This window comes from Aplidium turbinatum, chromosome 4 (genome assembly GCF_918807975.1).
Source record: "Aplidium turbinatum chromosome 4, kaAplTurb1.1, whole genome shotgun sequence".
In the NCBI taxonomy this organism is placed as follows: Eukaryota; Metazoa; Chordata; class Ascidiacea; order Aplousobranchia; family Polyclinidae; genus Aplidium; species Aplidium turbinatum.
The window spans coordinates 4,631,814-4,692,761 of record NC_137475.1 but is presented as its reverse complement, the minus strand read 5'-3'; the positions used below and the strand labels follow the sequence as shown (position 1 = coordinate 4,692,761).

General features: G+C 36.9%; 1 protein-coding gene across 1 annotated transcript; it reads left to right on the top strand.

The window, feature by feature from the left end:
* Positions 1-7,980: 7,980 nt before the first annotated feature.
* Positions 7,981-44,119, top strand: LOC145768845 (1-phosphatidylinositol 4,5-bisphosphate phosphodiesterase delta-4-like; the record flags this gene model as incomplete). Its single annotated transcript, XM_082580451.1, has 19 exons — positions 7,981-8,068; positions 12,475-12,624; positions 16,093-16,193; positions 16,655-16,785; positions 20,502-20,562; positions 20,899-20,967; positions 22,459-22,593; positions 23,139-23,324; positions 25,600-25,712; positions 26,166-26,310; positions 29,214-29,294; positions 29,843-29,921; positions 30,518-30,642; positions 34,154-34,306; positions 34,737-34,854; positions 39,396-39,574; positions 40,967-41,065; positions 41,782-41,971; positions 42,328-44,119. Coding segments are annotated over 19 exons (2,298 nt in total), but the record flags the coding sequence as incomplete, so codon positions are not given.
* Between the last annotated feature and the right edge of the window lie 16,829 nt (positions 44,120-60,948).

Sequence of the window (60,948 nt, the reverse complement as noted above, 5' to 3'; positions counted from 1 at the left end):
CAAAAGTGACTTCACTTTTATATGATGTCAGCAGCAGACGCAAGGCAGCAGCAGACGCAAGGCAGCAGCAGGCGCAAGGCAGCAGCAACAGAGGCAAGGCAGCAGCAGCAGACGCAAGGCAGCAGCAGCAGACGCAAGACAGCAGCAGACGCAAGACAGCAGCAGACCCAAGGCAGCAGCAGATGCAAGGCAGCAGCTGCGCAGACGCACGACAGCAGCATACGCAATGCAGCAGCAGACGAAACATTAACCGGTGTTTGCAACCACACAGCAATCTCATCCTTCGTCAAACTGACAATATCTGACACAGCTAAAGATAAAGGTTTCATTACAATTGTGCATCACTGCATATGACACTAGCGGGTAGTTCAGTTCAGTTTATTTTTTGTTTTGTTGGCGAAAAAGAAAGACACAAAAAGCAAAAAGACAATAAACACAAATAATTCGCACAACAAGGATGGCAGCGAAAGACCAAAAGGTCACCAAAGTCAGCTGCCACCCAAACATTTAAACAAAAGACCCAAGGTAGGTTGGTCTTACTATAGATTTCCTGTCTGTGTTGTTATGAGAAGAAAACAAAACCTTTTTCTTCTGCAGAGTTTCAAGTGTATTTCACGAAAGAATTCAATTGAAGAGACAGTAATTAAAGTTACTTTGTATTGCACTAAAATTTGTCATAAATACGTTTCTAACAAGCGCACAATTTGTATCATAATTATTGTCAAAGAGTTTGTGCATTGTTGGAAGGACATTTAGGAAGAAACAAACTGATTTAAATCATTAACAAACTGTGTTGTCGAGAGACATGCAACAGCAAGATCATTTACTCAGCTTTTTGAATAATTTTGCATAAAATCACCTGCTACGATCGAGATATAATGGCAATGCAAACACGAACGTGCTAGATTGCTCTATCAGCACATAACGAGGTTTAAAAGCTCTTCACTTTATTTGTTCCATTATTTGCAACACGTTTGAAGGGTCGCTACAGTATTTGAGAATTAAGCGTTGGCATAACGTTGATTAACGTTTATAATGTGACTTTCAAATCACAATAGGAGATTTAACCAAGACAAAAAATCTGTCATTTTGTCATCATTTGGTTGAATCATTGCATTGATTCAACGTCTGCCGACGTTGAATCGATGTGAAAATGACAGATTTTGCTGTTTGGGTTGTTTGAGCTTCATATGAGTGGGGTGGGTACCGGGTATTTGTTGATTATTAACTTAGAGTTTAATCACATGCTTAGAGGCTTGATTACACACAAAAGAATCGTATTCTATACCAAGAATGTATGCATTTCAAAAGCCGCTTTATATTCAATTCAAGCTCAGACCAAGAGTTTACTTTTCTACAGTAACCTCAAGCTGTTACACTGCGTCCAAGTCTCGTCTCTATTTGCTTTTATACTTATACAGAGAATAGAGATCATGAGAATACTAAGACTATATGGAGAAGATTATTGAAGCTATGTGTAGATGGCCAATTTGTCAAACAGAGTAGGCCAGCAGGCTGCGCAAATGATTGTGCAAAGCAAGCTAGCAATACAGCCAATAAGAAAGTATTGTGAGAATTTTTTTCTACGTTCAGTAACAAGTGCAAGGTCGTTATGGCGCCCCTTAAACAAGGGCTTTTTTGAACTGTTTCTTTTAGTTGAAACGAAATTCATAACAAAGAATTCAATTCGAAACGAAAAAACGATGAGTTTTATATCGAAATGAAACATGTCAAATTATTTTCGCTTTAAACAATATTATTTCATAGAACTACCACCAGTCTTCAAAAGGGATTTGAAGAAATGCTACTAAGTTACAATTTCAAAAGAACAGCAGCTGGTTGTAGCAGCGTTAGCATACATTGAGTAGTTATCGGGTGTTAACAAACGAGTGACATTCGAAGTTGACAAGACTTTTAATAATGTTTGTTTAGTCGTTTATTATTTGCCGCTTCGTGCAAAACAAGCAAGACTTCAAAGTTTTACAACACTAGAGTGAACCCGAGAAGCACTTGCAAGTCTATGGTCTTGTCACGTCTCTCACTAACTGTGACCAGTGTTATTGCAACAATTACCAGCGTGGCTTACTAGTAGGCTACTACGGAAGGCTACTATGATATCCTATGTACAAACAGTGACAATGCGTCATATTAAGATAGTCATCATATTTCGAACATTGCAATAATTATAAAGCATAGAACATCAAATGTGCTTTGCTCATTGAGTGATTAATCAGAAACCGTTAGCATACGTTGAATCAAAGTAAAAGTGACGCATTTCGCTGTCTGGTTAGTGACGACAACCACATGTCCAGATGTCTTGCTTGTAACACTAAGGTGATGAAGGGGGCAGGACCACTTTACCTTGAAGGGCTTTGCAGTGCAAAGGAAATATTTAAAACAAGACAACATTAATACCTTGCAATTTAAACGTAACTTTGATAATAATTTTACTAAAGAAACCACATGTCTTTGATAAACGCATTTTCACCTTCAAAAACAATTACAATGCATCGGTTCTTTTGCACTATCTTTGTAATGGAACCTTATTTTCGGGCACAGATGCAAAGCCTAGAAAGCATTGGCTTCCAACCTTTTGTTTGTTTGTATCATTGTGAGCTTGTAAACATAGGTTACCCGTTCTCAGCTGAAGTTTCTTTTGTAATGGACTCATCACTCTACTTGCTTCTTTAGCTCAAGTAAAATGTGACAAGTCGTTAACACCATCAACACCTAGTTGTAAACAATTGTAAATCTTTCAACAGGGGAGTGTTCATTAGTAGTACAAACTTGCTAAGTGCAAAGAGTGATCTGAAGGACCGATCTTTGCAAGAGCGGCATTCTTCCACGCTGGATTCCTTCAGTTAGCCTACAAACGATTCAGAGGTAAGTGATGTTTTTTACAATTACGTCATAGTTCTAGTCTGGGAGTGCCCAAAGTTGTTTTTTTAGCCACATGACGCATTTTGCGAGTCTTGGCGGCCGCATTACAATTTTCACTTGTTTTTCCTTGAAATTCGGCCTGAGATTTGAGACTTTATATTCTAGAGCTCTGACGGGGCCGCAGATAGTGTTTCCACGGGTCGGGGACTTTGGGCACCCTTGTTCTAGCCTAATCAAGAATACCAATTTTATTAAACATTGCGTGATTCTTTTATTAATTGTCGTCTTTACCAGAAGGCCGTTAAATATTCACGTTTGCTATATCAGTCTTAACAAATACCTATGATCTCCAGGTAAAATAAACAGTAAACGTACTGAAAGTTATTTCTATTAATTTATGCACATCTTCCACTAATTTACTTTTCAACTACTTTAAACTGTAGTACTCTGACATGTTGTAATGGAAGCTACGTACGTTTTGTTTCGTTAAAATAGATAAAAAAAACTTGTTTGGTTTCGTTTGATGATATGAAAGGTTACGCTTTTAGACGCAAATTATACCATTTTGTTTTATAATTTTTATTGTTTTGGCAGTAAGCTACTAAAAAAAAAACTTTTGCCATCATCAAGTTCCTTATATTTACTGAATGCATTAGAAAGATAAACGTTTAAACGCATTAGTTCTCGATTAAGGATTCCCAAAAGTTAGATTCGATGTCAAATAGTTTTATGTTTTTTAAAGTTTCACCATTTCGGAAAACTATTAGTTAAAAATTAATGCACCTTCTTGTGAAGCTTGCAGGAAGCTACAAGCTGCAAATCAACCGTTTTTTACATTGGTGCAACGTCTGCAGACGTTAAATCAATGTAAAAATAGCAGATTTTGCTGTCTGGGGAGCAATTAATTTTTTCACTCCGCTGAAATGGGATAACCAAAACACTATTGCACTTTGATGTAAAGTTTAGAAAGACAAAATTGTCCAAACTTACACATTAATTAGACATTTTTTTACCTGAAAAAAAAAGTTACGTTTTATTCATAGATGGTAACAATATTACTTTATAGAATCATATTCACATTACAACAACTAGCGATGTTCTCACGTAGCCTGTTAGATAATCAACAAACCCTGCTCAACAAATAATCATAAAAACGTTTCACAATTGTTGCAAAATGGAAGCTTTTCAACAGATTCGAATCCAGCTAAATTTTTACCTTGTGCAGGCAGAGGCAAGCAACAGTTACGCCTCTCATGCATCAGTAGGATTACGGCTTGATAATATTACTTTGAGTCTGTCTGTGCATAAAACTGAGCGCAAATATTTTGATGTATCGTTCAAGTTCAGTCGGCCGTGGTAGCTACTGAAGGGATTTAGTATAAAAAAATATGCGGTTACGTTTTCATGTATGAAACCAACAAGGCAGGCTACTATCTGACCAGCATGACCTGGTCTCACTGGAGAAGTAATTACTAACTATGTAGAAATAAACTTAATTATCGACAATCAAGACAGGATGCTGCGTTCTTGTACTTGGTACAAGTGCATTTATTGAGGCTTTCCATGTGCTCACTTTGAACTTAAGCTACAGAATGATATTGTTGAAAAAATGCAAGATCCAACTTTAAGTATTAAATTTTAAAATAATTCTGTTTAAGAGTTAAACTGTTTCATTCAAATGCTTCAAATATGGATGGTGCGTATTAATATTTTGGATTGATTTTAATCCAGTGATCGCCAACACAAAAACGTTGATATTTTAAAGTTAAACAATATTGTCACTGAATTTTGTGACGACAAAAGTATAAATACATTTTATTTTACAATTTAAAAATACTTGAAATCTTCCATTTCACCATCATGGAAACAGCTGCCCAGTGCAAAAGAATATGTCCGGCCTGCAAGAAAAAAATGAGTGACATTTTCGCTTTTGTGAGAAATGTTCAAAATCGTGCGTGGGAAACGAGCACTTAAAACCCGGCGAAGCAAAAGTCCTTCAACCAGGTTCAACTTACATAATGTAACGTAAAGTGACACAATCTTGGGGTATTCAATTTTCACGCTTGCGATGTTCCTTGATGAAATTCCCTGAGGCGTTTAGTGGTGTTAGTGATAGACTACGCCTTTTGTATGTGTTGTGATAATTCTGGATGTAATAACACCCTTGGGTGGACATTATTCAGCCTTTTACTATCAGACAAAATGAATTGAATAATAAAAAAGAGTTTATTGTGGCTTACATTCCCAGTAGTGTAATAACCAAGCAAAACATCAGACAAATATGTGAAAAAATGTATTTTTTCCTAGACAAAAAGCTTAGACGTCGTTGCTTGTTGAGTTTGACCGGAGATGGTCTGACCAAGCAAAGCGTCAGTGAGTGGCAAGATTTTGTTGCACATGTGCTGGAATAGGACAAGTCAGACAGCAAATCAACTGTTTTTTATACTGATTCAACGTCTGCATACGTTGAGTCAATGTAAAATATGGTTGATTTCAGGCAGTCCGCCTAGGTTACGTAGGGCAACGGCGACATCAGAAGCTAATTTTCCAGCCGGCAAATCAAACGTTTTTACATGGATTTAGCATCTTAACTTCTGTAGACGTTGAATCAATGTTGAAACGTCTGATTTTCTGGTTGGATGTAAAGCATAGCTCAGCTTGAGGTTTCAAAAATGCAGACATTAATGGGAGGTTTCAGGTCAGTCAAAAAATGTTCAAAAACCTTATATTTTAAACGTTTTGACTCTAAAACTTCATAACTCTTCAGCAAATTCAAAAACAGGGTTAGATATAAAATTGGTAAGTGACTCTACTTACATCAAAGGGATTCCTAATAATTAGAAGTCCCATGTGCAGCAGATATCTCAATACCAACACCTTCATTAAAAATATGGCGAACCGAACTTATTGAGTGTAACCTTTACATTTTCTCAGTGGAGAAAGAATGCAGAGAAAACATTTCACCCATGACTGCCATAAGCCAAATTATTTGTCATGCAAGTACAAAATGCAGGCACTTTCTGTTGCTTGTTTGTTTCCTACTGAAAGATGCCACAGAAGCAGCTTGCAAAGTTGCCCCAGTCACTTTTTTGAGTGAATTTAATGATCACTGTTTAATCCTCATCTCTAAGCAATCAAACAAACAAGACATCACAGTGTTTGGCAACAAGCATATAAAGGGTTTATATATTATTCATGAGCGTAGTTTTGTGCAACCAATCTTTATTTTTTTGTAACCAGGCAACAACATAGTAGTGCCCAGACTCCAGTTTAAAGAGTTTAAACGTTAACATGACATAAAATTGCATCTATAGAAAGTTGTCAGTGTTTTTGGATTTAATCGTAGTAGCCCTGAAATAATTTGAAGACTCGCGGCATAGCGAACAAGCTCAACATGAGGCTTAAAAAGGTAAACATTATTTTCAATGTCCGAATGTGTAGTTTTGTAGAAAGTTTTGGTCTAAAACTTGGCTTTTGTGTTCGTGCTAGCTACAGACATCTCTATCTTTTTATGAAAACACCTATTCATGCACATTTTAAGGTTTATTATGTTTTACAATTGTTTCCTGTGTTATTATGGCCCACTCCAGCTGGTGCTTTTGTTCTGCATCATGGCCATGTTAATAAGAAAGTTTAAAATGCAAGATAAATAAATTCGTTTGTTTCCAACCGACTTGCGCTGAAAAACTGAACAACAAAAAATTGAATCTAATAAATACCTAGGTATTTCTATCAACTGCATAGCTTTACACTACGAGATCCATCGAAAACAAGGCGAAAAAATGGCTACAAATTTTGCATACGCTCGTTACAGAAGCGACGATATGAAGTATTTGCCTCACAAAACACTTTAGACTTGCTCAACTAGCTTGGTCAATTTTTTGACGTGGAATGCGGATGGGTTAGTCAATTTTGTTGAAGTTCAAATATTGACCCGAGACTTTTCAAGGTTATGAAGCAAGAAGCTAACAACATGGTCGATTGGCTAGTATGCTTGCCTTCCAACCAAGCAATGCTGGTTCGACACCTGGTTAAGGTAGATGTTCAAAACATTGCCCACATCTAACCTATTTAGTATCCAGGCCTCTGCGTGCGAATAGTGAGTAGGCGTAATTGCTGAAAGAACAGGCGGTCAAAAGAAAGGAACAATTCAAGCCACACCTTAGAAACTCTACAGTGTCCACTTGGAATAAAAAGTGTTGACTTGAGATCGCGACATCATTCCCAATTAATGAAATCTTCAAATTAAATAAGACAAATTTTTTCAATTGCCAAACGCTTTTTTGATGTCCAGTACAAGTGCCAAAATCTCCGTTATTTGAATGGCAACATTAGCACAGAATTAACTCAGAATCACACAAAAATATACACAAAGACTATATTTCTGAACTAATACTCAAACTATCAACTTATACTGGCGGACTTTAGACGCCAGGAGGGTTCCTAAGGTGGGACGCTGAGTTTTGAGTGGAGTAGGTGGTTGGTATCTTCTGCCAGGCAACCCAGATGTAGGCTATAACGGTTCCCTTTTGGCGAAGCTCAGCAGGTTGGATGCCTGCAAGGATTGGAAGATACTTTGTTGGAGTTGGGCGCAGGTAGCCAGTCACAGTTCGTCATTGATTGGCTGGTCGATCCTTGTATGGTTAATCTTATGGTCTCTCTATCTGGTTAATCCTTCTATGAAACTGTCCAAACCAACATGTTAATTTGGGCACCAACAAAACATTAATTTACTTGAATCAGATTCATCTTTTATTGAATCTGGCCAAATCATCATGTTCATTTTGGCGCTCATTTTATCAAGCTTATATACACATAGCTATTTCAATATGCAATTTAGGCATTTTCAATAAAATCACCCAGATTTGGACAAATTTTTGTTCTGTCCCCAAAATATTTTAGTCTCTTACGGCTATGCTTGAAAACAATCTGAGTGGCCAAACGTATCGGAAGGTACATATTGTTTTATTGAGCAGCCAGCCACCACAAACAGTGGAATTATTGAGAGTTAGACCTTGTAATTATCTCATGTGCACGGTAGCCAGGACAGTAGTTGTACCGATGAAACGACTGTTCTTATTGTATTAAACGACATTTCTTATTGCATTGCAGCGACGAAAGACTGCGCCAGCCCAGAAGCACATTTCCTTCACGAAGCGTCAAGGAATCCACATACCAACTGAAATAGGTGAGTGAGCATGTTGAGTTTATTGGAACGGCTTGGTATTATGATGCAAGTGACACTAATGCAGAAATGGAAGGTTGTGTTACCACACGGGTTCAAGCTGTTTGTCGCGACTAGATTTTCGATTTTCAACGCCATGCCACCCATTACCAGATGCCAATCACTTCAGTCAACAGTTTGAATCATGAAAAATTTTGATCGGAATTCATTGAGTTAAAACCAGGCACAATAATCAATATGAAAGTTATAACAATCCTCTTTTCATATTTATATTGTAGAAACAAAAACGCTTCTGCAGCCGCTGCAGATACTTTGGGCAGCTGTCTTGCAACTTTTTTCACTTTTTAAAGAGGATTAAAATTGAAATAAAAAAACACTACAAAGTAAATATGGTCAAGTTGAGCTTGACGTCGGATTAGCGCAGCGATTGCATACCAGCCTGGTGTCACGTCTGTTAATGCAACGCAAAGGTCGCAATTTATTTTCGTTTTAATTTTTCTAATATTTGAAGTCAGAAGATCCACACAGATAAATCATTGCTAAAACTGCTAGGATTGGAATCGCTTCTTTTTCCACAGGATATACTGTATAGGCTTCGCCACCTTCCTTCAAAATACTGTAAAAGTTTGATTTCGATTTAACGTTCTTCAGTTCGACTTTTTTTTTCAGTATTCGACAAGTGTACTTCACTACCGAGAATTGCCAGCACTAGCGTACTCCCGGCCTATTGTGTGAAACCATGGTGAAACACTTTGCGTTACATTACTGTGGTTTAAAAGTCGAAATCAAAATGATTTATAAAATGGCCACAACAACAACCCATTCGGAAAGTGTATCATGATATCATGTATCTAACGCAAACTACAAGTAGTGAGAGTAGAATGTTTGCATTTAGCTTTCGAGAGAAGAAGGTATTTTCCCTATATTTGCCTTCAGTTGCACCCCGTCCATGCCAGCGGTACAAGCAAGCTGGTTAGAAAGGTTACTTAGTGAATGCAACTCGGTAGAAATCACTAAGCCAGGCAACCAGAAACAACCAGAAGCAGCAAATAATGAAGCCAATTATCACACATAAAAGAAGAGTAAAGACTAAATGCTTCTATATTTTTTCTATACTTTTTCAAAACTTAGAAAATTTAAATTCACTCCTTCTCATGGTCTCTTGTCTTCCGACATACTTTGTTATAATGTTATGTAAAGCATTGTTGCGTAGCCTGTTAGGAAAAGTAACCCTTTGTTGGGGAATGAATCATTGAAAGATGAATAATGAGGAAATGGTAGCTTCTAAGACCTGATGATGAATTGCGCTCACTTTGAGAGTGTCAGTGGTTGATCAGATCCTAAGGTGTTGTAAGACGAGATGGAAATATAAAAACCCTACAAGTTTGTTATAGATTTTTTAAGAACAAGTTCCAGCATGGGACTTGCTTCGTTGCAAAAAATCTGCCAAGATGTTATTGCTTTGGGCGTTTGAGTTTTTTTTTGTCAGCTAAATTCATAAAGCTGTGGTAGAAAGTTTGCATTTTTGAACCACAGACAAGCAAAACAAAGTAACCTTAGCGGGTTTAACATAATGCATTACACACAAAACAAAATATATAACATAATTTGTTTTGCTTGTCTAAATTCATAAAGTTTCAAATTAAGACGCATTTTGAGTTTTTGAGGAATAGAAAAAAATAGGAAGAAATAGAAAAAAACACATAGATTTGGCAATTAGTGATTAGTGTTCCATAAAAATTTGTCAAGCCTCTGGTTCAAAGTTATTGCTTTTGTCATCTTAAGATTCAATAAACAAATAAATAATTCATTTGAAAAGTTTAAATCGGTTTGACGGAACAGAAAAAATCGAAACCATGCAACCTCATAGAAAATAATAATTGAACTTTGTGGTTTACAAACGGTGAAAATGCATTCACTTGGCAGGCTACCTAAACCAATAAAGATAAACTGTGAGACTATAGAGACCGAAAATAGTTGAGATCAAATAATAAAATCAGTTTGAAATGAACAAAATCAGGATACAAGTGAGCATTCTCAAGCTAAGGTTAAGGGTAACCTACTCAGTACTCTTATGCCCAACAAATTATATTTTAACAACTAGTAATAATAGTTTATTTTGTAACAATACGTTGTAATATAGCTTATATAACATAGCCATTTTCAGGCAATTTTTCAACCTGTAATAGAGTAATTGCAAAAAGAAACATAAATCTTCGCCTGTAAACCAAACCCGAAACGCAACAAGAAAAAAGAGTTGCGCAAACCGAAAGTAAACATAATCGTGACACTCAAAACAACATGTCAAGCTTTAAATAATTGATTGAAGGAAAAATAAGGATCTGTTCGGAAGCGGGGAATCCCATTTGCTTTACAGCAATCCATCAAGAGTTTTACGTCAATAAAAGCGCAATGCAGCACACACAGTGCTTCCACTTTTACAAAACTAGATTACCACTTGTATTACCACATTTGTCCTCAGATTACCACATTTTTTACTGTAATTTTCTTCCCGATTTTAACAATATTTCGACTTACTTTTACATTAACAAAGTGGCTATTTTTACCCACTTGTTGCCATGGTTACAATCAGGTGTTGCCAGAGTTCGGATTAAAGTTAGGAAGGGTTAAGGTAAGGGTTAGACTTAGGAATAAGGTTAGGGTTTTGATCTTTACCCAGAACTAAAAAAAAATTCCAAAATGCAAGTGTTGGTTTTTAACAAATTAGGTTGGTTTTTAACTAATTATTTAAACTTTTCTCAAATTAGGACAGAATTTCTTATCTGGCAACGCTATTATTTGGCTATATTTACACTATTATAGTGTGGTCTAAAGTTACTCAGTTTATTAACACTTATTAAAACGTCTGAAATAAGAAAGCAAAGTACTGTACTTGACACCGCAGGTAGAATCTGAAAGACATCTTGACTATGAATATGATCACCCTACGTTCAAAGTGAAAAGTCAGGACGCATTCCAAAATCAAACCGAAAACAGCGGAACATGCTGGTCGCATGCTATTATAAGTAGTTTTTTGCATATCTGTTCGATTTCGGAAGACAACAGTTTAAATGCTCTTATTTATTGATAGTATTTTATGTCAAATTTTCAAAATTTATAATTTCCTCATTTTGGCAACATTTCCACACAAAATTTCCATATTACCACTACTGTAAATTACCACAAATTTTTCATTACCACATTTTTGCCACAAGCATGACGAAAATTCCACAATTGTAGTAATTACCACCAAAGTGGAAGCGCTGAGCACACATACTGCCGCAATGCGTGTGACTAATAGTCACACTGACAAAAGTCATGCGCTAAAGTTTATTATTTAGTTCAACTTTAGTTTTTGTTTAAAAAAAAGTCTACAATTAAACTATGTATAAGCGACGGTGTTGGCCATGGCATTTTATGACCTTAAATGCTGTAATTCGATCGGTGAGAGAAGCAAAAAATAAATGAAGACAAATAAATGTTGTCATACCATCTGACCTCTGTGTGTGTAATAAAGGCAATTTATATCAATCGTGCTAAAATATTTCTGTTACTAACTTTAGCTGCATTTGAACCATAAACAGGGGAAATATTTAGAATAGAAAATGTGACATAATGGGTTATTACGTCACAAAACAACTCAGAATATTTAAATTTCCGATTGCAAAACACGCAGTTGCCAAGTTACGAGATGGTGGCTTGACTTGTACCGATCCCAATGAAATTGTATGACCAACACGTAAAGTTGCAACAATGTCTTTAACTTTTTATAAGGAATTTTTTTATTGAAGCGTTGTTTCCTGGTGAATGAGCGGTTAGAGACAAAGGCTATCGTTATTTTTACTATGTATTTAAGGATTGTATGAGAATAAAACATTGCGGTTAGTTTGTGTGAAAAGATAAACTCTGAAGAGAGACTATAGTCTCAACGCCTTGAGGCCAATTTGACGCAGTTGGCGAGTGAAATTTGTACGAAGTGTTTTTGTTGAACCAGCTTCGTACGACAGAATCCAGATGTGGAAAAAGTCGGTTTTGTCAGATAACCTTGTCAGCGTTGCTAAGCAATGAGTGTAGAAACAATGACAAACTGACACGAGCTTGTGAAGAACTGCAACTATGATAACACAAGCGATTGGGAAACTAATCACTGGTTTCAAGCAGTCTACAATGAAACGATTAGATTAAGTTTGTTTAGTTTTTTTCACTGGTTATAGTGAAAGCAAAATGTATGATATATTTCATCAGTAGTAAAAAAAATGAGAGTTAAAACTTCACAGTCTTGTGAAATATTGAACCACAAAAAAGCGGCATTATGAAACCGAAAACAACGTCATGTGTCGGCGGTGTATTGCCAGTGAAACTGGGTGAAATGCAAAACAATTTCAAAAATACACCTGATCCCCTCACAGACATGGCTCTGGCCGAAATGGAAAACGGGGCTTATTTTATAAAAGTCCGTTCGAAGCACTGGAAGAAGACAAGACAGATCGAGCTATCTCAAGACCATCTATCCATAGCGGTCTCTCGTAAATCCTGTGGGACACAGAAGCTCAAATTCAGTAAGTTAAACTTTTGTTGAATCAAGTACGGTTATAACATTATGAAGCAAATTATTGCTCGAAAGCTCGAAAATTTGAAGCTCGAAAGTCATAAAATGACCGAAATGACCGTTTTATCGTCATGGTATGGTCCCTGTAACATTGCAATGACTGTATTGAAAGTTCAGTTTTCTTTCTTTATAGTACTTTCTCTTTTACTTTAAATCACTAACTAGGCACCCCTTACAATTGCAGTAATGAAATTAGTGTGTAGTTGAATGGCAGGGTAGTTGAAACGAATAATCCAGGATGTGCTAGCTTGCAACAAGTGAGCCGCAGATTGTAATGTACAACTATAAATAATGTTACACAATGTTAAACAATTTTCTACGCGTGATGCATAATAGTAAAGTAGATTTTCACACCTCTTGATCTCTTCCACTTCGAGTGCAAGAAAACATAATATTACGTCGACACAATTGCCAATTACGACATTATCTGTGGGGTATGATTGAATGTGCCGCTTAGTTTTTAATTTCCCGGAGCATGATGATGTCTCATGTTTAAAGTTGCCTGTTTGCATGACATATTTCAATGTTCTGCCGATTCATATGTTACAACACTGAGCGTTTAATTTGACCTTACAATAAGTCCTGTATATTGCATAGCTTCTGTATCAATTAGCCTATATTGCAGACTATTGAAACGTTAGCTGCTGAAGCAATAAATAAATATACCGTTAGTTTAGCAATTCATTGTTAAATTGTTTGAAATGTCTTTGAGTTTGGGCGTTTATGATGATAAAAAGTGTTGAAAGTGCAAAAAATCAGCAAGTGAAATCCACTTCACATTTTCTCAACGTCAATACACTTTGAAAGGATGTCAAATGGGCAACTTTAGTTGAGAAATGTTTGTAGAAGTTTACATGTTCTGACCTGAGTGTTGCTGTTGCATGCATGACTGCACAGCACAGTTATGACGCAAAAGGTTGCATCTGTGTTTTCTGCCCACAGTTTCCAATTATCGCACAAATTCTTCAATCCGATTTTCATGCTGTTGTTACTTTTACATCTGTGCTATATACCAGACAACATATCAGTCTACAGTCTACAGACAGACATCGAATCAATGTAAACAAACGACAGATTTGCTGTCTGGGTAGTGACCTGAGCTGAAACTATTGACAAGAGGAAAACAATTATTCATCCGAAGCGTTAATGCCTGATTCAGGCAAGACAACTCTGATGAATGCTTCCTTCATCAGAATACGAGTCTGGTGCCACTGAACAGACCGCAGACCATGTCATCCACCACTACCTAACCCACCGGCCTCCACGCAGTGCGCATGGACTGAGGGTCCTGGACGACGAGACTGCTGAGTGGCTGATGATTTCTAGCCCTCCAATCTAGCCAGGAAAATTCTGCTCATACGTCAATAAGGCAAGACAATTGAAAAAACCCGTAGCGACCTATATAGCCTACAAGTCGCCATGATCCATACAGGTCGTACTGGCAATTAAAAGTCTGGATATAGTCGATTTCCTACGCAAAATACTTGATTGCTTTTGACCTTTGTCTTGGAGTAATGTAGTTGCCTGAATCATCTGACCAACCCTCAAAGTATTCCGGTTCGACACCTACCAAAAATACAAGCTGCTTTGAAGGTCGACATGAAGATCAGGTTCTTGAGCATCGCCCCCCATCAAATTAGGTTTTTAACCACTCGGCATGCATCCGAAGGCAATTAAATATAGCCAGAAGAAAATCTCCGTGCCAATGCACAAGTGTGTGTGTGGGGAAGGTTATTCTTCAGTGTAATGATGATGTACAAAAAGTTGCCAGACGAAAGGTGTTCGTCGATTTTATCCAAACCGCAATAGGTCCGTTCCAGCTTACAAAGTTGTCCTGATGACGTTGTGTTGAGTTTCGGTGATGTTGACCTGCATCAAGTGATCGTGGAAGATATGTTGGAAAGGAAAAGATGTAAGGGAGACGAACTTGATGAGATGGAGATGATGCATGTTCAGGGCCGTTGAGACGATAATTTGGTCTGGTACTAATGTGATTTCCTTAGCCCCAAATCAAGACATTTCTAAGAAAAATGCACTACATCCAAAGAATACGCTGTGGCTTCTTCCAGTTCTACGGCCCCTTAAATGGTTAAAAGCAACTAAAATCATCTCGGGTTCAAAAGTATCTCGTAGACTCTCTTGTCAACGCAACTGTGTATATCAATGGATTGACCCATCTAACATTGAAGAAGCCAAAAGAAGAGATTGGTGGAAACAAATGGCAGCTCTCCGACTCGTAGATGGCTCTTGATGACGATGATGATGTTGAACCGATAAAGAGAGGACTGGAGTGCAAGTGGTTGATTAAAGACAAATACACACCCATCAACAAGCATACAAACAGGTTAAGAATAATTCCTTTTGCTATAAATAAATCGCACAACACTGAACAGGAGTTGTAAGATAAGTTCATACATTACTAACAAGGTCAATACAAATCTACCTGATAGTTTCCCACACATTTCCTAGACAGCATATCAACCAATTTTTACATTCATTCAACGTTTGCAGACGTTTAATCAGTGTAAAAAGTGGTTGATTTGTTGTCTGGGTTAGTTGTTTCTGAATGACGTATTGATGTTTTTTTTTAATCTATTTGATGTTCTGGTTACCAAGTTGCAATGGGAGTTGACTTTGCTCACAATGTAACTTTCCCTCATCATCTAAAGCAGTAGTGCTCTACTTAACCCAGACAACAACATCCTTCATTTTTACATTGATTTAACGTCTACAGACGTTGAGTTGTTGACAAATTTTGCTGTTTGAGAGCATCATGCCGCGAACCGTCACATTAACGCTTTCAATGTGATGTTGTGCTGAATAAGCAAGACTTTGAATTAACAAGTTGAATGTCAGTATCAGTGACGGATTCAGAACGTAATTTATGGGTGGGCCTAGGAAATATCTTGGTGGGCCTTCACCAATAATGCCACGGCGGGTCAGCATACAAAAATTTAGTGTTACCAAATATCCCTTACAAATGCTGTGAAATAGTGATGCCACAGACTATTCAGTGCCACTTGGTTGTTCTAGTGTTAAACATTAATATGTTTTTTTTCATGAATTTGATTTTGGGTGGGCCCACTGTCAATCTGGGTGGGCCTGTACCAATCAGGCCCACCCGGTAGATCCGCCCCTGGTCAGTATGCTCTCACTATGAATGTAGCCTACTCAATGGTAAAGAAATTTTAACAACGCAGAAAATTGTTTTTTTTTTTTACATTAATTCAACGTTTGCATGGAGACGCATAAGAGGACTAATTTGCTGTTTTGAAAGTCAAATTGTTCATTCAATGTTCTTCACTAATGGGTGTTTGTTCACATGGCAATGATGTTCACTTCTTGCGTTGGTATTCAATGTATAAATAAGTTGCTTCAACCGAACAGATGAGCAAAAGAAGCTGTTTTGTATTTGCAGTCGATATCAAACAGATAAGCGAAATCCGAGTGGGATATCAAAGTCCCATCTGGGAAAAGCTTGGGAAAAAGTCCCCTTCAGCAGAGCAATGCTTCAGCTTGGTACGTGGTTTCAAATCGATGGCATTTTCTAGATTGTTACATCTTGCTTGATTTGCGTTGTGTCAGGGCTGGTACTACCCAAACTCCCTAACAGAGTTATCGTTACACTATTTTAGTCATCAAATGAATACATTTTTGTTGAACTTTTATTAATTAATATTTTTTTAAATAATTGTTATTCTTTAAGGAATTGACAATTTAATATTTTTGATAAACTTATAGTTAATCTGTTATGCAAAATACGGTAATAAAAAGATTTTAAAATTATCTTTTATAATGAAAGAGTTTTGAAGCATTTGTTTATGCCTATGCACTAATGTAATGCATCTCGTACAATTTTTTTTTATAAAATTTAACGCGGTTAAAAATAAGGTAATGACAAGTAATGTCCTTTCCCAGTTGCAGGCGTTTGCGCACACATTCGGAGAGACGGTGTTAAAGCAAAAGTGTTTGTCTTTAAGGTTTTAGAGAACAAGCACTCTCCGTTGAACCTGGTTGCCATGACAGCAAGCTCCGCTCAAAAGTGGATCCGAGGGCTCCAGCATCTCAACTCTAACCTTGAAAATCTAGACGTCAAAGGAAAGAGATTGCTGTGAGTTATACAGTGTTGCCAAAGACTCACACAGGGTCTGAAATATGCACAGCACCAGGGCCGGATTAAGACGAAACTGGGCCTGATGCTGCAGCGCAAAAACAGGCCTATTTTATCTAGGCATTGGTACATATGCATTCGACACTCTGACTCCACCGTACACGCGTAATCAGACCGACCAAAGAGCCTTTATTGCTTTCGACGCAGTCAGCCAAATTTTAATGAACATGAACAATAATAACGACGTGTTACCGTAAAAACTCGAGAGTAACATCAGGCTATGTAACACCAACACAATTCAATACCAATATTGCCTGAAAAGCGGAGTTAATGAAGAAAAGGCTAATCCAGATCAACTTAACGTTGGCATATTGTCAATGCTGCGCTAGTGCTGCTTACTTATACTACTGTTTTTCGAGCCTTAGCAAGCGCGAAATCTTCGATCATGTCAGTGCAGTCAAGGCTGCTCAGCACCTCATGTTCAATGCTCATAAGCGCCAGCATGTTTAGCCTTTCCTCCCTCATCGAGGACCGCAGCTCTCCTTTGACTATTCCCAGTTTTGAGAAGCTCCGCTCGCCGGAGGCATTAGACACCATCAAGCACAGATAGATGCGCAAGCTTTCAAAAAGTTTTGTAATACAAGGTCATTCTTCACTTTTCAAATGCTGCAATAGCTTGTCCTGTTAAACGACAGAAGGATTAATATGGAATCAACGAACCAACAAGTGTATTTTAACAAGAAGGAAAAAACTAAGACTTCTGAAACAAATAATTCTCAAAATGGAAATGAACCAAGTATCAGTAGGTGCAAATGTAAACTACGAAAAGGGCATTTGCAGATAAGTTGAGTGTCACAGAGGGAAGTAAGAAACGAAAAGGGGAATTTGTCAGGCAATACAATAAAAATACTTGGAGCTTGGTTTTACAATAATTCCGGGTAGTGAACAATCGTCACGGCCCTAATGTTTGGTGTGCTCCCAAATTCTGCCAAATGACGTTATGAAACCTTCTAAAGTTGTTCGTCACTTTCATTCAAAGCACAACAATCTTGAAGGCAAGCCACTTGAATATTTTGGACGAATATTCTCTGATATGAACGATTAAAAAAAGCAAATGAAAAGATGACGACTACCGAAAAATCCTTTCTTCATGAATCCTATCTAGTTTCTCTACGAATAGTTAAAACCAAAAAAAGCATACACGATTGGGGAAGAGTTAATAAAGCCGTGCATCTTATCTGCGGCTGAAGTAATAAAGGGCCCTGAAACAGCTCGAAAAGTGTTATAATTTTTCATCTTAAATAAGTAGTCTATGCCAAAATCTTGCTTTATCTTACGTGCCTAGGCGTAACACTGTGCCTAGGCGTGCGAAAGTCGGACTACAAATTTCATAATAAGAATTATTTGTGGGTTAATTAAGCAAAGGAAAACTGTTCAGCGTCCGGAAAATTCACGTCTGTTTTCGTCTGGGCCTATTTCAGGAATGGGCCTAATGCTGCAGCATCAATAGCATCCACCTTAATCCTGCACTGCACAGCACTTGATCTTGGCCTATTTTTGCATTCATACATTTCAAGTAGGCATTGGAGAACAAGAAATATGAAAACCTAGAGACAATAGTCTTAGAGAGATGTTTCTTTGAAGATTGTTTGACTTTCGTCACAAAAGTAAACCCTAATAAACCGCAACATTCAATTTGGTGGTTGACTATAATTGCAATACAGGCAGACGTATATAAAAAAACAAAACTATTGAAAAGTCACATGGGAAAATTTACAAACGTTATCTGAAATCTTAAAGCTTTGGTAGAGAGTTTGCTTTGTTGAACCATAAAGAAATAAAACAAAGTAACTTCAGCGGGTTGAACATGATGTATTACATACACAAATATAACATAATTAAAAATAAACTCTAACGTTTTCGACACGTAGGCTACGTGTGTCCTCATCAGGAATTACATATCTGCAATATACAATGTATAATGTATAATACAATATACAATGTATATTGCAGATATGTAATTCCTGATGAGGACACACGTACGTGTCGAAAACGTTAGAGTTTATTTTTAATTATGCTATATTTGTGTATGTGATACATCATGTTAAACCCGCTGAAGTTACTTTGTTTTATTTCTTTATCTGAAATCACACCTCAAAAAGCATTCTTTGCCTTTAGAACGGCGTTTATACAAACTTATACAATATTTTCAACTTTTACAATAAAAAAATTAGCAAAAACAATAGAAAATAAAATAACTTACAATAAAAACTATATAAAAATAAACTAAAAATAGGAATATTTAAAAGCACGGTTCACGACACAAACAGTTAAGAGTAAAATAGGTTACATGAAAATACTGGCAGTTGTTTAGTCAACCTTACGACAAATGCTAATTTTGCTATCCAGCCAGGAAAATCGTAACCAGCTTGTAATCGTAGCTTATACCTTAACTTATGTAATCGTAACCCATATCAATACATGCGGGCTAAAAGCGGTAAAACATTTGCAAGACTTTAAAAATTCATTCAATGTGTCGTCTTATCAACTCATTTTATTGTGGCAATTTCTTGTCAACTGCAAAGATTGGCTAAGCTTACTTGGACATTATTCATTTGTGCAAGAGAAAAACCTGAATTATATTTTGTGTTTGCTGTGGAATAGCTGAAATAAATTGCTTATTTATTGTGTTACCTGATTGTAACTGCAATATTAAGCTGTTATTGCAACATTTAGAAACGTTGACAGGGGGTCCAGGGGAACTGATGGACTCGGGCCCGAGATATTTTTAGCGGCCCTGGAACCTTTCCAATGAACCCGGCCATTTGAATCACCACGTATTCATTGGTGCGTTTTTCTCGGAAATGTATCAATTTGAGGCTCGAGGATCTCATAGGTACCGGGCCCAAAATATTCTTCCCACGGCCCTGGCAACTTATATGGGTGGTTTATAAAATAAATTTTCACCTGCTCTACATTTTTTGTCGTATCCAGGCTTGATCCAACACGTTTAAATTATTTGTTGTACATGACTCAACGGCACCCACTGGCGGCAGGAAAATTAAATGTTTTATTTAAATACAGAATGAGACTGTTCACCAGGTATTTAATTATTATCAAATAATTTCTTGCATGTTTCTGGTGAGTGCAGGCGAAGCTATCACAAGATGTTAAAATTGATTAACAGTTTTTTTCTGACGTTTCGTCAGTCAGTTCGACTGACTTTCACAAGGAAGCTGAAATAAGTAAAAACTACTTGTTCAGCAGCAAAGTGGCACAACACAGAAACATATTGACGAACTCATTTACTTTTTCGTATTTTTTTAGCCACAAACGTATCTTGCCTGTGTGTTGCTTTTATTCTTATCAAAAACGTAACACTTTGCAAATATCAAGGGCTGTGGTATTTCTCGTTTAGCGAAAAGCGCGTAACCTGATTAACTGAAACATACCTTACTGCTGATGACACTACATACCGAATTACCGATACTACACTTCAAATAAACTGTGCATAACCCAAACAGCAAATTAACCATTTTTTACAATGATTCAACGTCTGCAGACGTCTTTGTTCGCTGTCTTGGAATAAATACACAAACCACCAAGTGATTACAAGGTGAAACATGTGACTGAAGGGCTGGTTAGAACCCTAGAATCCAGTTTATATGAGTATGTAAGAGTATGTTTGTTTGACGGAAATTTATATTTTATTACAGATGGATTTGGGAACATTTCAAGGCAGCAGATAAAGATGAGAATAATCTTTTATCGTTCAAGGTATGGTGATATTGAAATATTTTTGAAAATAATTTCACTTTAGCTCATACTTTCAGACTGAATAAACGTTCTTAGTAGAAATAGGAAGTAAAGGAAGTAGAATGTCAGATCGAATGTGTTAGAATAGGAAAATGTAGTAATCAAGTCACACAGAACCCAGTTTTCATAAGAGAATTGAATTTACTATTTTAACAGAGGTATTTTGTCATTTATATTACGTTATGTATAAACTCACGATTAGAAAGAAGTTTATTTTACTACCAAGCAACAGTTTTTTATCGAGGACTTTTACTTTTTTTAATCTGATTTGTTTCTATTTGATTTAATCGCTTATAGGAAGTTAAAAAGCTGCTTGCCAAGCTCAACTTCGAAACTTCAAATGATTATCTCAATCAAAGCTTAAAGGTAAGATAGTCTGCAAAGATTCAGTTCTTGCTGTACAAATGCCATCGTTGATGAAACCATTAGTTACTCATATGATAATGTTAGTAGTGACTTAGAACTACTGATATTAACCGTAGAGCCACGAAGTCTCACATGATTATTAACTTACTTTTGCATATTTTACTATTCGCTCAAACACAACGAAGTTGCATTGCAGTTTATCTTCTTCTATTATCCCAGCTAACAAATTCATTTTTGCATTGATTTGTCATCTGTATAATTATGTTAAATCAATGTAAAAAGGGAAAATTTTGCTCACTAAGGTAGAGTGTCTAATCTTTCACCAGCTTGCCAGCTTAAAATCAAAAATTTTAAGATAACTTGCGCTTTGTTTGGACTTTACTTGCCCATCAAACATCCGGTAGATGGTAGTAAAGATGTAACTATCATCAGTTTTGAAACACATCAGCACTGACGTCATAAATGACGTTGGGGAAACAAAGAACGCTTTTGCCACAATAGATTGTTGGTTGGTTTGAATCTTTATCCTGGAACTGACAAAGCCTTGATTGGTTATTCCTGGGAGTTTCGAATTCTTGTAGAGGCTCTTGACGCAGGGCCAGTCACCGAGATTGACAGAATGAAGTTTTCGGTTGTTGAAGTCTTGTTGCCGGAAACTTATTCCATTCACTGGGTGCTGCTGAATGGAGAGCAGTCCAGAAATGCGTTGCCCAAACGCATACCCCGAGAGTCGAACCAGCGCCGCGTGATCTTGAGCCGGCGCGTAACCACTGAACTAACGAGGCGGACAAGCTGTTAGAGCTAGTAATGCTGTTTTCAAGGATTCTTGTCTATTCTTTTATTGTCGCACTTGATTCCAAGCATTGACTGCCTCTTGTATGAAAAGTTTCCAAGATTCTCGATCTTTTGCTGTGTGCATTAGACGAGGTATATGTGGCCAAAGTTTACTGTAATAAATCAGCTTGTCCTTGTCTACAGTAGCCTACCCCTCCGTCTTGGCTGCTTTGGATTAATCCTCAGTATTACTAGTTCTGCCACGTAGAGGCGATGGTGTTGGTCTTTGGGAACGTTGTCCAAACATTTCCGTTTGGTTTACTTGGTGCAGAAGCAGAATGTCTGTCTATGAGTCCAAAAAGAAACAAGCAACATTGTTATTATTATCTACTCAGTTATTATTATGTTGTTAGTTGGATAAGGACCTTGCTTTACCAACGAAGAAACGTCAAGATCAAACGACGCTGGTTCAACTCCGGGGGTGCGCGCTTGAGTAACAAACTTCCGGGCAAATCTTCATTCAGCAGTGACGAATTGGATGGAATGGTTTGCAGTAAACAACAAACACTTTAATAACAGCATAAATTTTACAGAGTTGTTTTCAAAGCCTTTACAAGTATGCAAAACTTCCACAAATATCTTCCCAAAAAAGCTTTCTTAATCCGAGGATAAAAATTCCTGCAATCGATTAAATAAATCAATCTCATCTGTGCTTAGGATTGTGACGTGACAGGGGACCAACATTTTACGTTTGACGAGTTTTCCGAATTTTTCAAAAAACTCACTTGGCGTCCGGAAGTTGAAAGACTCTACAAGAAATATTGCGATGCCGACTTGAAGCTGCAACCTAAGGTAGAGACACTTTGATAAACAAAACTATTTGACAAAATCAATCTGTTTGAAATGTCAAAGCCACCGTTACCATTCTACTATCACAAGCATCTTTGCTGCACGTAGGCAATAAACTTTCAAGCTGTGACGAAATGTATTTTGTTCAAATCTGTCACCTTTTAAGCTGATTTACACGGTTACTTGCAGAAGTTTCATACTAAGCTTGCAGTATCATCAAGAAGAGCTGTCGAGGGGTATTTAGAAAATATATTTCGAAATATTTGTTAGATAAAAATCTCTTGCTTCTGTTTATTTTCAAACTATAAGTTTCTCAGTAAAACGAATTGTTTCAATTCACTTTTCATCGAGAAACGTTTTTGATCTAACTAAAATTTATTAGAGCCCTACACCTGCAACGGCCACTTTCTTTTTTTAATCATCCCCTTTTGCTTGCTATGCCTACCCAATCAGTTTCATGTAGAGAAGTGGGAATAGCTGATAATATTTTGCCAACACACAAAGTACTTTGTCATCTGGGGCTAAATAAAACCTCACGCCTTTTTTAGGAACTTTGCCGCTTTTTAAAAACTGATCAAGGAATTGTTGACGTCACAGAAGAAACTGCGATTGAAATAATCAACAAATTTGAACCTGACGATTCGTTTCGCGACCAGAACGTCATGTCCATATATGGGTTCACATATCTACTTGAATCACGGTTGGGTGACATATTCAACCCTTCTTGTAGAGAGGTATGTTGTCAAAGTTGTCCACATATAATTTTGTTAAGTGTTTTTTAATTTTGTGTTACTTTACAGGTTTCAAATAAGATATGGTAATTAATTGTTATTTTTATTACCATTTAAAGCATGATTGTTGGTTATATGTTACATAAATTCAAAAATCTTTCTTTGGAAATAAACATGCAACTCTTGAAGAGTTAGAAAAATCAATAAGGCTTTTCATAAACCATTTCAATTCAACTGCCAGGAAGCTTTCGAACAACGCATCAAACGTTTCATGAAGTTGACCTAATTTTCTTGTGTTATGACTGCCGCATACAAAGCTACCATCAAAGCATCACGATTCGGGCTGGAACTTGAAAATCTACGTTTTTAGCTAAAGTCCTAATCATCTTTTAAGTTAAGCTTGTATGCATAATAAACTATTGAGCGAAGCCTAATAAATTATCATTACTCAGAAAAATGAGCTTTAATTACGTGTATAATCTGCTTGTACCAACTGCATTAAACAAAACAAACAGGAATGAAATGGTGACCACCTACTATTAATGATTGGCCGTTGCTTCTAAATACGGTTTTGAAATTTTAAGGCTAACACCAGCTTACAACCTTTTGGTTTTCCAATCCATCCAACTGAATTCTTCTCGTTACGTTGTTTCAACATCTGGCGACTATCATAAAACAACGCAGAACGGAGAGATGTTGTAACTTGGAGTTGAGGTTGATCGACTTTATTTAACAGGGACATGATGTCGTTCAAGATTGCGTGTTTTGCTAAGTAGTGGTGACCATGACGTCATGTTTAGATGTTTATATCAAAGAGAATATTTTTGATAGAAATTAGATTCGTGGATAGTTGCATATAATTTGTTCAGTCACAAATTTTGCCTCATAAAACACCGTCGCGAATTAGAATTGCCAACAGTATCGTTGACAGAAGGAGCCCAGGAGGTACTTTTATTCTTGGGTCAAAGGTCATTTTAGACCTGGAAGCAAATTAAACGCAACGTTTTTTCTAGAGTCATACTCTTTTCTTTAGAAGTGTTTTAATTTTGGAGCCCAGATCACAAGTTAGTACTGGACTCAAATTATTCCCCCATCTGCCCTGCTACTGCCGAGACTGTACTTTTCAAAGTAACATTGACGTCATCAACTTTTGAAATCTTGATGAATAGTTTTTTGTCTAACGCGTGCTTTCTAAACTCAAGAGATTATACGTTTCCGTACCATAAAACGATGCAAGCACAGTTTGCCGAAACGAAAATGTTGAGCTGAAACGATATTTTGTGTATATTCAATAAAGAAAACCACATGCAACTATCTCATATAGTAGGTTCCTCATTAGATGGCGCCTCGTTTCTGTAAAATTTTAAAGCAAAAACCATTTTCGATAAACTGTCGTTTTGGTAAGCTGTTAAGCAATGGTATTCTACACAGCAAAACAATCCTTTTTACATATGGAGACGTTGAACCAATGTAAAAAAGACTGATTTGATAGCTGGGACATCAACAGGTAGATACCAAAAACAATTTATCAAGAAGCTGTTAAATTTAAAGGAGGCTCGGTCACCGAACTTGATAGATGAAGTGTGCTATCAAAGTGTAGAAGGGTGTCATCGTCTCCATACAGCGGAAAGTCTAGCTATGCCGCTGCACAAAGTACTTGCTGGAGCCTTCTTGCAGGCCTGCTTTCAACTCTCATCTTATAGGGAACTTACTGATAACGCTGTTGTATTAACAAAGTATCTGTCAGTGCCTACACATTAGGTGGTGGTGGTGCATTAACCTGCACAAGCTTTGGATCGAAACTTGGTGGTTAATTGAACACAAATATACAAACTTGAGTTGTTTTTCGCTATGGGTATAGAGTTATGGAGAATTTGCTATACAGCGGCTTGAAATCCTTCTTGGCAAGGTGCTTTCTAAGCGGCTAAACTTTTAATGACAAACTGCTCAAACTAGCGCTCTCTGAACGGCGGCTCACACGCCATGCAAAGTTATGGCAACAAATGCTTCAAAGACCGACAATGATACAGCTTTTTGCCACTAATCCCAAAGCTCACAAATCTGGATTGATTAATGACTGTTTAAGTCTTTACACAAAGAAGATATTCTTGGATGACGAAAACAGTGTTTCATGACCTAGTTATATAGAGGCGTGCCAAAACAGGCCTAAATCATGTGCAAATCCACATATTTGTTTGTTAATAATCACAAAAGCCTAAGATACTATCTACAACCGGGTTTTGACAACAGGAAATTAATTAAACGATCAATTTTACAGATTTCCATGGACATGACAAAGCCGCTGTCTCATTATTTTATTGCTTCATCCCATAACACTTATCTATGTGAAGATCAACTAATTGGAAAATCCAGCGTAGAGTGCTACATAAGGTAGACTGAAGCATATAACTTTTTCAAGTGTTTATCTGTCATGCTTTTTAGGATTCCATACAACAAAAATGCCACACGTCAAATCAGATGATAAAAAAAAGTAATGAATCAAACTATTCACAACATCAAACAATTTGGGTCAAGATTTATTAGCTTTCGCCCCGGAAAGGTACTCACCTGCGGTGGCTTTAGTCAAGCAGACCCAGAGTAGAATCAATCTGGTGAATGTGAGTGTTGGAATGTATTCAGGGGCGTATTACCTCCCCCCCCCGTAAATTCCGGAACTTTCCCAGTGGACTGGTTCTATAGACGGCCACTGCCCGTGTAAAAGAGTTTTTTAGAGAAACGAGTAGTTTCAACGACAATCAGCAAATTTTTCACCACCTAAAAGAGTTGAAGTCCTTGAAAAATTCTGGCATAACAAAAGTGGAACTCTTATTTATAAATCCCCAGAGCATTGGAGAGAGGTTGCCGATGTGTGGAGCTTGATTGCTGGGACGGGGAAGACGGTGAGCCTATAATTTACCACGGATACACGTTAACATCTAAGATTAAATTCCATGATGTGATCGAAGCTGTGCGGGATTATGCATTCAAGGTACGGTGCTTTGAAGATCAATGTCATCGATTGAGTTGGATGGTTTTTAATGAAATAAAACACTTAGTGATCGAGTGGTTTACGAAAACTTGTCAATAGGCAATGCCACTTTGTCAATAACTCAAGTTTGGGATTTTTGGCAATAAAATTCGTTTTATCATATTTCAATGTTTTGTCACTGAGTTTTGCGTGTTTGTATCTTTAAATGCATAAACTTTAACCAATATTAGCATTTACATCAAATCACACGAGCAGAAAAACACTTCCATAATTTCAAATCTCTAACATTCTTTTCAAGTAATTTAAGTTTCCCATAATCCTACTTGATGTTTTCTGCAGTGAAATCCACTTTTGTGCAACGACTGTTGCATTATTTGCATCTTGCGTTGTGCAGCAGGCTAATTTAAACGGATTTTCTCCTTTTCCTCAAAACTTACTCGCCAACTTTCGACAAACAAAATAAATACCTTTCTTATCACTATCTGGCGTAGTAGAGTAAACAATCAAGCACGAAAATCTTAGCTGGAATAAAATAGACCCAGAAAGGGTTAAAGCAGCGAAATGAATCGGAAAATAGTGATGCAACAAAGAAAATTGTTAGTAAATACAAAGCAACGTGATTATTGAAAAAAAATTTCCAACTGAGTTTCTTTCAAATACAGAGAAATGCCTGATCGAACGAACGCTCTCAAAACAAGTTACCATTTGATTGGACACCATCTTAAATGAAAGTCATCTGCGTTTTGATTTAAACTGCCGATGAACAGTGCACTGTGTGTAAAACTTCATTACCAATTCAGATGTATCAAGCTTAGACAACAGGCCATAAATAGTCCCAGTGACTGAGCGCTACATGTATTTGCGTACAAACGTACAAACGTATTTGCGTACATGCGTACAAACGTATTTTAACATGCCCAGGAACAAATCGATGGCTTGGAAGTTTTTCTCCCATCAGTTCTGAGTTACTTTTATCAAGATTGTACAGACACTGCGGTTACACGTGGCAAATATATGTATGCAAAGCATTCAATATAGTTACTACTCACTAACAACCTATGCAGCCTGTTTTACCCTAAAACGTTTCTGCCCTCAAACAGGAGATAATCAAAAGGCCTGTATTCAAATATTTGAATAAGGACCTTCTGATGATCCCCCTTTTTGGGTGAAACAGGCTGTAAAGGTTTTTAGTGAATACTAACTATATTTGATTTAATTCTCTTTGCTTGGCTTTTTACTTGGCATTGAGCACTTTTTGTAGTAATAATGCCATTTACTGTATGCCAAGCAGATATTTAGAAGATAACATGAATTTCATTTAACATACTGGGGTCTGTTAAATTTTGCATGACGTAAGCATTCCCAATTCCCATCCTGCCTTTTCAAATTATTTTATTCAAAACTCGCTAACTTTATACAAAACGCGTGATAAAAGAGTTAGCCGAATTTTAGATCTTAGGTATTAACCAACATAAGCCAGTTAGTATTAGACAAACAGTCGGCTGCATTTCCACGTATAAAACGTGATTTTGTCTTGTTGTGCACTTTTGAACTCTGTAGTCGAGATTTCAATACATAACCGCACATACATGCCAAATATCTCGATAAGAATACTTGCAATGCTTTAATTCTCAACAACTTCTATAGAAATCCTATTAAGTCATCCGCAAAAACAGATATTTGAAAAACGTGCTTGTTGTAAAAATCAAGAATAAACTATAAAGTATTATAGGCGGAACCATGTATCAAATACCTTGTTAACACCCTACCCGCGAGCCAATTACAGGTGTGAATGTATTGCAGGATGAAGCAAAGTGTTGACATGTACAAGTTTTTACGCCAAAATATCATAAAAGAAAGGTTATTCTAAATGCGTTTTGCTCTGAAATTGTCTCAGCTATCTCAGAATATCGAATGAAGTCGTGTGGTCTAATGTATAACAAGGTCTACAATGACAACTCGAGTTACAGTTTTTAATTTTGTCTGTCTGTCATAATTATCTTGAAGAGGCCTTTCAAGTTGCCGGGATCCCACAGAGACATTTGCCAATTAATTGTTGCATAAAAACAAGTCTTTTTTGCACAAAAATTGCCACTTTTAGATGCCTTTTTTTTCTGAGACACTTCATTGAATCATTCAAATTACATTCGCTTCAATAATGTTAACTCCAGTTAAGAGATTATGGCTCCTTCAAGTATGCCAGAAACCCATAACCTAAAAAATGTAAGCAGTTTACAAATTATGATTTGAGCATGTTGTCGTCTGGCTCATCTCAGCCATGACGACCCTAACATCTCAGCCCTTATGCAATAATCGAGCCATGACGTGATAATCGGCAAGAACTGAACGAAAAAATAAACTGCATTTCTTTTCATGAGCTCTTTGTGGAAAGTATTTGTCCAATAACAACATGGTCTACTCTAATCTGATCCAATGACCGTCGGTTCGACGTCTGAGATATAGCAAAGGTGGCGACAAGCCAGGTCAGGAAAGTCAGGGAAGAAAGTTACCAGCACGTTTGAACTTCAGCAAACAGCACTGGAATCACCACAACAACAAAAATTTGTAAAAAAAAATATTTGAAAAACGTCAAACGTTGACGAAAACTAAATGTGTGACTTGTGATACATCCAATTTATAAACCAGGGATGGGTAAATTAACTAACTTTTCAGGTTGTACCAAGTCAAATACGTTCAAAACATTTGGCTTATAGCAAGTGAACATAAAAGATGTAGTCTAAATATTTCTAGCACTGTTATTTGATGTTAATGAATTGAATTTTTGAAAATATATTCAATTGTTTGCAAGAAAAACACATCCTATAAATTGATGGTTTGGTTTCACTCACCACCTCCTGTAGTGTTCCTCCTTGCTGCAAACATAACGTGTCACTTGTTTTTAGGCATCTAAATACCCGGTGATATTGTCGATAGAAAATCATTGTAGCATTCCGCAACAGACGAAGATGGCCACAATTCTGAAGGTGATGTCAAGATTTGCTCATAGTGAACAAAAGTGCTGATAATAATAATAATACTTATCTTTTTTCTTGCAAAAATTGTGTTTGCTTTAAGCATAAGCAACCCTAACGCTTTAACTGGACATGACCAAGACCGATTAAATTTTTCCAACGCCTTTGGTATTACCGGACAGGGAATCGAACCAACATCAATCAAAGTGGACGATGTATCAAGTTGGTCAGCGATCTGTTAGCCGTTCAATCTGCGGCATTACCTCAGTGACTTAACTGAAATTAAAACATTTACCAACAGTAAAGCGCCAAAAAGATATATCAAAATGTATATCCGGTATCAAGGAGTGGTGAAAATTTACTCAAAACAAAAGTGAAACCAAAGCAGGATAATGTACATACATAGGCTATATATAGATGCTGAACTTGTATTTGTAAAATTTCCCGTCTGTTTGGTATTCTACAACAAACTGGAAATTTCACCAAGCCCTTTATACTCTTAAATCAAAATCATCGAATATGGACCAGAGCGGATTCATATTTTTTTTATGATTTTTCAGAAAGTTCTCGGGTCCACATTATTAACTCAACAAATCAATGAAGATGAACAGATGCTACCTAGTCCAGCTGACCTTATAGGTAAGCACGGCTGCCAACCGTCTTTTTCTAGTCCGTTTGTTGCAATGCATTTGACCAACACGAATATGTGATGGCATAGTTTGTGTTGTATTTTATTGTTCAAACAAAAAAGAATATCGCAGCTGTGTTATTTTTTTGCTTAGCAAGATTTGCGTAGAAAATGTTAAATGAATATGTCATTTGCCGCAGTTTTAAACATGAGTTTCTAAGAGATGAAAGATAGGTACACTGAAAAAGCAACATCGAACTTCGATGGTATATCGGAACAAACTGGCTGACATTTTCAAGATCTGGTCAGCGGTATGGGCTAGTCGCGGTTCGCCAGTTATTCCAATCATATTATTTAAGGTGTTGCGACCGTGCCATATTTTAAACTGATTGTCTTGTTTTGGTATCAAGCACGATATAAAGTTCTCGTTTTATTTCTTCTATCTTTTAGTAGATCTCTGCTATGTTTGGTATATACTGTTTTTTGTTGTAATGGTGAAAAATAAACTGAATATAACCTCACCTAAAATCAGCAAACGAACAATTAGTAGTTTGTAATTATTGGCTTAGTGAACATTTTCACTCAGTCACTGCCAATCATCTTGCAGAAAAAGTTATTGTAAAAGGAAAGCGACTTCCACTTGGCTCTTTTGATGACGGAGAAGTGAGTGATGAAGATGAAGCTGCTGACGTGGAAGAAGATGGAGTTAAAAAGAAAGCAAAGACAAGTCAGGTTGGTAAAGTTTTAGCTGCCACAGCACGCAAAACAAATAAACTGTTTCATATAAAAATGAGTGCAATTGATTTGCTTCCTTGCCTTCTCGTCCAATTGACATAAATCTCCAATCACTAGGCATTAGTATGAACCGTGGACGTCGCCATAATAGCATCTGGACTGGAAGCCAAAGGCTAGGCCTCTTGGCAGCAAACAGGATTGCCATATTGGCGTTTTTAATACAAACTTTTAGAAATCTGACGTTTTTTTAATGGATTCTCAGGTTAAAATATGGCACGGTCGCAACACCTTAGGCTATGGTAGTAATCATGCTGTTCACAAAATCAGCCCAAAATGCAATATTATGAAAAGCATCATCAAGATTCGGGAATAGTTGCCTTTTCAAACATGATGTTTTGTAAATAAGCTACTGCGCATTGATAAAACAACGTTTTTTAAACTATTTACAATGTTGAAAAAATTAAAAAAAGACTAAAGTATATTAAATGCCAAAGTTAAAATAGCCAGTCAAACGCATTAAAAAAAAACGCTCAAATTTGGCGTTGATACGGCTTTTATGGCAATCCTGTTTGCTGCCAAGATGAGGTCTAGCGTTTTGCCTTTCAGTCCAGATGCAATTGTGGCGACGTCCACGACTGGATGCAACAAAACAATCATCTATCGTCGTAGACGCGAAAAACGTGACAGCCCAGCCAGGACGAATGAAGCTCGCCTGAAAATCAAAAACTCTACGTTAACCCTGATGATGATACAAATATTGACCAAATAATCTTTGAAACAATACAGTGACAGTCGGTACTAAGTTTAGTTGAAACTACCAGGTTCGAAGGTTTTTAAAAGCATAATATAAACGAATTTCGTAATTTTGGGAGTTTTTTAGCACAACATTGTTCAAACTTCAGCGGAATAACAAAGTTAATCACTTCAGTAGCTCTTCAAACTCAATTGTTTTATTGACATTTTTGTTAAATTGTAAGCTTTCTTACATAATTCAAACGTCATTTAATGGTGAAAGATGTCTATATATTCATATTGCTTGTGGCACGTTCAAGCTACATGCATATTGTCTGTCTGGCAATATCACTCTTTGCTTCTGTTGTTGAGGTAAATGTGGTTAATCTGTTTATCTTAATAACTTATTTATGAAAGCTTACATAACAGATCCCGATATGCATGGTAATAACTTATATGTAAAGTCTTTGATAAATAGGTGCTGACTGCTGACACAGTTAAAAATTAAAACTGTCTAGACGGATTTAATCTTGCTTGAGAATGTAAGCTTAGAGTTTTAATTAATATTGCTGCTGCACCACTTAACAGGATAACGCAGCTCAGCACTTCAGGAATCAAAAAGTTAATGAATGTATTGTTGTTTGTCTTCATTTCAACATGATGATTATATGCGCCTGATCTGATACAGACGTTGGCGATCATGGTCTTTCAAACTTCTCTGTCATTTGACATTAGTATAAAATCGTTCGTTTTGACTGTTGTGTTTGTGGCCCATTGATTCAAGCTGTTTAAATAAGTTAATCTTTGTCGACCTCTGCTTCTTTTTCCCTGCATCAACTAGAGTGCCCTTCTCTAGTCTAACTAACTATGTGCCTGATCTGATACAGACGTTAGCGATCATGGTCTTTCAAACTTCTCTGTCATTTGACATTAGTATAAAATCGTTCGTTTTGACTGTTGTGTTTGTGGCCCATTGATTCAAGCTGTTTAAATAAGTTAATCTTTGACGACCTCTGCTTTTTTTTCCCTGCATCAACTAGAGTGCCCTTCTCTAGTCTTACTAACTAGCCTATGTGCCTGTTCTGATACAGACGTTGGCGATCATGGCCTTCCAAACTTCTCTGTCATTTGACATTAGTATAAAATCGTTCGTTTTGACTGTTGTGTTTGTGGCCCATTGATTCAGGCTGTTTAAATAAGTTTCACCATATATTTAATAATTAATTAATATAATCACCATAATATTTCAACATAGGCTACTGTTAAAACAGAAAATTCAAGATTGCCACTTTTGCAAACACGCAGACTCTGGCCTGGGTATTTGTTCTCTCCACCCAGTAGCGTTGACAGGAAGATCCAGGGGGACTTCCCAGTAGCGTTGACAGGAGGATCCAGGGGGACTTTTGAGTCCGACTTCGGGATAATTTTAAGGCCCCGAAATCTTTCCAAGGAGATCGAAAACTTGAAGAAACGTCGCGTTCTTTGGAGATGGTGTGTTTTCCTTAAAAGTGTCGATTCGGGACTGGAGGATTTTATTGGTACTGGGCCCAAATTATCCTCTCAACGATTCTGACCATTCCTAATGAAAATAATGTAGGCTGCTTGGCGGTACCCAGTGTTGTACGCGCCAATGAAATAAATTGAAGGCGTCAGCGCGAATTGCCTAAAAACTTCACGGCGTAAAGTAGGCTACTGCGTCTGCTCTTAAAGAAATTGACGGCGTCAGCGTCAGCGCTAACTTCTAGCGCTATTTTAACAAGGGTCGCTCTTTTCAGGGGCATAGAGCTCTTGAAATAAAGTATCTTCAACCTTCGACATTCATTGATTTTTCGCTTTCTTTCTCTGACCCCTCGTTCTCGATACTGCTCACGATATGAGTGATCACCATTTGGCGGACTTCTTCCGCTTGTATTCCAGGGAGCCATTCCAACCAACGCGAAAGCCGGTAATTCGGATGAGTCGCACTGGCCAGAATTCATTGTGAAACTCTCATTGTGAAACGAGATTTTCAATGAAAACAAAAAATGACGCATATAGCGCGTGACGCTTAAAATCGGCAAAATAGTTGACGGCGCTATAACTTCCGTCAACTAAAAAATAAACTGACGGCGCTAGCCTCAGCGTCAACAGAAAGGTGAATTGACGGCGTCAACGTACAAAACTGGTGGTGCCTCTATGCGACTGCGCTGACACTACCTGCCTTGTAAAGAACTGGGAGCAAAACAAGCAGCCAAGTTTTGAAATCCGGCTTCTTAAAATACTTTCGCAATTTCACTTTGTTCGAAACGAAATAGAAAGTACCAAATATAATATACGATGCCGCTCACTGGCGTGTCAACGAATAGAGGAAGACGACAACATTTTGTGTAGTGCATAAACAAGTGTTTGGTTAGTAAGTGAGGCATCTATCTGTAGCAGACATGCATTGCGGCAAAAAAAAACTATATGTTATAAATTATTACAAAAATAAAGATTGCTGCTTTCAAAAGCGTCTTTTTACTCCAACTGCGCCCTTCTCTTCAAGGTAATGCCTACTATATCATCATCGGTCGATATGTCTGCTTGCAAAAATGAGCAGATTAAGCCACAACATGGTTATGTTTCACTATAATGTTGATAGCCCTGGCTATATTCAGTTGCCTACATAGCATGTTAACACAGTTTAAAATGCTGCCAGATTTCGGTGATAATTGTTGGACTTTTTTACAATAAAACACTCATGACTCTCTGAGCTTCTTTTTTGTCTTTTGACCTAATCATTATGTTTTTCAAATAGGACCGTATCAAGCTCTCCCAGGCTTTGTCAAAGATCGTGATCTACACTGTGAGCAGACACTTCAAGAGTTTCAAAGATGCTGAAGAGAAGTCAGACTTTCGCTACATTTCCTCTTTAAATGAAGATAGAACTACTGACCTTGCACAAGAACAGGTATGAATGAGTACAGGCCATTTCAAATCTTATACACAAAAGCGGTAGGATGGTGCAGCGGATAAGGTGCTGACTTTCCAATAATGCGAACCTGGTTCAACTCCCGATTTAAGCTGGTTGTTAATAAACACCGCTCACCTCTACATAGGGTGTAATAAATAGTTGGGCATTGTGGCTGAAGGAAAGGCGGACGAGAGAAAGGAACTGGTCACCCTACTTTCATAAGTGCCGAAGGCTTAGTGTGATGAGAACCTTATCTTTTCATTCCCTAAAGCTCGGTAACTGAGTATGGGACCTTTATCTTTACAAAGACACAACTAATTTGCGACCTCTACCATATGTTTTCATTGCATTCTCCAGCTTATTTAACTAACTCATATTGGTCGGACATGTATAAAGTTTCAAATAACTTGCTATCTTGCCTCCGCAGCCAGAGTCGTTTGTGAAACACAACCAATGGCAATTGTCCCGGATCTACCCGAAAGGAACCCGCACCAACTCAAGCAATTACAATCCGCTACCTATGTGGAACGTTGGATGCCAAATTGGTAGGTTCAAAATAAAGGTTGTTTCTGCATGTGCAAGTTTTTTTTTACGTTTGTTACATTACACTTTTTGTACCTTGTTTGATATCGTCACTGCAAGTAGCTTATTCAATGCCGTTGGTATGGAGGGGTTCAGAGGGTGCTTTTGGACGCAGCAGGAATAATCACTTATTAGGGGTCGTAACCTTTTCAAGGGGCCCAGGAACTTGAAGAAACCACCTCACCAAGTGTCTTTGTTTGGGCCTCTCTAGACTCTCATGGGAACTATACCCTAATTATTCTCTCAGCGGCCCTGCCTATATTGTATGCCAATGATAAGAAAACGAGAAATAAAATAGAATAACCTTAGCGGGTTTAACATACTTTTTACACACAAAAATATAACATAATTAAAATAAACTCAAACGTTATTTAAATTATCTTATATTTTTGTGTGTAAAAAGTATGTTAAACCCGCTAAGGTTACCATGTTTTATTTCTCTATGGTTCAACAAAGCAAACTCTCTACCAAAGCTTTGATAAGAAAAAGGTGGTGGAGCTTTGTAAAATTGGGAACGTGTTATTTGGTTAGAAAGGCGTATGTTTGTAAGGTACAGTAGACATGAATAGTTCTACAGTAACAACTTTCGGTCGCTCAATGTAGGCTCTCATATGTAAGGCACCCAGATATAGAAAACGATACAAGTCGATCCGCTCAATCGGCCCACGTCCAACCACCGCTTAATTCGATCATTTTTTTATGAGTCTCGAATCGAAATCCATTTTTTACGACTTTTCTTGCTTAAATGGATCAACTTCCTGCAAAATATAAGTAATTTATAATAATAAACTATAGAGATATTTACTAATGTGATGATTACGACCAAATATGTTGTTGTTGTTGTTATGCATAGACTACTATTACAACATATTTCATAGTATGTAGCAAACATACCAGACAATGCAAACATACCAGACAATCTTGCAATAAGCATTTCCATAGTGAAGCTAGAAATTTCAAGAAACGAGAAACGAGATAGTTCATGTGTCTTGTCACCAACATAGAGATGTATCTTGTATGGAGAAAATTCCATGTTTTCAAAGTACCCTTGGTGCAAAATGATTTATGGGACCCTGTCAAAACTATGCCACGGTAAATAGAAACAAAGATCGGTTCTAACAGTAAGCTAATTACTAGTGGACCTAAATATGGAACATTTTTCATTTAGATGCTATTTCAAGAAGATGTGTTTTTAAGGAAGGACGCCTGAAAATATTAAAACAAACATACTGTGACACTGTGGAATTTTAATCATAAGTATCGTGGAAACCAGTAAACGGTACAAAGACGTCGTTAAAATAAAAGCAGGGCATATTCTTTAATGCTCTATTTGTTGTTACTTTATTTTGACGACAGCTCCTGAAGAGAGTTAGACGAAAAACTGCAGCTTTGAGCCATGAGCAACCTTTTACTCACTATTGTTTTCTTAAAAAACGGCTTTTTTTAGGACCGGCTTCTTGTTGTTACCGGCCTTAAAATATCATAACGGCCAACCCCCACAACACAGTTTGCAAAATCGTGCCTCGTTGCCTTGGCGGCGAGTTTCATCTTCGAATCGAACGCAAGACTTGTGTGCCGCTCTTGAAATTAACCGAGTGAGGGATCGAACACCCAACAGCGGTTCCGTAATGCTTGTGGATCCACACAGTGGCTAACGATCGCGAAAAGTCTTTGAATAAAGATCTAATCGCTTCTCGGTTTGATTTGTAGCCACAACGCAAATATGACGTTGGAAAACATAATTGCCAAAATAAGCAGTTTTTTAAATGACACAAAAAACAACAACCGTGCCAAAATAACAAAAAGCTTTGTAATGTGGTTGAAAAGCCACGCAACAACAAGTGTCTTCACCATGTTCCATTAAATCAACTGGACAAATACCAAAAGAAATCTGAACAAATTCTGTTGGTTGTAATTTCAAAAGCGACCGTCCACTTTCGGGGCTTTCCAATGACAACGACGTCCCGTGTTCACATGACCCCAACAGTGAAGGTAACAGGCAAATTGTTAAAAATAGTTTGAAATCATTGACTGGGAACGAGTAAAATCGATGGACAAAACAACAAATCCTGCCATGGTTGACGTCGACTAAGGGTCAGGGCTTGCTTTGGTTTGTTGACCCAGCGTAACATTTAGTTACACCTCCGCTAATCTTCATCATTTCTGGATTGATTCAACATCAATGAACATCCGTAGACGTTGAATCAACGTAAAGATGACAGGGTGCTTTTAAGTAGCCTATCGTTTATCTGTTAAAGGCATACTGACGACAACACTTGTGACACCTATCCAAACCCATCAAGCAACTTGTCAGATCCCCTGCTTTAAAATTCCTGTGACGTATGACTCCATTGAACAAAACACAAACTTTCCAAAACAAGGTTTCCAATCCGAGAGTCATAAACAAAGTAGTTTCGTTCCCGTGTGATCAGTTAAAGCAATGCTATCAATAGCACATTGCAATACCAAGTCTTTGTAGTCAGCGACACTTACCACAAAGACACGAGCGACATTCCACACCTGTCGAACCTCTACGAGTATTTCACAAGCAAAATAAAGCCATTTGTGTAAACTACTATACGTAAATTGAGTTCTAAATTTGCACCTTGCAGGCTGTTTAAAATACAGTTAAAGCTAAAAAAAAGAACAGCAAGAATTTATACACTAAAACTCTTTTCAAAAATCTTGGCTCTTTACACAACTGAAAATGGCCGTTGTTTGCAAATAGGCTAATCACGAAAAAGGGAAAAGTTGCTGCAATGCTCATGGCGCCTTGATTAGTTTGATGAAGGCCAAGGCGAAACTCCTGAATGAAACAGACATTTCCTGTGCTGAGCGATTAGATTTTTTCATATTGCATTTCACATGTTCTCGAAGCAATATTATAATAAGTTATTAAGCTTGTTGGAATTTTCGCGGTCGAAACGAAGCAGAAAACTTGGCTTAAGAAAAAGTGAGAAATGATTGTTAAAGTGGTGTCTGTGAATTATTCCATCCACTAGGTGCCACTGAATGGAGAGCAGTCTTTAGATTGCGTTGCTCAAGCGCACATCTTGAGAGTCGAACTGGTGCCATTGATCTTGAAGCTTCTTTGTTCATAAAGTCAAACGCTTAACCAAATCAGGCATCAAGGCTGCAGCAGATGACTGCATAGTGCATACTGTAGTGTATAGTGTATATGTATAACCTTTTGCTGCTTCCAGGTATCCGTTGTGTGGCAGCAGTGATTGCATTGCGTTGTATTGTATGTTGTCAAGATGAGCCCAAAATAAATTCATTGTTGTTGTTAGAATTTGACGATGCTTTGGCAGCGCATGTAAACATCGAAAATCCAAACGGACGTGGTCTGATAAGGACTGTGTGGTAACTTTGTAGTTCTCAATCAAGTGGTAACTGGTCAAGAGAGAGGAGAACAAGTGTGTTGGTTGAAACAGGCTTACGACTTAACACGTTAGCTTGCTTCTGAGAAGTGGAAATCCGATTTGCACAAAGAAGCTCAGCTTTCAAAGAGCCTAGAAAAACTGCAATTGATGTAATTGCAAGAAATACAAAGTAACGCAATGCAACGAGTCAGCAGCCATCCATCGCATCTCAAGAAACTGCACTTTCAAAATAAATTTTCAAAATCCTACAATTTTTTTATCTCAAAATGATTAATTTTGAACACTTTCATTTTACAACTAAGTTGCTGGTTTTCCGTTATGTTTTGTTCCAACCAAGACACTCCACTGTGGATAAGTTTATATTGGATAACCAAAGTTTATTAAAAACATAAAAAATAATTTATTAAAATATATATTAATTAATAAATTGATCATTCTGATTTGGTGTGATATTGTTTACTTCATTTATTAAAGTGTTTGGATTTCTGAATTCCTTCGATTTATCAGCAAGTTCTCAGAGAGCAAATCAGTCGTTTTTGTACATTGATTCAACGTTTGCAGAGGTTGTTCGAACATAACCCAAAAAGTCTCTTCGAGCTTACAAATCTGCATTGTACCTAAGCAAAGTCACATAAACAACGATCTTGATATGTGTCATAAAAATATTAAAATATCGTATTACTGATTAGTGACATTAGTTACTAATTTTGTATTAATTTATATTAACTATTTAGTATTTTAACATTAGTTGTCGGCTGCATAGCCGAGTTGTGAGAGCCCTAGTACGTCGCTCAAAAGGCGGCTGTTCGACACCGCTCAAGAGCATGCGGCTGAGTCTTTGGTAAGACACTTAAAGGCATGCCTGAAGGTGGTCACGAAGATTGGCTTCCTTGCCTTCCCGTCCACTTAATCTAAATCTTCAACCACCTGGCGTAAGCCTGGATACGACGAGTTGATTTAATTCGCTCTGTTTAGCTTTATTGCCTGGCATTGAGTACTTTTCGTAGTGTAGATAGGCCCAGTATTTATTGTCACCCATCATACGTAGGCATGTTGTCATAATCCTATGATATGATAGCACTTTATGAGATTAGTACGTGATGGTGATCATCTTGTTACAGTTGCTCTGAACTACCAAACTGACGATTCAGAAACGCTTCTTAATGAAGCAAAATTTAGAGCGAACGGGCGGTGTGGATATGTCCTAAAGCCCCCCTGCTTGCTGCAAGACCAGGGTTTCAACCCAAACAAAGTTGATAAGAATTCCCCGTTTGCTGAGCCAACTGAAATTGAAGTTCGGGTAAGCGGATTTATTGTAAGTGATTTGCGAAAATATATTTTACGTTGCGAAAACAAACTATGAATCCCCGATACCTGGCATCTACACCATTATATGCAAAGTTAAGCAGTTGGTTTTACTTTTATGAGATCACAGAGCAATTTATTCGCTAAAGCTCTACCATTATTATGTGAACATTCCATCACACACGTAATTGTCAACCTCATGTAACGTATGCCAAGTGGAACATTTCTTTATATTTAAAAACAGATGGCCCACTACGTTTTGGGCTCCTTGTTTTTTGATTAGATTGAACCAGGCGTTACAGCCATTTTGTTTCTAAGCTACTAATTTTCTTATAAGAAAAATATAAAGTCTTAGGTATAAAATAATTTAAACAAATCGTTTGTATTTTATTGTGATTCCATGGAATTAACGGAACAACTTTTTAAAGGGCGGGGAAACCCAAATCAACTTTTTGCGAGTTTTTTGTTTCAGCGTGATGTCATTGTGTACAACATGCGTTTTAGCAAAAAAAAAAAATCCAAATTTGTTGCCCTTGTCTCGCTAAGGCCGCTTTTGTTTGACACCTGTTTGCGAGGTCTCGCGCGCATCAAGCTGTGATGCTGTGCGCTGTGACGTCACAAGGTACATATAGTTGTGGCCAAAATTTTAAGACCAGACTTGATTTATGACCATTTTTGCATTACTTCAAAATAATGCATCAGATATTGTTTCAGTTGCATCATCTTTATGCATCATCTTATATCTGATGCAGTATTTTGAAGTAATGCAAAAATCGTCATAAATCAAGTCTAGTCTTAAACTTTTGGCCAGAACTATATGTACCTTGTGACGTCACAGCAAACAGCATCACAGCTTGATGCGCAACGAGACCTCGCAAACGGGTATCAAACAAAAGCGGCCTTAGCGAGACGAGGGCAACAAAATTTGGATTTTTTTATTGCTAAAACGCATGTTGTATACAATGACATCACGCTGAAACAAAAAACTCGCAAAGTTAATTTGGGTTTCCCCGCCCTTTAAAGAAGATGGCAATATCTTCAAGCAGCTGGTGCATTCTTTGATAACGTTTGAAAAGAAAGTTTTTTAAAGTTACTTCAAACTGTCAATTATTTTTGTTTTATGTTTTGCAAATATCTTTCATTCCTTTTTCTAACTAGTTGCAACGGAATCATGTACCTGCCTAGACAACAAAATCCGTCAAACAACAAAATTGTAATCATGTACTTGTCCAAACAACAAAAATGTAACTCTAACCCTACCCAAATAACAAAATCCGCAGCATGCTGCGTTGTACCACATGATAGATGTTTGCTATGACAGAAGAAAGCGGATATCAATACATTGATAACAGATACAGATTAAAGTTAATCGTTTGTCTTTAAACAGCTGATATCGGCGCAACAGCTTCCGAAGCCTCCGAACAACACAAAAGATGTCATTGACCCTTATGTCGTCATTTCCGTTCTTGGATGCCCGGTGGACAAGGTAAGAGTAAAATCAAAACGCTAATCAACAAACCTTAAACTACTTAGCACAGACCAAAAACAAATATATTAGATTAGAAGATTAGAGAGAACGATGCGAGATCGTCACTGCGGATGCTAATCGTCACCCACAGTGATTATGGACAACAACACGGCGGCTGTACAGCGGAAGAGCTTGGAAATGCTGCAAGAAAAATCTTCATGTTTTTTTTTAAACAAATATTTTTTTTTTGAAACTAACAATGTTTTTTGAAACCAATATTTTTTTTGAAAGTTCCTGACCTATCCCAAAAGAAAAACCCTTTTTGAATGTGTTCTAGTTTTTTATTTTTTGTTTCCATGATCTTCAGTGTACGATTCTAATTCATGAAGTTTTAGGCGGGCTTATCTTTTCTTCGATTTTTAACGACAGTAGCCAACAAATATTTTACAACGTCAATGCTTCAAACGTTGACAGGGGTAGGTTCGGGGGGTACTTTTGAACCCGAGATGATCTTAGGGGCTCGTAACCTTTTCTCAAGGGACAGGAAGCTTGAATAAACCCCATTATATTTTTTGGATGTAATGCGTTTTTCTTAGAAGTGTCTTGTCTTTGGGCCTGAAGATCTCATTGGTACAGGGCCCTGGCTGCGACACCATCAAATGATTGATCAATTATATTGTTACAGAATGCATTTGGTTCGTGAGAATAAATATCTTGCAACGTTGCATTTGCAGAGCTCGCAGAAAAGCAGCGTGGTTCAGAATAACGGCTTCAATCCTAATTGGAAAGACGACAAACCAATGAGGTTCTCCCTGCTTGTTCCAAGTCTAGCCTTCATTGAGTTTAAGACAATGGACAAAGACTCTAGAGGGGATGACGATCTCGTGGGCTTATACACTATTGCTGTAAACGACATAGCTACAGGTTGGTGGTTTGTTAGTGCAATACTTAATATTTTACTGAACGTTTACATGTGCCACGCTTTAGGTACAAATCACCAGTTAAGATGTGTAGTTGTGTACTATGTAGCTTTGTTCCAGAAATGTACAACATTTTATGTTATTCTTTATTGATGAAGGTCATAGAAACCACTGTAAAAACTAACCTCAAGAAATTATCTCATTTTACCACCGTGCTTGAACATCTATTCCAAACAGCAAAATCTGCAGACTTCGAATCATTATAAAAAGGACAGACTTTGCTGTCTGGACTAAACAAAAAAATGGGAGTGACTGATAACGTGATAGGTTATGTAGATTAAGCGTGTTCTTTTGTGGCAGGTTATCGACATGTCCATCTGGAAACAGAAGGAAGACAAGAACTGTCGCCCGCGACTTTATACGTTCATATCGTCATTAAGAAGACTGAAGCATAATTATTTGACACAGAACAGTTTAAATATCTATGACGCCCTTGCAGGGCAGTAATAAGAAGATGGCGTCATGTAATATTTAAACAGATGCAAATTCCCCTGTTTGATCAAACGTGGCTACAATGTATCTGTGTCAAGTAACTCTAGTTATTGCCTCATCAAGGTGTCACTTCTATAACTGTGACATCATTAACATCAAAACTCACCAATTGTGGTATTTTAGTGCATAGAATCAAGACTTTGGAATAGAAAATCTTTTTGGTGTAATCTATGCATATAATCATGGATCCAGTCGTTTTATTTGTGTTGACAGCCAGAGGTGTTGGTCGGGTGGGGTTTCGAAGGATCGGTCTGGCTTTTGTTGAACCTTGTATAGGTCAGCTTGTCATTTCTAAGTTGATTTCTTCAAAAATTTCAGCTTGGAATTCCAAAAAATTTTCAGTTTAGGGTTTAGAACAGAGTGCATAGTTTCTTTTACAACTCTGAGGCAGGCATAGATTAAGCAAATTATACTGATGTGGAGAATTCACCACAAATTACAGCAACAAAAAAGCTGGAATCGATCGTTTAACAGCCGTTGATTCTATTAGATTATGATTTCCATGAGCAGAAACATTATTGTGGTGACTTCCTATGCTGAAAGATGTAACCACTCACGATAGAAACGGGAAACTTGATTAGCCTGTTCTCAATCAATGTCTATATCATTGGATTGGGGTAGTCGACCGCAACTAGTTTTTAAACTCATTTTTATAGATTGTTAAAAATGTCACTTCTGTAGAGACCAAACCACAATCAAACAAAGAGTTTGTCGATAGTAATATCACTTTGTTATAATAAACTATTTTTGCCAAGTTGATATTTTAGATTTTGAATGATGTAAGCGTGCGCTATTTTATTATCTACTACGTTTTGTCGATTTTTGTTTAGTTTATGAAAATCTTTAATGTCCACAAAAGGTTTGATTTTATCTAAAAATGAAAAATCAAAAGTTTTTAACCTTTTGTTGACAGAATTTTAGGTTCAAATTTGCGGCTCATTGTCTGTCAAATTTGTGGCTCATTGTCTGTCAAATTTGTGGCTCATTGTCTGTCAAATTTGTGGCTCATTGTCTGTCACTATTTATCTTATTCTGCGTTATAAAAGTAGCCTACCATTTGATTCCGAAGCTATAAGTAACTCATGAAATGGAGAAGCAGCAAGAACAAAGAAATCAAATATTTAATAATATTCTGCCTCGTAATTTTTTGATTCGAAGCAACTTTACTGAAGAGAAGCTTTGTTACAGTGCAATAGATTTAAAGTGAAAATCTGTAATTTAAAAGATTCATACAAGACATAACTTGTACTACATTTTCTATACCTCTGTTGTCGATTTGACCAATTTTGTTTGTATATGCCGAATATATTCAATTTCGAAATTTCCTTATTCCTTCATTCTCTCTGTACATCGCCACGTTTTAGTCTTGTAGTTTGCAGTCAAAGTATTTCAAAGTGAATTGCCATGAAGCTGTGTAAAGTTGAATCAGAGTGTAGCTGTAAGAGTGAATGTTGTAACTTAGTATGCTGCATAGTTTCTTCATGAAAATAAATGCAAAGCACTAACTATACAAGAGGTGGACATGGGAATGTTGCCAATATCGTGCAGCCAGATATATTTTCAACCGCAATAATATTCCTCCTGGCCAATCTACTGCATTATCGCTGTTATAGGCCTATACACACAATAAATTTTCGAATTGCAGTAGTTCGTAAGTAATGTAAAGCAAAATTACATTAATAATATAAAAAGTTCAAGAAAACATTTACAACCGTTGAAAAGTCTACAACTCTACATTTTCGCACAAAAAAAGCGACACATGTAAGGCGTAGGCGTTTTTGAGATTAGTTTCAAAATGTGGCGAATCTAGCGGTAAGTCAGACCATGCCTCAGATGACATAAAGAGTGGTGAAGCGACATGAAAACCGACGCCAACTTTGTCATTTGCATCAAAAAGTTGTCTACTCAAGATTACTTCATCGTCCACTCAGTCTTCTTAGGCTACCTTATGCTCTTTTTTGGGTTTAACTTTAAGGGGCAAGCCAATCTTGTCTGTAGAAAGTTTCTATTTCTCACAATCCCATATCATTGTCATTTAAATCGCATACTCAACAAAATCTTTTCGTTTCGGAAGTTAATTAATGAAGAAAGATTCGCTTCAGTAACTCCAGTCGGTGGACAGCTGGACATACCTAACTTTAAAAGTAGCCTACGCTTCTCCTAACGAACTGATTTTGCAATAGTTACATAACAAGCCCAGGGGCTCTATCCACTTTTAGAATTCGGGGGGGTGATTTTTGGACAGTGGGCTAAAATCGTCATAGTCATTTCAACTTCTGGGGGGCTGCGCCCCCCAGACCCCCCATTGCAGCATCAGCTTCTTTCTGATCGAAGCATAGGGTTTCCAAGTCGTTTCATAAAGTATGTTTCGGAAAGGGCATTTTTGGGTAAGCAAACTGGTCAAGAAATATTTCTGGCACTGCAAATGAAAACTCGAACCAATCATTAACTACGTTTTTCGTGACGTGAAAAAGGGCGAAAAGAAGATGATACAAAGCAAATCAAGTGCTGGATTTTCTATCAGCTGTTTGTTTGTTTGTTTATTTGTTTTTCATATTTTTACCCTGCATTGCGGAAAGCGGACTTGAGCGCTATGCATCGGTGTACGCCTTCTGACGTACACCTGACCCACGCTGCAGCCGACTGCAATGTCTGTTTCCGGTTGTCTACTCTACTTATGACTTAAATTTGGTACTACCCATTACTCGAAATCGATCACTGAGTAGAGGCAATTATACTCATAGTGAAGTTTCTTCCCCAGAGAAACAACGGTAGCCACTTTAACAAGTCGAAATTCTGCCACTGAAATTGATTAGGATGAAACCGCCAACCAATCACAAGCTACGGTTTAAGTGACGTAAAAAATGGCGAAAAGAAGATGATAGAAAGCAAATTAAGCTGGTTGGCTTAAGGGTTAGGGCTAGAAAGTAGTCATTTTATTGACGCGGGTTCGATTCCCACTACTGCTATTGTTCTTTTTCTTCTGTAATTACCAAATAAAGTACAAAACAAGCATTAACTCTCTGGATGAGTGCGAGAAGGATCACAATTGGACGGTAGCCTCTTATAACATGTTGTGATTGGTTGGCGGTTGCATTCTAATCAATTTCAGTGGCAGAATTTCGACTTGTTAAAGTGGCTACCAGAAACAACAGCAAGTGCGGGGGGGTGGAGTCGAACATGCAGGCTCTCGACGGCGAGCCCAACGCGCTAACCACTCGGCCACTGCTGCCGACTAAGTTGGCAGCTGGTTGGCTTTTTAGGGGTTAGGGTTAGAAAGTAGTCATTTCATTGACGTGGGTTCGACTGCTATTGCTCTTTTTGTTCTGTAATTACCAAATAAAGTTCAAAGCAAAGATTAACTCTCTGGCTAAGTGCGAGAAAGTCACAATTGGACGGTAGCCTCTTATAACATGTTCTAATTGGTTGGCGGTGTCATTCTAGTCATTTGAAGTGGCAGAATTTTTTCTTGTTAAAGTGGCTACCAAGCAAGCTAAGTTAAAACACAGTGTAAACGCCTGGCTTGTAGTTCAGGGTTGCCAAACAAAAAAATCATATTGAAATGAAATATATATTCATATTGATAAAAAATTCAAAATGTGCCAACAGCGAAAATATTTTTTTTTAAATTTGATCAATAAAATATCACAAAACCTTTTCAAAGCCAAATGAGTGGGGGGGTGATTTTGCATTGATCACCCCCCCACTCCAATTAGTGGGGGGGTGATCACCCCCCTCACCCCCCCTTGGATAGAGCCCATGAACAAGCCACAAACGCATGGTGAAACCAGTTACGTTTTACGCTTATGGTAATTATCCAAAGTATTATCCAAATTTAATTCTAGCAAAATTCTTTTACAAATAGTCAAAAGAAGAAAATTGAAGTATTTCGGACACACAATAAGGCAAAACGCGTTACAAAGATCATTAATAGAAGGGAAGATAAACGGTAAAAGAAACAAAGGTAGACCAAGAATGATTTGGACATCAAACATCACTAAATGGACAAAATTAAGTTATGAAAGTACAGTACGAACAGCTTATGGTCGAGAACAATGGCGCATTGTATCCAACCCACCAACAACACCTACATTAATCATCTATATCAGTGGTTCTTAACCTTTTTCCCCTTATTACCCATTTCTGTCCAGATCAAAGTCTCATTACCAAAATCTAATTTTATCTATCTTGCTATTTTGCCATGTTAAAAATATAGAAGAGCGTTATTCAACAAAAATAACATTTAACGCAAAGAATGACATCAATAGTGTCAGTGAGACATTTGCTCTTGTTTTTGTGTACAATCGATGCAATATTGGATGCGATTTTGGATACTGCACAACGCAAATCTGACTCCAGATCTAACAGCTTGTTTCCGGATTTTTATTTCAAAGCAACACTTCAAAATGCTGATTCACAGAGATAAGTAGAAGGGAACATAGTCACCAATGTTAGTGGTTTTTGCGCAACTTTTAGATATAGCCTACTTTCCCTATCATTCCCCAAGATTTTCCCAAGCTTTTATCTTCAGAAGAAGCCTTGAAAGATGACTCATGAATCATGTCTAAAAACCTTTCTTGGATATCTTCATCTTCTTCACTGGGAAAATTTTCTTAATAAAATAAAATATCACTGGTTGTTTTGAACGGACTCAAAACATCAAAAAAGGTGTAGGCTAAGTAATAAAGCAACTTACAGCTGTGACATTGTTTGTTAAATCTATAATTCTAAATATTCTGGTTCAGCTGATTACCCACCTGCTATCCTGAAATTACCCACATGTGGGTAATTACCCATAGGTTAAGAACCACTGATCTATATAGTTCAATACGCATTTGGTGGCACATTTGCATAGCCGTAGGAGATGGGGGGGCAGGGGGGGCGGTCGCTCCCCCGCTGAAAAAAAAACGCCGCGAATTTGGGCAAAAATCTGCACTTATTTGGGCAAATCAATCTTATCATGATATTTCGACATTTTACCAGTTTAGAAACTTTACGTAATTGTTATAATTTATGAGATATATACATTAATATTTTCCAATCAATGTAAAATGCATTTTCATCGATTTTGAAAATTGTTGCATGTGGTATTGCAATTTGGGCACAATGATAAGTTTCGATTCAACACCACCTGCAAAAAGTAAAGTGTAAAAGAACATAATTGGCAAGCAAAGTTAAGCTTATTAGTACCGATATTCACCAGCATGTACATAGGCTGCATTTCTTCACAGGTGAGATTTCTAAGCTTGCTGGGTAGCCTGCTAATAACCTTATGAGGTTTTTGCTTATTACTTTATGTGCATTTTGTATGTAATATATACATTAACATTTTTCTTTAAATGTTAAATGTAGTGTCATCAATTTTGGAACTTTTGTATTTGTTATATTGCAATTTGGGCAGAATGTTAAGCTTCGATTCACGATTCAGTATATATCTGCAGAGTGTCAATGTAAAAAAATGCAATTAGCAAGCAGAGGTACCGGTAAGCTTATCACTGAAGTTCATTTGGAATTAGGATATACACTACATTTTTTCGCTGGTGGAATTTTGAAACCCTGCTTTGTACTGGTAATCCTATGAGGTTTTTTGCTTCTTTCTCTATATTCTACTAATGTATGATAGCCTATTTATTTGTAAAAATATTTGGGCAAAAATGTTCAGTTATTGGGCAAATCAATCTTACCATGAGTTTTCAAAATCTTTCTAGTTTAGGAATTTGTTTATAGTGTTGCATTTTGTATGAAATACATTAACATTTTTTTTAAATGTTAAATGTAGTGTCATCAATTTTAAAACTTTTGTATTTGGTATATTGCAATTTGGGCAGAATATTAAGCTTCGATTTAGTATATATATGATATATCATATCTGCAAAATGTAAAATAATGTAATAAGAAGGCAGAGGTAAGCTATTACTAATAATCATTAGGATATACACATTTCTTCATTGGTGGAATTTTGAAACCCGGCTTTGTACTGGTAATCTTATGAGGTTTTTTGCTTCTTTATCTATATTCTACTAATAAATTTATTTGTAAAAATGTCCAGTTATTGAGAGAATCAATCTTACCATGAGTTTTGAACATCTTACCAGTTTAAAAACTTTGTATATTGTTATAGTGTAATATTTTGTATGACATACATTAAAATTTTCCCATGAATGTAAACAGTGCCATCTTCAATTTTGGAAAATATTGTATTTGGTATGTTGCAATTTGTGGAGAATGTTAAGCTTCGTTTTAGTACCTGTGAATTTTCCAGTGTTTGATTTCATGTTTTTGTGGGCTACAGTTGAATTGTTTTCTATAAAAAGAATCTTTTGTATTAACTGCTGTTTGTGTTTACTGGTCCTAGGGTTGATATGCTCAGCTATTTACCATGAATGACACATTATTATAGCAATCAATGATCAAATATACAGGCAAGTGTTATGTTGTTTTGGCATCCAATTCATGCAGTTAATATATCGGGCAATGTAGATAGTATGATACTGATGATGTTGTCTGTATTTTCTGGCAAGGATTGAGTTTGAAACTATTTCCTATAGGATACTAGGATAGGCCTATGAGTTGTTTTAGTTCAGTGCCTACGATTTCAGTAGTTGCTTCATCATGAACTTAAAATATCTTGGTAATGATGTTAATGAAAAAACATTGGCTACAACTTCACTGTAATGAGATCAATATTCATACTAATTAATAGCAACTTAGCTTTCTTCAAAGGTGCAAATTTGATGCTCATAGTATGATAAACTGTCGAATTCTTTTCAGGTTGCAAGGTTTTAAGTAGCATGGAGTAAGTAATGTTACTTTAGTTTGATGAGTAAATAGGTTGTCATTTTAGATTTTTTCAATGCAAATTTATGAACCTTGAGTCTTGAGATTTTGAAATGATCTGAGGGCATGGATATTTAGCCACTGCTGTCCAGTTATTGTTGAATTCTCAGTTTAATTTGTTGTTGAATCCAGTTAGGCCTGTATATATATATATATACATATTTTTGTGCCACAAGAAAATTATTTCAATTTGATGGTTTATTAAGTTTAAAGTTAATTCAGCCTTGTTTTGCTGCCTGTGTTTTTATAGTACACTGCCAAGTTGATGAATGTTTTTTGAATTTGATGACTTATTTCAATTTGATGGTTTATTTAGTTTAAAGTTAATTCAGCCTTGTTTTGCTGTCTGTGTTTTTGTACACTGCCAAGTTGATGAAATTGTGGAGTTCTTAGACTACACTATCTCAGAGGTTGTGAGTAATATTGCGTTTTTCACAATATGTTTGCAAAGGCAAAATTTGGGCAAAGTTTGGAAAATTTGGGCAAATTTTGTTCGCCTCCCCAAAATTTTTTACTCTCCTACGGCTATGCACATTTGGCACCATTTACGGTACTTTCCAAGCAACCTCATTTTCAAGTTATGCTTTCTTTTTTCTACTAAGGAGCTATTAATAAAACATGGAAATAACCATCATCTGAAGCTTAAGCATAGTTGATGCCAACATCAATAACTCCAAGAACACAAATTTTGATAGAAGCTTCTCAGCGAAGTATTATTCAGTATATTATAGTTTTCAATGTTGCCAAAACGTCAAATCGAAATTATCAAAACAGAAACTTCATCAAACTGCTTGAATACTCATAAGTAAAGGGATTTACAAGTTTTCAGAGGTTTAGATTATGCTTACAGTGAGCTTAGGAAATTTTTGCAATTAGGAAAGCTCATGACTTTTCATTTAGTTAATTGCTGAAGCAATCAATAATCGCTAAAATATTTAACACTTTAAAAATTTCCCTGAAAATGCACAAAAAACAGCTATTAATCTAATTTAAAAATAAAGCTAAACTTTGGCGTACTTCGACGCGCAAGAATAACAAACTTAGTCTTATGCAGTCTTTATCACATTTTTTAACCACAGAATACCAAGTCCTGCTATTTCACTTCAAGGAGTGCCAAGTGTGACGCCATTAAACAAATTAGTGACGTAATGGTTGGAATGCTTACTTGCAATGAAGAAAAAAACAGTTATCGAACTTTGATGCAGATGAAACTTATGATTTAGCAAAACTTACAAAAAGTGGGATTAACTTGACCTTTTTCTTGTTTTCAAAAATTCAAAACGAGTTGCTGGCTTTAATTTTACTGTGTGGAAACGTTGTTGTAGGTTTTTTATTTTAACAATGACCTATTTCTATGCATCTTCTTTATTCCCACAGATTCCTCATCACAGTTCACAAGTACTGTGCTTCCATCATATTCGGGTTTTCTTCTCATCTTTGAGGGTTAGCACTATTCTAGGATAGAATGTCATCATCTTCTTTTCTTGACTCGTATCCGTTTTATGGCTTTACCCTGCATATTTTTTAAATCAATCGTTTTCCTCGCCACTTCATTTCCTGGTAATTGCCAAACAAAACTTTGGCATCTTGTGTCTGTCCGGTCAAGTAGCGCCCCCAAATCTTGGCATAACAAACACCTTCCGCAATTGACATAAATAAGTCAGATTTTCAGCTCCTTGCTGCATAAATGTAACAAAACTTCAAAGAGCAAAATTGGAAAGAAATTGCAACGACCTTAATAACTTGCATAGTTTCCGCTGGGAGATCAATCGAGGAGAAAGTTACTTTAACAGTTTTAAGTTTACTTGACTTATCAAAAGCAATGATCATCTGTTTAATGTTGCAATAAACTTGCTCACTTCACCACTCAGCTATGACCAAGCCTTATTTTGATCATGCCCAAACCTCAAAACCGCTCAACAAAATTTCATCAGCAAAAGATTGACAGTACAATATTATTTTGAAACAAAATTCTGCAATTAATATCACTCAAAATTTTAAAAGCATGTAAGATCTGCATAAAAATTTTAATACTCTTTAGCATTGTAACCTGTCGTCGTTACATCATAATCTGATACTGCAGTTGACATAATGTTAAATAAAGATGCAACTGGAACTTGCTGCACAAGATCACAAAAAAACTTTGCAATATTCCCAGACAGCTAAATCCGTCATTTTTACACTGATTCAACGTCTGTAGACGTCTACGGACGTTGAATCAATGTAAAAATGACGGATTTTGTTGTCTCGGTTAGTAAACCGAAAACAGAGAATAGGACAATTTTTTTTTTAGGTATTAGAAGGAAGCAAAACCGTTCTAGAAATTCTACCAATTAGTTTTGAAATATTTTATTTTGGGAACGTTGTCACATCGCAGATGGTGTGGTTGTCACTAAAAGAAACCATGACAAAGTATTTTTATAAAGTTAATCTCAACATGAATCTTAGATTAATACGTCAAAGAGCTTTTCCAAACCTTAATTTATGTTATAAATATAAACTAAGATGAAACAACTTCAATACTTAGCTTTAAACGAAAAATTGATTCGGCACACTTCCACGATTGCCAGTTCCGCGGTTTTTTGCGGAATTGGGCTGGTTTTGTTTTAGAGTCAGGGAAAATTGTCGGTGGTTGCGGGTTGATTTTGTTTGTTTCATTTCAAATCGACTTTCATAAATCTATTTTTGCTTAAAAAGTTTAGGTTTTCAGCTGTCTTTTTTTTCAACTTGTAAATGATTGGGCTAGGTTTTAGTGGCAACTGGGTTGAAAATTTATAAAACATCTGGCAACCTTTGATACACAGTGCATACTAACATTAATTTCTTCATAGGCTGCACATAATATAATATGATTGTAATCCACGCAATAAAGCACTAAAACAAGCAACAACAACATTTCAAGTAGGGTTTATACAAAAATATCTTTGCTATTCTATTGTTAAAGCTTTGGTAGAGAGTTTGGTCTCCGACAACAATACTTCAACAGGGTTTCACTTTTTGGTATTTAAAATTATTATAAATCACTTTGTCGGCTGCGTCATTTTCAACTGAGTGACTTACTGATCAAAGAGTCAAACGGATCAAACTAACGATCGAAAGGTAGTGGGTTCGAAACCTATCCAGTGCACGCGGTTGTGCATCGGTAGTTTAAAAGATAGCGGAAAGTTTTTTTTTTCTTTGAGTCTATGGATCTTAGGGACTATCCATGAACCACTTCAGGGGAACAATTGCCAAAACTAGCTAAACAAACTGATTTTATTAACTCCAGGCAACAAAGAGGATCTTTTTGTTTTATGGAGGTTTATCAGTTAGCGTAAGAATTGACCCCTTTTCCTCGAAATCACTTCTCTTCATTGAACAAGTTTACGATCATGCTCTTCCAATGTACTTTCGATCTTCCACTTCTTTTGTCCCTTTCCACTTCTAACAACATCAAGTTATCGACCCAGTTCTCATCATTCTTTTGCAAGATATGTCCAGACATAATGTTATTGCCATACCCGCCATGCCATCTAATAAGCCGTCCTCTCTTTGGCATAATCGAAATGGTTTAAACTGATGTCACTCAACTGAATATTGGCTCTTGCTGGTTGTTATCCGGCTGTGTACTGTGCGGCATAAACAAACATTTCACTGGTGTAGCTGTCTCATCATTGGCTCTGAAAAAACGTGTTTAAAGTCTTTGGAGCATCGTGTCCTACGAAAAATTGTTTAGTTGGCATTTGGCGATCATTTTGTTTTTGCAAAAATTAAAGTTTTGCTTTAAATAAACGAACTAAAGCTGAGTGGGCGTGATTTGAAGTTATGTAACTGAAAATATCACTTCAAAGCTACGCAGACTGCGTGTTGACATGGCCAACCGTAAGGTATTGTTTAAATTGTCATTTAACACTGTTTAAATACATTTAAAGTTCTTTAACGAATACAGTTAATCAAACAAACAGTCTAAATCTATTTTCATTCTGAGATTAGGCGTTGATTTCTTTTCAAAACAACATCTTGATAAAATTAGCTGACACAAGAATTCTTGATAAAAATGAACTCACATGCTAACATATGGATTGTTTCAACGATTACTCTGCGTTGTAATACATTGAATATCAGGCAATATCAGTGTTTATCTTTTCTCAGCAAACTTATACGAGACTGTTGACTTAAAAATAAAGAATGTCACTATATTGCTTTTCTTCGTAAAGCACCCCGTTAGAATTAATAAAAAAATTTGGGGATAAAAACAACAAAATCGTATTTTCCCAGCTTACTGACTTCTCTGAACCCGAAAGGAGAAGTTATGTTATGACCTAAAGAAGCAAGTAAGTTCAACTTCATTCATTTGGTAAAGACAATCTTAAACCAACATTTCACCTGAGTAGGCCTAAACACCAGTGGCGTAGCCAAGGGGGGGGGGGGGTTTTGGGGGTTACAACCTCCCCCTTTGGCACTCGTGTGACGTCACGATATTGAGAATGATGCTTTCAGTCTAGAAAAAAATGCCTAATTTTATACAAAACTGCATTAAAAAAGCGAATTTTGCCATTACCAAACATTCAAACATCTCAGCCAGGAATTAGCAACAAGAAAACATAGAGACTTAGCTTTATTTCCGAAAAATGCAGAAGAAAACATGATCTTATCCTTTTGCTATGCCACCGGACAGCACCATTTTACAGGAATATTCATACCCACATTTTTGTTGAAAATGCTCTCAGAATGCACCAAATTCAAAGTAATTTTTCAAAATTTTCTGGGGGAGGCCCCCCAGACCCCCCGCCGCTGGGTTGTCAAACCCCCCCCCCCTTTCGAAATTCCTGGCTACGCTACTGCTAAACACAACCGATGGCCTAACACTAACCCTGAAGAAGTCAGTCGTGTCTGATTGACGAAACGTCGGAATAAAAGCAGATTGTCACTTTATACATCGGGTGATAGTTCAGCTTAATTTGCACTAGTAGAACGCATCGTGTTATGTAACAACCGAAAGCTTGTACAAGAGGAATCAAGTGTAGTTGGAAGATTCTGATCAGGTTCTGTTCAATGATTGTCTCAAAGATAATGCCAGAACCACCACAATGAAGAACGTCATGTCTTGAGTGATATAAGACCATAAAAAAGAGTAAAAGGGCACGATAAAATGATATAAATATCAATGGAAGTTGCTTTTACGTTGGTGAAAGCTTTACTAATACCGTATATTACATAAGTTTTTAAACCTGGGAGTTTTTAGTTAGTAAATAATAATAATAATAACAGCAGTTATACAGGGCACGCATATCTACAGAACTTCATAGCCTGCAGTATTTGAACAGATTTCTACTCCAGATAAATGTTCATATGATTTTTTTATGCAAAGACTAAGCATGGCCCCAAAATTTTATATTTGGTTTGCCAGACCCTACAGTTGGCCCCTCAATTGAAGTCTTGAATGCGCTGAAATACTGTAGCTCAGGCAAAGAACTACACTGTATGTCTGTCTTGTGTTTTTATTTATGTTGAACTTAAAACATGCCGCAAAGTGTATTTTACAAAACGCAACGATTAATTTCTTTAGTGAGTTTTTCAGTTCAGTTCAGTTCAGTTGTTTTTATTTCTGACCATCATATCAAAACAATACACGTCAACATAGCAAAGGTCGAGAAAAAGGTAGAAGCGACAAAACGCGAACGTTAAAACGTGCTTGTGATCGAAGTAAGTTATTGAGTTGAAAAAAATTTGGCACGGTCGCAACACCTTCAGAAAAATTTAAGATATAAAGGGAAAATAAAAAAATAAAAAATGTTACAAAACAAATAAACATATATAGGCTATAACTTTATTAGCCTACATAACTTTAGCTGATATATTGAAGATTTGTATGGACAGTTGCTATGAAGATCGGCCATGGTGCGTTATCAAGAGTGCTGATGGTCGTAAGGGGAACACGTCTTGATGCGTTTAGCTCATTGAAAAGTGCGGATCAACATAGCCCATATTAATTTATCCAAACTATGTGCAAAATTCTGTAAAATTTAACTCAACAAATAATATTGTCATCATCAATCAACAATCTCTCAAACGAAAACATGCGCACTGGGTGTTGTCATACACTGTCACTTCACCAACCACAATCGGTAACATGCTTCCTCTCCAGTGATTAATATTCCTCTTTCTTTTATTGGTTGTTTGCGAGACAAAGCCACTCAAGAATTTTGCCATGTCACATCACATACAAGCAGAATGATAATAAGCAAATATTATTTTGACAAGATATTTCACAAAGTACATGTGAAATCAAACAAGAAAGTGCTTAGGTATTTAATCGATAAAGAATTGATCTGACAGCAAAACAATCTTCAGTATATTGCAGCTCTATTGAAAATATGTCCCTACGAGGACACCAATTTTGTGGCAAATTGAAAAGCGGTGCTGTGTTGAAGGTGAAAGTCTGGGGGATAAGTTGAATATCAATGCACAACTTACTGGCTTTGTGACAAGCACATGGTTTCTACTTCGAAAATGTAGTTGTTCAATCCGCATTTATCACCAGTGTTGTGAATAATCGAAACTTTTAACCAATGGAGTTTATCACATATTGTTGGATGAAAAATATTGCGAATCTGAGAGAAAACAACTGAACCTCTCCACGTCGAATCAACAGCTGATATGTGAGTTAAAAATTGTTTATTTGCAAATAAGCGCAGGTTTAGGTGGAGTGGTGCAATCTTCCGTTACTGTAGCCTATGTGTACTGAGATATGCAAGGGAAGGACAATCAAAGGTGACATGACGTCATCCGAAAGATCTAAGAAGCCAAGCCCTGAAAAGCGCATGGTCAAAAAATAACCAACTCTATCCTGCCCTGTACAATTCATTCACTCATTCATTCATTTTATTTTTCGTCATTAACGCGTCCGGAACGAAAAAGATATTACTAACTACAATAGTCGACATAGGTCTACCAGCACGTTAATGAGGGGGAAAAGGTGACAAAAGGTTTAAAAAGTGCCTGAATAGTAAATCATGTAGTAAGCTATAGTCTATGTCTGTAGTTAGCACGGCCACAAAACGCAAAAACCAAAAAATGAAGCAGAAACAAAGAGAAGCACACATGTAGTGGCTAAATGACAGCTTAATGAAAAGTGTTGTGGATTGAATTTGCCAGTTTCAATGTTGATGTGGCATGCCATGCAATGCAACATTGACCACATCTGGTCCATCACATACTGGACCTTTGAAGCCACATTTACTACCAACACAAATCATGAAATATTTATTTTCTAAAAACAGACTAAACCAATGCAATATTTACACAACAATAACTTTACATCCCGAACTACGCCATGTGATCTCGTTGTCAATTGTCTTTCACAAAGCGCCACACTAGAACTATCAAAATGTGCATTTCAACATCTGATTGTTTACTTTTTCCTTGTAAAGCCTTTCGCCTGACGTTGACGGGCTTTTCGCCTTTTCCTCAAATTTAATCGCAACGACATTTCAGTTTTTTATATTTTTTCGATTGTTTTAACAAAACCAAAGTAAAATGTTAGTGAAGCATAAAATAGCCAATGACGTCATAATGCATGATAGGTTGAATGACAATTTCTAACATTTTATATCCAACAGCACAGCTGCAGCTATTACAACAAGTACTAATGATTTAAGCTGACATGTAGTTCTCAAACAGAAACAAACCGCTCACAGTGTTTGATTGTCATAATGTAAAACATACGACATGGAAAAAAGTTGTTATGACGTTTACATAAGCCGCTTTCAATCAAGGAGACAAACAGGCTTTTGTGAAATGAATTATAAACATAGGCTCTCACTTTATTAGTTGTTGTAAAGTGTTATCTAGACATGGCGTCAATGCACAAAGCAAAACAAACTACTACATGTCGAAACGCACAATACATAAACTTTTAAACAACATAAAACTCTAAAGTTTTTGCTCAAAGTTAAAAAGATTGACTTCGAGCAAAAACTTTAGAGTTTTATGTCATTTAATGACTTGTAGAAGTTTTAGATTTGTGATCGCCCATAGAGTCAGTGCCTTGGCTTAGTGCCAACCAGCTCAGTGACCGAGTGGTTTCGCCTTCGACTCTGGTGCTAGTAGATCTGAGATCGATTCCAGGTCGGGTCAAACCGAAGACTTTAAAAACGGTACCGATTGTGTTCTATCCTGCATAGCGCAGTCTTCTTCTATCGAGTCTTCTAAAGTTTGTTGATACATCACAGATTGACACATTCTTCCGCAACGGAGTTATACACTGACAGGTCCCACCTACTGCACCGGGTGGCAAGCCGAGGGCAAACAAGAAGGTGGTCCGCTGTTTGGGGCTCGGTGCCACAGATACATGCAACAGGGCCCGTGTCGTAGCCCCACTCCACCATTGCAGACTTAGTGCGTCCAACACCGGTTCGGAGTCGATTTAGCGCAGTGAGAATGAGTCGCATAGCGCAGTGAGAATGAATCGGGTAATAACGTGATAACATCATAAACCTGATATAAATTAAAAATGAGCCCTGTCGCTAAAAGACCTTAGCTGTTGTAGAGCGACAATAAATAAAACCATAACATTATTATTATTGGCTTAGTGCCTGATCCTTTCTATGACTTTAGCATCTTTTCAATAACTTTTAAACAAGATATCTTATTGTCTACAAGTTCCGAAATTGCAGAAACCACTTCAGCTCAACAGTGCGTGGTAACAACACACACACAGACAGCAAAATCCATCATTTGTAGATTGATTCAACGTCTGCAGACAGCTTTTTTGTCAGTGTATGTACTATGTAACCTTTACCACCGACATACTATGTCGTTGTTTTGTCGGTGATAGCGATGCAACTGCGCAACATTAAAACTAACCAGATTATTTTTGTTTATTCTTTGTTTATTGGCTTGTTTCGAGCGCAGATCCTAGTTAATAAATGAATGTCTTTATGTAATGTAATTTAATTTGATAAGGAATACAGAACACCATAAACAAATTTAATAGCGTGATTGAAAAATAACGGATACGGATAAATATAAAAAAAAAAATTCTGATTGGCAAAATAAGAGAACCGGATAACATGATGTCTGGTGCGGTATTCCTCGGCACATGCAATCCAGAGTGATGCTTGCTTTGACACCTCTTTGCTAAAACGATGAATGTAAATTTTTCCCTACATTGAAAGATTTTTCGGCTCTAAATGCTTTTTGGTCTTATTTTAAGGAGCGATCACTAAACGTAGGGACCACTAGTGAATTTCGGAGTGGGGAGCGAGATGGTGCTCACACGGCCCTGAGAACATGTGATGTGAGATTAGATACACGCAAAATCTGACTGCCCCGGAAAAGATTACTAACTAAAAAGTAAAACATTGTACAAATCAGGTCCAAATACAGCAAGTGGCCTTGGAGGAAGGGAGGGGGCAATTTAAAAAAAACACAACGATGCGCAAAAAAAGCCCATGCTATCCACGGCTTGTTTGACCTGTGGAAAATAATGCTGGTGGGTGGTGGACTGATGACTCATGTCCGCATATATACCATACCTCTAACGCTGCGTCAACCATACATTAAAATTTGGGCTGTTTTTAAAACCACAAAATATGTTGTGCTCTAGCAAAAACAACCGATATTGTGATATGGGCGATATGTAAAATTCTACACAATCAGCTAAATTTAACATTTAAAACTGTAAACACATAATGCTTTCAACGCTGCTACATGGTAGGTTCGCAAATCTATTATAGTTAATAGGATTATATATTTGCTGCAGTGTTAGTAAATGAAACCACAAGTGCAATATTAGGCTGTTTGGACCAATGTTTTACCTCAATTGTATGTAGTTACAGTGTAATAGTCCATGACCACAAAAAGTTTTGTAGTTGTCAGCAAGCTGATCTAAAGAATAATAAAAACTTGTTATTTTTTTTTTTCTTAAAAAATTAAATAAATGATTTGAAAAACTCAGTGGCACCAACTATTAAAAAACAAATACCAAAAACGTAAAAATAAATTTTGATCATTTGCAATTTAATCTTTTACAGCAACATTTCATCGAGCAAAATGCTGTAAAAACCAAAATCGGTATGCTCTACTTTTTTAAAAGGACATTACAAACACAATGATCACAACATTAGTTCTGCAGAGATTTAAGGATTTAGGAATTTAAATTCAAATCCACTTCCAGATCTCAACTTACAATCCAAATCCAAATTCTAGGCATTGTATAAACCAAATCGCGTTAAACCCACCATGTAAACTAACATTATAAGCTTAAAAGTGAGAAACTTGCAGTATACCTTGTGGACAGAAACTCATTTGAAAACAATCTATTGCAATAAAAATGAAGAACAATCATTTTTTGATGCTTTTTAGGAAAATATTAAAGTAATATCCAAATTAGCAGAAATTCAAATCTAAATCCGGTCGCTGAAGTCAAATCCGGCAGGATTTAAATCCAAATCCAAGGCCATGTTCATCTCTGAATTTCTGACCAAAAGTAAGGAAGGTATTCTTTCGTATTCCTTATTCGTGTGAGTGCCCAATGGTTATATTTTTACACCAGTCGAATGGGAAGACAGAAAGCCATATCTAACTCTATTTTCAAGTATGCCAATAACGCAATAAGCGTATTGCCAAGTTATAGCGGTGAGATGGCGCAGCGGATAAGGCGTTGGCTTTCCAAAAATGCAAACCTGGCTCGATTCCAGGCTTGAGCTGGTTGTTGATATATACCGCCCACCTCTATCCAAGGTGCTGATTATGGGACCAACTTTATCAAGTAAAAGCGGAATGCACTTGATGGGCGGCGAATCGACTTCTTCTGTCGGCTGCGTAGCCGAGTGGTGAGAACGTCTGTGTCTCGAGTCCTGAGCACGCGGCTGTGTCTCGGCAAAGCAGCTGACTCGAAGACTATATGTCACTTCGCTGCTTCTTGTCGTCTGTTGTATCGCATCTGTGATCGCAGTGAACTGTATGTTATCGCAATGGGCACAAATAAAACCATGATGATTATATTATTATGATTATTATTATCTTTTCAAGACTGCGCACAACTCGTTTGCGCAGCTGACGAATCACGTTAACAGTGATGTTGAGACATAACGTGAGCACTTTAAAGGAGACAAATCTACACGCTTTTGATGAGCTTGATAGCTGGTAAAACCTTTTGAACAGGTCAAATAGTTAAACAAACACACGCAATTAAACAGTTTAGCTGCTTTGTTGGCCTTCTGAGTTGCGAAGTATTTCATATGGCAACTCCCAAATTCCAGATAAAAGAGCTTAATATCATCGCAATGCATGTTTGTTGAAATAAAGTTTGCAATTTGGCGTTTTGACTTAGTTGCACCTGCAATAATGCATTTCGAAACAAACATCAATTTAATATTTTGTAAATGTCAACTTTGAGACTGCTGGGTTCCAATCTTTTGTTCTACCACAAATTTGTGAGAAAAATCAATCTGTTAATCACGGTAACTCCCCAAGCCAAGATAACATAACTTAAAATTATCATACAACCAAATTATTTGTTCTTTTAAGTCTCATATTTGCAACCTTGCAATTTTTACTAAACTTGCAATGGTGGATTAGAAAAAAACATCAATCAACTATTTTGTA